The sequence below is a fragment of the Podarcis muralis genome, chromosome 5 (genome assembly GCF_964188315.1).
Source record: "Podarcis muralis chromosome 5, rPodMur119.hap1.1, whole genome shotgun sequence".
In the NCBI taxonomy this organism is placed as follows: Eukaryota; Metazoa; Chordata; class Lepidosauria; order Squamata; family Lacertidae; genus Podarcis; species Podarcis muralis.
The window spans coordinates 95,474,564-95,536,509 of NC_135659.1; the positions used below are offsets into that span (position 1 = coordinate 95,474,564).

Consider the following 61,946-nt stretch of genomic DNA (forward strand, 5'->3'; position numbering starts at 1 on the left):
TCTTTGCGCACGTGTGTGCAAAATCCTGTCCCCCCCCCCCCCCGCTTAAATTATGTGAAATGAAATGTGCTAACAACATGGAGCATGTGGGGGGCATTTATTTGTTTATTTCGTGCATCATAGTGAGGGGGTGTGGATTTGGTGTGTGTGTGTGTGTGCAAAGGAACATTGTTCTGGGCTGTTTTGTAACATCTTCTTGGCCTCCTGCCCACCATCTTGGCAGCAGCCAAGGGTTCCTTCTCTCCAGACCAGCCGCGCCATTTGGAGCCCAGGGATCCCTGCTTGCAGTGGGTAGTGTTCCTTGGAGTGCCTGGGGGGCCAGCCCTGAGAGGCGAGACCGATTGACAGAGAGGGATATCCTGTGCGGCCCAAGAGGAAACTGGTTACACGAACCCGTGCTCATGCGCAGAGCCAGATTTACATACAGTGGTACCTCGGGTTAAATACTTAATTCGTTCCAGAGGTCCGTTCTTAACCTGAAACTGTTCTTAACCTGAGCACCACTTTAGCTAATGGGGCCCTCCCGCTGCTGCCGTGTGATTTCTGTTCTCATCCTGAAGCAAAGTTCTTAACCCGAGGTAAAAGACACCTGCTTCTTGGGAGAAAAGCAATGACAAACCTAGACAGCATCTTAAAAAGCAGAGACATCACCTTGCCAACAAAGGTCCGTATAGTTAAAGCCATGGTTTTCCCAGTAGTGATGTATGGAAGTGAGAGCTAGACCATAAAGAAGGCTGATCGCCGAAGAATGGATGCTTTTGAATTCTGGTGCTGGAGGAGACTCTTGAGAGTCCCATGGACCGCAAGAAGATCAAACCTCTCCATTCTGAAGGAAATCAGCCCTGAGTGCTCACTGGAAGGACAGATCGTGAAGCTGAGGCTCCAATACTTTGGCCACCTCATGAGAAGAGAAGACTTCCTGGAAAAGACCCTGATGTTGGGAAAGATGGAGGGCTCAAGGAGAAGAGGATGACAGAGGACGAGATGGTTGGACAGTGTTCTCAAAGCTACCAGCATGAGTTTGACCAAGTTGTGGGAGGCAGTGGAAGACAGGAGTACCTGGCGTGCTCTGGTCCAGGGGGTCACGAAGAGTTGGACACGACTAAACAACAACAACAAATGGAGTTATCCGGCCCCCGAGCCATCTGAAGGCAATCCTGTATAGGGAAAGTTTTTTTTTTTAATGTTTAATGTTTTATTATGTTTTTATATATGTTGGAACCTGCCCAGAATGGCTGGAGCAACCCAGTAAGATGTGTGGGGTATAAATAGTAAAATTACCATTATGGAATGGGACATCCGTATTTTCATTGGGGAAAAGTTGGAGGTTATCCTGTGCACACCCAGCATCTTGTACAATCTGGACCCTCAGGCAATGGGAGTGAAAGACGAGTGAGTTAGTCCAGTGATCTCTCCAGGCCACCAACCCCTGGCATGCAGAAACATCTGGAGCCCAGAAACATCTGGAGGGCACCAGGTTGACAGAAACTGGTCTTCTCTAGCCAGAAATGTCTCTCCAGGGCTTCAGAAAGGGCCTTCCCCCCCCCCCAGCCCTATAATCATAAATCCCCTTTCAAAATGAAAATCTGAAAAGGCAAGGATCTGAAACTGGCCCCTTCTGCACGCAGAGCGCATTTTCGACCAGCGACAGATCCTCTTAATTTTCGAAATGCCAGGCTGCTTTGGCCAGGCTGCAATTGCAGAGCATTCCATCCCAATTATGATTTACAATGCTAATATAAACTAGTCCCTGACAACAGCATTCATATTTGAATTGCGGTCGGGGTGGGGAGATTATTTCTGCCAACTTCTAAGTGGTACTAACATCCCTGAAGCGCATTCCGGAGACAAACCGGCTCTGGAGTGCTCTCACTAATGACTGGCAATAGGTCAGAAGGAACCTGTTTAACCTGATGGGACGTTTATAAAAGGCCCCAGCGGAGCCGAAAGCGTTCAGAACAAGGCTGGCTCGGTTGAGGGTTTAAGTCCAAGACTTACTTCCCCATCCCTCTGGGAGAAGGCGAGGAGCTCATGAGGGCAGCGATCGGTATGTATCTCTGGAGAGTTTGATGATCTGCCTTTGGAATAGACACCAGAACTGAGTGGCATGGGATTAGGGACATCAAGAGCACATTTGGCTCTCAACACCCTCTCCAAGTGTCTCGATTTTCCAGGGACAGTCCCGGAATTACAAAGCCATTCCAGCTTTTGATTTGGTCCCAGGAAAAAAAAAAGAAGTAACTTTTTTAAAAAACCAAAAACTTCAAGGAAAGGCTCAGAAAACAAATATCCCGCTGATGTAGTTCAGAAGTGTCAACAAACCTAGGTTAAAACTTTATAAAAGCATTAACTCTTCAGTAGTGTTGATTCCTGCATTGCAGGGGGTTGGACTAGATGACCCGCAGGCCCCTTCCAACTCTGCAATTCTGTGTCATAGTAAATGTAGGCCAAATGAGAGATTCCGAGCCCTTACTGCATTATTGGAAAATACATATCATGCTCCATCCCAGTATATCCTATTGAGGCTCTGTCCTATAGTCAGTCTCAGACTCTCTCTCTTTCTGAGGAGAGCAGGTGGCGCTGTGGTCTAAACCACTGAGCCTCTTGGGCTTGCCAATCAGAAGGTTGGCGGTTCAAATTCCCGCCACGGGGTGAGCTCCCATTGCTCTGTCCCAGCTTCTGTCAACCTAGCAGTTCGAAAGCACACCAGTGCAAGTAGATAAATAGGTACTGCTCTGGCGGGAAGGTAAACAGCGTTTCTGGGCGCTCTGGTTTCCGTCACGGTGTCCTGTTGTGCCAGAAGCAGTTTAGTCCTGCTGGCCACATGACCTGGAAAGCTGTCTCTGGACAAACACCAGCTCCCTTGGCCTGAAAGCAAGATGAGCACCGCAACCCCATAGTCGCTTGAGTGGACTTAACCGTCCAGGGGTCCTTTACCTGAGAGCCAGTGTGGTGTAGTGGTTAAGAGCGGTAGTCTTATAATCTGGTGAACCGGGTTCGCATCTCTGCTCCTCCACATGCAGCTGCTGGGTGACCTTGGACTAGTCATACTTCTTTGGAGTCTCTCAGCCCCACTTACCTCACAGAGTGTTTGTTGTGGGGGAGGAAGGGAAAGGAGATTGTTGTCTGCTTTGAGACTCCTTAGGGTAGTGATAAAGCGGGATATCAAATCCAAACTCTTCTTCTTCTTCTTCTTCTTTTACCTCTCTCTCACTCCCTCCCTCTCTCCCTCCCCTATCCTCCTGAGGGAGGGCACATGCTGCAACTTGCAGGGGTATATATCTGACAGTGGTTCCCAAGAGTTTTTCCCAAACCTAACAAGGGTTTGAAGGAACGCGGGTGGCGCTGTGGGTAAAAGCTTCAACGCCTTGGGCTTGCCGATCGAAAGGTCGCGGTTCGAATCCCCGCGGCGGGGTGCGCTCCCGTTGCTTGGTCCCAGCACCTGCCAACCTAGCAGTTCGAAAGCACCCCCGGGTGCAAGTAGATAAATAGGGACCGCTTACTGGCGGGAAGGTAAACGGCGTTTCCGTGTGCTGCGCTGGCTCGCCAGATGCAGCTTTGTCACGCTGGCCACGTGACCCGGAAGTGTCTCCGGACAGCGCTGGCCCCCGGCCTCTTAAGTGAGATGGGCGCACAACCCTAGAGTCTGGCAAGACTGGCCCGTACGGGCAGGGGTACCTTTACCTTTACCTTAACAAGGGTTGCACATGATTGAACGTGGCCGATGTTCACCCCCTGAGCTACAGCTCTTCCCGTTTCTGTGAGATAAGTAAAGCAGCACAGGCGTGCTGGAGATGAAAGGGTTATGCTCCCTCTCTCAGCTGTATGTCTGATCGTTATCACCATGAATAGACACAAGGGGAGACTTTGACCTCTGGGGCTTGCAAGGCGGAGAACAGGTGAGGACAAATCATTTCTCAGTCCTTGGATGGGTTTGGTCACACCTGTTCAGCGATCGCTTGTAGGCTTTATGCCGGAGAGCCAACCCTCACATGGAAGTGGGATAGACAGTCAGGATCCCTCTCCCCTTTCCACCCATTGGCTATTCCCGGAAAACAGGGATCAGGTGCCGAATGTCCATATCAGTGGGCATGTCGTATTTATTACGAATCTGAGGTAAGCACTGTCTGTGTCCTTTCAAACCTCGTCAGAGCACTCTTTCTCCTCAAGACGTAACAGCTCCATTCCTCTTTCTGCAACAGGTGAAGCAAACCCCAAACTGTCTTAGAAGAGAGAACTGCCCGGAAGCTTCTGAATTTGCAAATTCCTGCTGTCAGGCAAGTAATAATAATAATAATAATAACAATAATTTATTATTTGTACCCCGCCCATCTGGCTGGGTTTCCCCAGCCACTCTGGGCGGCTTCCAACAAAGATTTAAAATACATCAAAATGTCACACATTAAAAACTTCCCTGAACAGGGCTGCCTTCAGATGTCTTCTAAAAGCCTGGTAGTTGTTGTTCTCTTTGACATCTGGTGGGAGGGCGTTCCACAGAGCAGGCGCCACTACCGAGAAGGCCCTGTGCCTGGTTCCCTGTAGCTTTGCTTCTCACAGTGAGGGAACTGCCAGAAGGCCCTCAGCGCTGGACCTCAGTGTCCAGGCTAAACGATGGGGGAGTCACAGAGGGTCACCTTCCCCACCCCTAGCGCTCTCAAGAATTTTCTGGGCCACGGTTCGCATCCTACGTAGCCATTGGTGACGCTGCCTGGGGCTGATGGGAGTTGCATTCCAGTAATGTATGACGGTGACCGAAATTCTCCGCCAAGGTGATAGAAATTCTGTCACAATAACAGCTGGATTTGGCAAGGGTGCATATCATTTGTTTCCTTATACCCTGCAGGAAACTCCAGGATTTGCAGTCTTAGAAAGAGAGAAAATTGTACTTTTGCATCCCTGTACTTTTCCGGGTATAAGATGCCCCCATGTATAAGACGCCCCCAATTTTGGGGGACTAAATTTAAAGAAAATGAGGGGAGATGGTCCAAAGTTGTGTTTTGTTTTGTTTTAAAGATATTTATGAAAATTTTCAAAATATTACAAAATGAAAAAAGAAAAAAGAAAAATACAAAATAAAAATAGTTAAAAAACAATTCCATCTTTCCATCGCTTATCTTTCATTTGCTTGTTTCCTGGACCTCCTCACACCTCCCTTTTTGTATTCCAATTCAATTTGTTAGTTCAGCAAATCCTTTCCCTCTTTGTTTATCCTAGTCTTTAATCTTAAAATATTGTAACATTAAATTTTTACCTGTTAATAATCCATTTTTTCATATTCCTTATAGTGTTATAGCTAAAAACCACTTAACTTTTTAGATGGTCCAAAGTTGTTGAGTGCACGCAGCTTCCCCTCCACGCCACTATCCATGTATAGGACAAACCCAATTTTTTTGACATCGTTTCTGAGTCAAAAAACCTTGTCTAATACACAGGGAAATACAGTATTTATTTTAAAGCCCTTCAGCATTTTAGTGTGCTTTAGTCCTAATTTTGTACGCAGTTTTGCTTAATGTGTACATTTATGCAAGCCATTTCCCCCTAAAAGAGTGTGTTTCATGTGCTACTTTCGTTGGCATAAGCATTTTTATACACACTATCCCTAATGCATTCATTTATGTGCACATTACCGGCTTGGAGAATTGCACTGCAGCATTCACAGGACTGCAGATATTGAAGGATAGATGCGTTTCAGTTTATGCTACTGTTTTGAGAAGTGGGAATTGGAGATGAGATTGCTGTTGCTCTCAGGTCCCGCTTGCATCTGCTTGAACCCCGTGAGGACAAGATTCTGAACAAGTCGGGCTTTAGGCCAGGACACACATACACACACCCAGGATTTTCTTAGGTCCTTAGGTTTATTTGCCATTTGTCAGTAACGCCAGAAGCCTATGCAACAGTGCACACACACATCCTGGTGGCAGCCTTGGCAGCCGCCAACGTTCGTATTTGCACACGTGTCTTTTAATGGTTCAAGAAATCGAAAAACACGTGCAGTTTGGGAGTGCTGCAGAAAAAGAACCTCAGTTGCTGAACAGTTCCGAATCTATCGCTGGTTAATGTTTAATGCCACTAATAAAATATAAAGTGACAGTACCTTAAACGCAGCATTTAGACCAGAGCATCAGATGTGGAAGTTATCAGTCTATTTTTTCCCCCATAGGTCTTCGCATATGGTGGTTAAAAAAAGAAAAAAGATTTAATATCCAATTGTGTTGTGTAGTGCTATCTCCAATCTAGCAGTGGGGCTGTGATGCATGACCCTAAGTGGCAAAGAAAGACCAGTAATAAATGTCATCATCATCATCGCAGGGATGCGGGTGGCACTGTGGGTTAAACCACAGAGCCTAGGACTTGCCAATCAGAAGGTTGGCAGTTCGAATCCCCGCAACGGGGTGAGCTCCCGTTGCTCAGTCCCTGCTCCTGCCAACCTGGCAGTTTGAAAACACGTCAAAGTGCAAGTAGATAAAGAGGTACCGCTCCGGCGGGAAGGTAAACGGTGTTTCCGTGCGCTGCTCTGGTTCGCCCTGGACACAGAATTGACCTGCACCTCCATGGACAGCTGTGAGTCCGAAATGAGGTGCGCAGCCTGGGAGTCATTTTGGACCCTTATGTTTCCCTCCCCTCATGGTCTTGATCTATTGGCTACTTTTAAAATGAGACTGCATTTTAAATTACATTTTAACCTGTATTTTAAATTGGTGTCCCCCCCCCCTAATGTTTTTACTGTGATTTTATTGGTGTTAGTCACCCTGAGCAGTGGCGAGGGAGGGCGGGGTATAAATAAAAATTTTTATTATTATTATTATTATTATCTGAAGCCAACAAGAATATGGCAGGCATTTTTAATTACTTCTGACTACAGCGCTTGCCAATGAACTGGCTGACCTTGTGGTTTTGCGTTCCCCTTTCTGCAGGATCTTCTTGGCGTCTCCTGCTGGAAGATGTCCAAAGTGTTCTCCACCAGCCTCCGCTGTCGGTTGCCTGCCTTGCTGTTCCTCTTCCAGGGAGCTGTGCTGGTGATCTTCGCCCTCTTTGTGACATACGATGAGCACACGGACGCCGCCAGGCAGCCTGCTGAGGCTGACCCATCCGCCAACCAGGTCTACGCCATCTTCCCCCTCTTCCAGGACATCCAGCTGATGCTGTTGGTGGGGTTGGGCTTGCTGCTGGCTTTCATGAAGGGCTACGGAGTCAGCGCCGTGGCCTGCAACTTCCTGCTGGCCAACTTCTCCACCCAGTGGGCCCTGGTCGTCCAGGGCTTCGTACACTACGGCCAACATGGGAGAGTCCACCTCGGCCTCTACAACATCCTCACGGCCGAGTTTGCAGCCGTGACGGTCCTCATCTCTGCTGGGGCTATCCTGGGCCGAACAAGCCCCATCCAGCTTCTTCTCATGAGCTTGTGCGAAATCCCTCTCTACGTGGCCTGCGAGTGGCTCATTGTGAGTTATTTCCAGGCAGTGGATGTCGGAGGAACCATAACCCTCCATGTCTTTGCTTGCTATTTCGGACTGGGCACTTCCATCGCTCTCTACCGGCCGGGATTGCAGCTGGGGCACCCTATGGAGACTCCATCTTACATCTCCGACCTTCTGTCCTTGGTGGGGACCATGTTTCTTTGGGTGTTCTGGCCCAGTTTCGTGGCTGTCCTCGCCCACCAAGGAGATGCTCAGCACAGGGCGGTGCTTCACACGTGGCTTACTCTCAGTGCCAGTGCCCTGACCTCCTTTGCCACCTCCAGCCTCCTGGAGAAGAAGGGGAAACTGAACCTGTGCCACCTGCAGAACGCCACGTTGGCCGGAGGTGTGGCCATTGGCGCGGTAGCAGACATGGTCATTTCACCAGCTGGGGCATTTGCCCTGGGAATTGTTTCCTCGCTAGCCTGCATCCTTGGGTTCAAGTACATGTCACCGTTCTTGGCCACTAGAGTTCGCCTCCAGGACCAGTGTGGAATCCACAACCTTCACGGCTTACCAGGTATCATTGGCGCCGTGGGCGGAATTGTAGCCATCTTGTTGGTGCCGGATGAGGCCTACGGACTTCGCCTTCACCAGGTCTTCCCTCAGCGTGGCCTCCTGCCATGGAACATCACCCTGGAGGCAACCTTGGCGGGGGAGAACGTGGGAAGAAGTGCCACGCAGCAAGCTCTCCACCAGGCTGCAGGTCTCGGTGTCTCCATACTCGTGTCCCTTGTGGGTGGCTACTTTACCGGGTTGGTTTTGAAACTGCCTTTTTTAGCACAGCCGCCTGACCAAGTCTGCTTTGACGACGCTCTTTATTTCAAGATCCAAGAGTCAACGGAGAACTCGAGTGTGGAGCAGGCTAGAGGGGACCTCCTGGTGCCCCTGAAGGACAAAGCTTGAGGGTCTATCTGCTTCTGCCTTCAAAGCAGAAATAAAACAACAGGGCATCGCTGAGTGGGAGAGTAACTTTTGTCATGGTTTTCCTGGAGTGCCGTGCTGTCGGGGCTGGAAGATCTGAAATAGGACTGTGTCTCCTGCTTGGAGGCAGATGGGACAATTGACCCAAACACAGAGGTAGCTTCTGAAGTGAGGGCAGCGAAAATTCAGCTAAGAAGCTCAAATCATATATATGACTGACACCTTTCTTTGGAAATTAAATCACTGTCCAGACTTTAATATTCAAAAACTTGACTTGCAGAAACTTATTGTTGAATTACAACATAATATTTACAGTCACATGCTTCTCCAAGCATGGGTTTACAGTCTCTTCTTCTAACTTCCAAAACAACTGCATTTTCCTCTTTCCAGAGCTCAGCACTCAGTTTTCTGCATCTCAGTTAGGCCATGCCGTGCAGCTCCTATGAAATATTTCTGCTTTCACCTTCTCCTGCAGCTTAGCTCTCTTTTCTTCCAAGCAGAGAATAAGCGCTCCAACACTCTATTCAACTTAGCAGTGTTCACAGTGGATTCTAAAACACAGTCATCTTGCTTCACATAAAAAGGGAGTCTCTCCTTCACTAGATACCTCCCATGTGACCAGTGTTAGCCAATCACATGAGAACGTCTAGAGAACTCTCTAGAATTCAGCTACCAACCCATCAGATTCAATCACATAGTAATGCATGCAAGCATTTACAATTTCGGTGAATTAAATCACTATACTAAACAGTAGCGCAGAGTTGTCAGCTGCTGGGGCATCTAGGTTGATTTCCCCTGACCATTTTAGCAGCTCCAAGATGAGTTGTTTTGGCCTCCTCTTGGACTAGATAAAATTACTAGGCCAGGGATTGGTAGCAGATACGGGTAGGCAACTTTTAGTTACCGCGGACATTTTTCATGGACATTTTTACTGTATTGGACTTGAAATAGCATACACACATACACACACACCTGCCCAGGTGTTAAGCGCTTTCTCTCGTCCCATCGACATCAGAGGCATGGTCGGTGGTGGGACAAGAGAGAGCCTTGGACCACATCAGAGAGGCCAAGAATCTTGTCACCTGGGCAGCCCAAGACTTCCATCCACACTGCCCAGACTAGTGCCCCAGGCAGCTCACTTCGGTGCTGCAAATGCAGCGGTTTGACTTCACCCCTGGAAGGATACTCCATTGTCTCTCAAGACAGATGGATGCCAACATACACATAGTCCAGGGGTCTGCAACCTTTAAGACAAAAAGAGCCACTTGGACCCATTTCCGATGAAGCAAAACTCGTCATTATAAAAATAAATTTTTTGACACTTTTTTATTATTTCTTTGTTTGACCCGTCAGAATTACTCCTCCTCATAGAAATAAACGTTAAATTAACAAGTTACCTTTTTGTGTGTGTGTGTTCTTCACTCCTCTTCAAAACAGTGACCAGCGTACATGCCCCCTTTCAATGCAGTGACCAGTGTATATGCCCCTTACAATGTAGCGGGCAGGCAGGCGGGAAGGTGACGTCAGGATGGTGCGTGACTAACACACGCACCGCCCCCATGCAACATCACAGCCAGTACAGCGCCCGCCACAGTGGGGAGTGTCGGGGCACACAAAGCGCCTCCTTCCCTCGCTAGTATCCGCCCCGGAGCCGCGGCAAAGGTGTAAAAGAGCCACATGCGGCTCCGGAGCCGCGGGTTGCAGACCCCTGACATAGTCATACCTTGGGTTACAGACGCTTTGGGTTGCGTGATTTCGGGTTGTGCACCATGCCGAACCCAGAAGTACCGGACCAGGTTACTTCCGGGTTTCAGTGCACAGAAGCGCCGAATCGCAATCTGCGCATGCGCAGACACGCGGGTTATGGGTTGTGAACACTGCAGGTTGCGAATGTGCCTCCTGCACCTATCACGTTCGCAACCCAAGCGTCCACTGTATATGCATCAGAGGGTGAGGAGAGTTGGGCGCAGTGTGTTGCGGATACTGAAAATTTGGCATGTGGCGCTTTGTTGCATGAGCGAGGAGGTCTTTGCGAGGGAGCGAAGCTTCCCACACTCGCGAGGCACCCCAGGGACTGGCCTGAGGATGCGTTGGCGCCCTGTCAGCGCTCTGGGAGATGCCGGGACGTTCCAGGTCCTCCTTGTGGAGCCAGAAGCCACCACCAAAAAGCAGAAGAGCTTCTGGAAGACGTACTCGACAACGGCGTCCCCCTCCGCTTGGCGCAGGGCCACGCGTGAGAGAAGGCCCGAGAGCGAGGCTGGGGAATCGTTAAGGCAAATAATCGCAAACAGACCCGAGAGCGGCCTGTGTTTGTTTTGTTAATTGTCAGCGTAAAATGCTGTGCAGAGCCTGACAAAGGAACACCAGCGCTGACTGCTCCACTTGGGGAAAAGAAAAAAGCATCGTTCTCTTGAAAAACAATCCCGTCTCCTTTCGAGGCAGGAGGCAACGGGGGGGGGGGGGGAATGCAATGCCATGGGGAGGCCTAGGGGGAGCGAACCTCAGGAGTCTGTGTGGTATATGGAGAGTACCAGAGGGTACGGAGGTGGTGCGTCAGAGGAAGAAGAAGAGTTTGGATTTGATATCCTGCTTTATCACTACCCTAAGGAGTCTCAAAGGGACGCGGGTGGCACTGTGGGTTAAACCACAGGGCTTGCCGATCAGAAGGTTGGTGGTTCGAATCCCCACGACGGGGTGAGCTCCCGTTGCTCGGTCCTTGCTCCTGCTAACCTAGCAGTTCAAAAGCACGTCAAAGTGCAAGTAGGTAAATAGGTACCGCTCCAGCGGGAAGATAAACAGCATTTCCATGCGCTGCTCTGGTTCGCCAGAAGCGGCTTAGTCATGCTGGCCACATGACCCGGAAGCTGTACGCTGGCTCCCTCGGCCAATAAAGCGAGATGAGCGCCACAACCCCAGAGTCGGGCACAACTGGACCTAATAGTCAGGGGTCCCTTTACCTTTAAGGAGTCTCAAAGCGGCTACCATTCTCCTTTCCCTTCCTCCCCCGACAACAAACACTCTGTGAGGTGAGTGAGGCTGAGAGACTTCAGAGAAGTGTGACTAGCCCAAGGTCACCCAGCAGCCGCATGTGGAGGAGCAGGGAAGCAAACCCAGTTCACCAGATTACGAGTCCACCGCTCTTAACCACTACACCACACTGGCTCACGCCAACTAGCATGGAATTGGTATCCATAGCACATTGTTTTACATGTTAAAGGCCCCCGATGTGATGCTCAAGGCTGCTAAGCAGAGATAAGAAAGACCCGTGTTTCAAATCCTGGAGAGACACGGCTGGTCAGGGGTGTCACATGGAAGAGGGAGCAAGCTTTCTTTCTCCTGCTCCCGGGGGTAGGACTTGAACCCATGGCTTCGAGTTACAAGGAAGGAGATTCCGACTAAACATCAGGAAGAACTTTCTGACAGTACTAGCTGTTTGGCAGTGGAACAGACTCCCACGAGAGGCGATGGACTTTCCTTCCTGGGAGGTTTTTAAGCAGAGGTCCATGTTATAGGTCGAGAGTCCGCTGTGGGATCCCTTACACTAGGGTGCTAGGTCTTTTCACACTTTTTTTCACCCTGTGTGCGATGCAGGAGAAATTCAAAGCCAAACCCATAAAACCCACGCTTTCCAAAATAATGCACATCTTGAAATACAGCTATCCTTCGAAAATTCGCACTGCTCTGAATTCTGCAAGGCAGTTTTCCGGCCAAAGAAGGTGTGCTAAAATGCAATATACTAGGGTCAAGTGTGCATGAAAAAAATATACGTATTAATGAAAATAAACTACAAAAATGCATTATATTGGGAGAAATCGCTTTGCCAACACTGGTATATTTGACAAAATTGCATGCAAAAAAAAAAAAAAAAAAAAAAGGGTGTATATTAAGAGAAATTTGCACTAGATTGCTGGTGATTTTTTTCAGGAGGAACTTTAAAAAAGGGGAAAGCAGACAGCTGTGGGAAAATGTAGAGAACTGAAATATCAGAAACTGAAAGAAACCAGAATAGACAGCTTCACCCTTCGACCTATGTCACATAGCTATATCTCTATTTTACCACTGGAGGACAAATGCTTATTGGATTACATGTTTATGCAAATATCAAAAAGTATTGTGTTGAAAGTGGGCAGAAAAATAAAACAACAACAAAATAAAAACCCTTCACTTGGGCACAAGACAGCCCAGCTTAATAATAATAATAATAATAATAATAATAATAATAATAATAATTTATTTATACCCCGCCCATCTGGTTGAGTTTCCCCAGCCACTGTGGGCGGCTCCCAATAGAGTGTTAAAAACAATACAGCATTAAATATTAAAAACTTCCCTAAACAGGGCTGCCTTCAGATGCCTTCTAAAAGTCTGGTAGTTGTTGTTCTCTTTGACATCTGGTGGGAGGGCGTTCCACAGGGCGGGAGCCACTACCGAGAAGGCCCTCTGCTTGGTTCCCTGTAGCCTCACTTCTCGCTTTATTGGCCGAGGGAGCCAGCATACAGCTTCTGGGTCATGTGGCCAGCATGACTAAGCCGCTTCTGGCGAACCAGAGCAGCGCACGGAAACGCCGTTTACCTTCCTGGCAGTGCTTTCCGGCAGTATTTATCTACTTGCACTTTGATGTGCTTTCGAACTGCTAGGTTGGCAGGAGCAGGGACCGAACAACGGGAGCTCACCCCGTCATGGGGATTCGAACCGCCGACCTTCTGATCGGCAAGTCCTAGGCTCTGTGGTTCAGACCACAGCCCCACCTGCGTTCCTCATGAACTGTGTAGCTCCCTCCTCAATATAAGCTTCCCCCACTCCCTCTTGGCCTTCTCTTTGGTCTAGGAGACAACCTGTCGCAGACCTGGATTAAAAGCCCTGCAAGGGAGCTGTATAAAACCCTGTTAATAAGCTTGTTAAGCCAGAGAGACTGTGGAACTCACACCCACAAGAAGGAGTGAGGGCTGCCAGCCTGGGTGGCTTTAAAAGAGGATGAGGCAAATTCACAGAGGAGAATACTATTTTTTTAAAAAAAAACGATCTTTATTAAAATTTTCAAAATATTACAAAATGAAAAATGAAAAAATAAAAATACAAAATAAAAATAGTTAAAAAACAATTCCATCTTTCCATCACTTACCTTTCATTTGCTTGTTTCCCGGACCTCCTCACACCTCCCTTTTTGTATTCCAGTTCAATTTGTTAGTTCAGCAAATCCTTTCCCTCTTTGTTAAATTTTTACCTGTTAATAATCCATTTTTTCATATTCCTTATAGCGTTATAGCTAAAAACCACATAACTTTTTATCCAACATCATTCTAACATTCATTAATTTTACAATATTTCTGTAGGTAGTCTTTAAATTTCTTCCCATCTTCTTCTACCGACTCTTCTCCCTGGTCTCGGATTCTGCCGGTCATCTCCGCCAGTTCCATATAGTCCATCACCTTCATCTGCCATTCTTCCAGGGTGGGTAGACCTTGTGTCTTCCAATACTTCGCAATAAGTATTCTTGCTCCTGTCGTGGCATGCATAAAGAAAGTTCTATCCTTCTTTAACACCAATTGGCCGACCATGCCCAGGAGAAAGGCCTCTGGTTTCTTCAAGAAGGTATATTTGAATACCTTTTTCAATTCATTATATATTGTCTCCCAGAAAGCCTTAATCCTTGGGCACGTCCACCAAAGGTGAAAGAATGTACCGTATTTTTCGCTCTATAACACGCACCTGACCATAACACGCACATCGTTTTTAGAGGAGGAAAACAAGGGAAAAAATATTCTGAATGAAACAGTGGACGTATCATTTTTGTGCTTCATGCTGTGGCCACAGACATGTGATCTGATGGTGAATTTGGGGTGACCCAATGCAAAAATCCTGAGAATCCCTGTGGATCCATGCTTTGTAACCACGTTTTTGCACCATTGCAGCCCCAGGCAACAGTGGGTGCGTGATTTTTTTGGGGGGGCAGGCTGTAGCCATGGACATGCTATGTGCTCTGATGGTGAATTTTGGCTGACCCAATGCAAAGATCCTGAGGATCCATGTGGACCCATACTTTTTAACCACGTTTTTGCACCATTGCAGCCCCAGGCAACAGTGGGTGCATGATTTTTTTTGGGGGGGACAGGCTGTAGCCATGGACATGCTATGTGCTCTGATGGTGAATTTGGGGTGACCCAATGCAAAGATCCTGAGGATCCATGTGGATCCATGCTTTGTAACCACGTTTTTGCACCATTGCAGCCCCAGGCAACAGTGGGTGCATGATTTTTTTTGGGGGGGGGGACAGGCTGTAGCCATGGACATGCTATGTGCTCTGATGGTGAATTTTGGCTGACCCAATGCAAAGATCCTGAGGATCCATGTGGATCCATGCTTTGTAACCACGTTTTTGCACCATTGCAGCCCCAGGCAACAATGGGTGTGTGATTTTGGGGGGGCAGGCTGTAGCCATGGACATGCTGTGTGCTCTGATGGTGAATTTGGGGTGACCCAATGCAAAGATCCTGAGGATCCATGTGGATCCATGCTTTGTAACCACATTTTAAGTGGGGAGGGAAGGAAAAACACAGAAGGCTAAGAATGCAGGAGAGGGCTATAACGTGAGGAAAGGAAGGCAAAAGTTTTCCCCCACCCACCCACACAAGCCAGCCAGCCTGCGCTCTCTCTCTCTCCCTCTCCCTCCCACCAGCATGACAGAAGAAAGCATTTTAACTGCATTAAGAACTATTTAGCAGCGAAACCTAAGCTTTGCCATCCCTTAAGAGGTACAGACACTGTAATCTTCCAGATCGCATGAATTTACAGGCAAAACACTGTTTAAGGATTTCATCCTTTTAAATGGAAGAAAGCATATTTGAATGCTGTGTGTCTCCAAAAACAAAAAGCAGGAAGTCAAATCAGAATTTTAAGCCGAACCTGTAATCTCTCTTCCCTTCACAAACATTGTTCCCTCCGGAGCAGGGAGAGGATAGAACGAGGGACGCTCTGCTCTCCCCTCTACTTGCCTGGAGGGGAGGGGCTTTCCCTGCTCTTTGTTCCGTTTGAGCAAACACAGTAACGAAACAGAGCAGGGTGGGCAGTAAGACCCTGAGGCAGAATGCAGGAAAGCCACCACTTCCTCTCTCACGGAGCTCCCTTCTCCCTGAAGCGCGGTTTGATTTTTGCCTCATTTTTCGGCTCCAGGGACCACACATTCGCTGCATAACACGCACAGACATTTCCCCTTCCTTTTTAGGAGAAAAAATCTGCGTGTTATAGAGCGAAAAATACGGTACCTTCCGTTTCTTTACATTTCCAACATTTATTATCGGGCAAATGATAGATTTTTGCAAGCTTGACTGGTGTCATGTACCACCTGTATATCATTTTCATAATATTCTCTCTTAAGGCATTACATGCCGTAAACTTCATACCTGTGGTCCATAACTGTTCCCAGTCAACCATCATAATGTTATGTCCGGAGGAGAATACTATGGATGGCTGCTAGCCATGATGACTCTGCTCTGCCTCCACAGAATGCCAGTTCTGAATGCCAGTTGCTGGAAACCATAGAAAAATGTCCTAGTGCTCGAATCCTGCTTGCAGATTCCACACAGGAATCTGGTTGGCCACTGTGAAAATGGGATGCTGGAATAGATGGACCACTGGTTCAATCCAGCAGGCTCTTAACTTCGTCTTCTTCGGCAATCGCTAATAGCCAAGTAAGATTGCCTTCCATGAGCACAGCCTTAGCCTACTATGTCAGGCTTCCTCAACCTCGGCCCTCCAGATGTTTTGAGACTACAATTCCCATCCTCCCTGACCACTGGTCCTGCTAGCTAGGGATCATGGGAGTTGTAGGCCAAAAACATCTGGAGGGCCAGGTTTGAGGAAGCCTGCACTATATGAAGCTTGAATCGGATCTGGAAGGTTCGGTGGCCAGGATACCTATTTAAAAATGCTGGGCAGGGCAGTTAATGGGAGCTGCTCATGAGCTGCAGGCAGTCATCCCTTATCCAAAGTTTCTCTCTTCACACACATACACACCCAAGGGATTCGCTATCCCCTTTGTTCTGCACTTCACACACCTGCCAGCCTGCCCTCTCTCGGCCTGTCCCATCCCGTCGCATCCTTAACGGAATTCCTCTTGTCTGTCTGGAGCCAGCGAGAGGACAACAGATGGACCCTCCCTAAATGGCTCCAAAAAATCAGGCATGTCTGCTGAAAGTCTGGCCCACGAATTCTTATTAACCACAATCACCGGGCCGTGTGCTTGCAGAACTGCGAAGCTGGAAGAGGATATTTATTTTTTATTTAATTGGAAACGCATGTACATGCTGCCCCTTCAGTTCAGGACCTGCAACAATGATCCAGGGTGGCTAACGAGCCTCTGTTTTATCATGTGAGTAAATTATTCCAGCAAATATGAAAAATTAAACAATAAAAATCACACATGAGCCGGGGAAACAGAAGCATAAAAACATCGAGTCGTGGCAAATGGAATAAAATAAATTCAGCCAGAGCAGGATTTGCAACACAAGATGCAACTACAATCTCTGCGGCAGATGAGCATCCGTTCTCTGCTTAAATACCCAGTCCTGAGGCAGCCTGTGCTGCTGCTTTTGCTGTTAGGAGTCCAGCTCTTTCCGTTATAAAGGTTCCCCTGATGTTTAGCCCCAAACTGCTTCCCTCCAATTTACATCCCTTGGCTCTAAGTCCTGCACTCGGGACGTCTGCCCAATCTGCTCCAAAACAGCCCTTCGGATATTTGCAGGCAGCTATCAAGCATTCCTCATCGGACGCAATTTCCAGATTCCTCGCCGCGTTTGCAAAACTCGCCAGTATCATTCCTTCCCCTTGTCTGCTTTCTCACCTAAGAAAAAACCCCAGATGCTTCAGTCTCTCCTTGTAGGGAAAAACTCCACTTTCGTTCTCATCCCATCATTTCAGTTGCCCTGTTCTCCACAATCATGGGCTGGGAGAAAGTGCAATATAAGTACAATATAATATCTTTTCCCAAGGCGCCATCAGAACTGTATGCAGTATTCCAGCCGGGCGCAGGTGCGTGCGGAGAGGCCTTGAAGGCTTTCCTGGGCCTTCCTCAGGAACCCCAGCCCCGCACTTGCCCCCCATGGCTGCTCTGGGAGGAAACCTCCCTCGCCTCCTTCTCCCCCCCTCTCCGCTGCTATTTTGGTGAGACTCTCCTGTCCCCGTTTCCTTCTTCCGGTTGTTTTGCTCTGATCCCTTCTCCCTGCCTCTCTCTCTCCTGCCCCCTCCACTCTTTCCTTCCTTCCGTCCTGAGTTTCCATGCCATCATCCCTCTGAGGACATTTGGTGACATTGTTTTTGCTATGAGGAAATCCATCCCTGCTTTCTCCACCCTTTCAGGACCAAGCTAGCAACTTGCAACTAAAATACTCCCCTCCGACTGAGCACAAAAGAGCAAAGGCTGTAATTGGGAGCGGAATAGCATTGGGCTTGGGGGAGATTCCCTTCCCTTCCTGGTCTTCTTCCAGTCCCCACCACCGATTTTGAGAAATGGTGGAAAGGGTTAAGCATCCTCCCTCCCTCTGCCCTCAGCTGAAATTGGCAACCTCCCACGCCTGCTTTTCAACGACATCATAATTTGTAAAAATCAAAACAGAAGATGGAAAGAAGATGTGCATTTTCATGCATGAACGTTCTTACAGCCAAGAATCACATCACAACATTTGGAGAACTGTGATATCTGACTGATTGCTGGGATATATTTTGCACAATGGTTTGGGGGGGGGGGTGTCAGTGTACATGTGAATTGGCTTGGTCTGCCTCAAAATGCAGGCCAAACAAAATCCTAAAGCATCCCTGGGCTGGAAAACACCCTCATCTGCCTTCATGGCCACTAAAATCAGGTAGTTTTTAAAGGCATGTGTGTCTTTCATGGAAGATAAAGGCTACAAATGAATAGCCCCTATGAAAACGCCAAGATCAGAGGGAGGATATCTCCAAACACCGGTTGTCCGGGATCTCGAGTGCTCAGGTTCTGTTTGCAGGTTTCCCAAAATAATAATAATAATAATAATAATAATAATAATAATAATGGTAAAGGTACCCCTGCCCGTACAGGCCAGTCGTGTCCGACTCTAGGGTTGTGCGCCCATCTCACTTAAGAGGCCGGGGGCCAGCGCTGTCCGGAGACACTTCCGGGTCACGTGGCCAGCGTGATGAAGCTGCTCTGGCGAGCCAGCACCAGCGCAGCACACGGAAACGCCGTTTACCTTCCCGCTAGAAAGCGGTACCTATTTATCTATTTGTACTTAGGGGTGCTTTCGAACTGCTAGGTGGGCAGGAGCTGGGACCGAAAGACGCGAGCGCACCCCGCCGCGGGGATTCGAACCGCCGACCATGTGATCGGCAGCTCTAGGCGCTGAGGTTTTACCCACAGCGCCACCCGCGACCCTAATAATAATAATAATAATAATAATAATAATAATAATAATAATATAAAAGCATCTTATCGGCCACTGAAGGAGGACTGGACAAGGTGGGCTGTTGGCCTGATCCTGCCGGGTTCCTTCTCACGCTCGTCTGTGCTGCACACGCAAAGCAAGGTCTCTTTTTAAGGAAGCGTTTTGATGCTTGGGCAACGCAGCCGAGGAACTGCGGGAAGGGGGAACAGAAGGCTGCCTGTCTATGGAGCGTTCGTCCTGATTTGTTTTCAGAAAGATTAGGCAACGTTGGTTATTCAGTGGGCATTCATGCTGATCCGATTGCAGAGAGATTCAATGCCGTTGCCAAAAGTCTTATCCTGTACTGCAGGGACTAGATGATCCTTTCAATTATTCTCTCCCACACTTTCAGGTGGGACTTTCAGGGGGGACGCAGGTGGCGCTGTGGGTTAAAGCCTCAGTGCCTAGGACTTGCTGATCGAAAGGTCGGCGGTTCGAATCCCTGTGGCGGGGTGCGCTCCCGCTGCTCGGTCCCAGCGCCTGCCAACCTAGCAGTTCGAAAGCACCCTCGGGTGCAAGTAGATAAATAGGGACCGCTTACCAGCGGGAAGGTAAACGGCGTTTCCGTGTGCTGCGCTGGCTCGCCAGATGCAGCTTTGTCACGCTGGCCACGTGACCCGGAAGTGTCTGCGGACAGCGCTGGCTCCCGGCCTATAGAGTGAGATGAGCGCACAACCCTAGAGTCTGTCAAGACTGGCCCGTACGGGCAGGGGTACCTTTACCTTTTACCTTACACTTTCAGGTGCATTTCCCCATCACGGTCCCCTTTTTACATTAGCTTTGAATTCTGTTGTTGTTTAGCTACTTTTTTTGCTGTGTTTTTAACTACCGTATTTTTCGCCCTATAAGACGCACTTTTTCCCCTCCAAAAATGAAGGGGAAATCTGTGTGTGTCCTATGGGGCGAATACAGGCTTTCGCTGAAGCCTGGAGAGCGAGGGGGGTCGGTGCGCACCGACCCCTCTCGCTCTCCAGGCTTCAGGAAGCTATCCGCTAGCTGTGGGAGACCCAGCTCTCCCAAGGCTAGCGGAGACCTTGCCAGCACCCAGAAGCTTGGGGGCGCTGAACTCCACACGCCCCAAACTTCGGGTTTAGCACAGCGCACCTGGGGAGGAAATAAAATTTCCCCCCCTTTATTTCCCCCCCAAAAAACTAGGTGCGTCCTATGGGCCGGTGCGTCCTATGGGGCGAAAAATACAGTATCTGTGCTTTATCTGTGTTCGTTTTAAATTTTGTGAGCTGTCTCCTGTCCCAGTTCTGGGGGAAAGACACAATACACACACACACACACACACACACACACACATGGATGAATGAATTTTGGGAAATCAGGTTTGCAGCACTAATTGCACAACCTGGATTTGCCATGATGTGTCTGAATGGCACCCTAAGACCACGTCAGTCTTGAAGTGCCCCGAGTTTCTGGTTCAGACACTTTTCCAGTATGCATTTTAACACTCCAGAGCGCTCTTGCTTATCTGCTTTAGCGATAGATTCCTCACTTCTTCTTTTAACTGACTGTGCCTGTTTTTCTTTTTTTAAAAAAGTGGATAGTTGTGGAAATTTAGCAGGGGAATTTTTTGACAACCGTCGTTTCCTTGCCAGGAAAATAAACACCGTACCAAACCTTCCCCCTGCTAAAATGTCTCTGTGCTGGGCTGCTGTGAAAGGCACGGGAGGGGAACTAGTAAAATAAATATAATTAAATATATAGCAATTGTCGGAAAGTGCTGCCTCTTAGGGTCTGGGTATAAGTGAGAGTAGGGACGCGGGTGGCGCTGTGGGTAAAAGCCTCAGCGCCTAGGGCTTGCCGATCGAAAGGTCGGCGGTTCGAATCCCCGCGGCGGGGTGCGCTCCCGTCGTTCGGTCCCAGCGCCTGCCAACCTAGCAGTTCGAAAGCACTCCCAAGTGCAAGTAGATAAATAGGGACCGCTTACCAGCGGGAAGGTAAATGGCGTTTCGGTGTGCGGCTCTGGCTTGCCAGAGCAGCTTTGTCACGCTGGCCACGTGACCCGGAAGTGTCTCCGGACAGCGCTGGCCCCCGGCCTCTTGAGTGAGATGGGCGCACAACCCTAGAGTCTGTCAAGACTGGCCCGTACGGGCAGGGGTTCCTTTACCTTTTATGAGTGAGAGTCATTTTCACCTTTCTGATTTGGCTAGAGTGCAGAGACTTCCAACCGAAGCAAAACACAGCAGCAGGTAAGGTATCAGGTTTCTGCCTTGCTCTCTGTATGATTTGTGGATGGTTCTCACGCCAATTTTCAGTGTGTTATTCAAAATACGCTCAAAAAAGAGCGGGGAGACTATTTAAAGTGAAACCTTGGCAAAACAACCGTTTTTACCAACTGCACATTCCCCTTTCAGGATCCATACCTGTCCGTGTCCTGTCCCCCAACCCCCAATTATCCTGCAAAAAAGTGAACAAAGGGGTACAGAAAGCCCACTTCCACTGAGTCAGACCACTGGTTCCATCTGCCTCCATACTGTCCACCCAGAGTGGCAGCAGCAATCTGGGATTGCGGACAGAGGGACAACACACCTTGTCCTCCCCGTAGAGGCCATTGGGTATTGAACCCGCAACCTTCTGCATACAGAGCGGGTGCTGTAACCACTGAGCTACGGCCTGCCCTCTTCCGCAGCCACCAGACCTTTTCCTGTGGGGTTAAGCAACCCCAGTGAAGCTCATCTGCCGGGCACAGCTCAGTTTCGCCAAGTATCGCTTGGGTCCCTCTTTTGAGTTGGCCTGGACACCAACCCCTCATTGAATACAGTCACATAAATAGGGCACTGTTTGAATTGACCATAGGGAGGCTCTGACTTTAACAATTCTTTTAAAAAATAAAGGAAATGAAAAATTCAGAACGGGGCATGAAGTTACATCTGTATAGATTTCGGGGAGAGAAGAGACGCTGGACGGCTCTCTGCTGCCCCTTGGTGTTGAGGCTGGCAAGGTCCAAGCGAAAGAAAGCTTTAAAAAAAGTTGCAGAGTGTAGAAATATGCTCTTATGTGGACGTTTCTGCACAAAGGAGGTCCTTTATTTTTATTTTCAAATTTTTTTATTGATTTTCAAAAATCCAAAACTAACAGACAAACAAACATACATACATACATCCTCTTTAAATCTTGGTAACATTATTAAGTGACTTCCTCAAATCCCCTTGGTTGAATTTCATTGTATGAATTTCATTTAACAGTTTTCCAAAATTGATTTTCTCAAAAAATTAACTTGATCACTTAACATCTTTCATTCTTTCTAATTTAACTTTAAACATCTTAAATCTTATCCTTACATATTTGAATCCTAAGCCTTTCTATTATTTGCAAGCTTTTCCAATTAAGTTATCTTAACATATTTAGCTAAATAGTCTTTAAATTTCATCCATTCTTCCTGATACTCCTCCTCCTTCTGGTCGCAGACTCTTCCAGTCAGGTCGGCCAGCTCCGAAAAGTCCATCATCTTCATCTGCCAATCTTCCACTGTTGGTATTTGTGTTTTCCAATTCTTTGCTAACAAAATTCATGCTGCAGTTGTGGCATACAAAAATAATTTAACATCTTTTTTGGGCAATTCCAAACCTTAAAGGAGATCCTTTAGACAAGGGCAACGGATGGTTTTGTTTTGAACGAGTGCATTAAGTCAAATGCGTTGTAGCTCCTCAGCTCTACACTCAATGGGTTGTGCTGTTTTTAATTAAGTTTTCAAAGGCACAATATAGACCAGAATAACCCCTCTGCAGCACCACAAATCCCAACTCAATGGTGTAACATTGGAAAATGTTGATCACTTCTCCTACCTAGGCAGTTATGCATTTTATTTTTAAAAAAATTTTATTAGGGTTTTCAGGATATTACAAAAAGAAAAAGTAAAAAGAAAAAATACAAAATAAAAACAGTTAAAAACAGGTCAGTCTTTTCATATCTTATTTTTCATTTGCCTGTTCCCCGGACCTCCTCACACCTCCCTTTTTTGTATCCAGTTCAATTAGTTGGTTCAGCAAATCCTTTCCCTCTTTGTTTTTATCCTAATCTTTAATCTTAATATATTATAACTTTAGATTATCCCCTGTTAACAATCCATTTTTACACATCTTTATAACATTACTGCTGAAAACCACTTTACTTCAATCCAACATCATTCTAACATTCATTAATTTTGCAGTATTTCTGTAAATAGTCTTTAAATTTCTTCCAATCTTCCTCCACCGACTCTTTTCCCTGGTCTCGGATTCTGCCGGTCATTTCTGCCAGTTCCATATAGTCCATCACCTTCATCTGCCATTCTTCCAGGGTGGGAAGATCTTGTGTCTTCCTATACTTTGCAATAAGTATTCTTGCTGCTGTTGTGGCATACATAAAGTTCTATCCTTCTTTGGCACCAATTGGCCGACGATGCCCAGGAGAAAGGCGGCAGTTGTGCATTTTAAATAAAAGGGCACATTCTACTCATGTGAAAACACGCTGATTCCTGGACCGTCTGCAGGCCGGATTTAGAAGGCGATTCGGCAGGATCTGGCCCCTGGGCCTTAGTTTGCCTACTCATGATCTAAAGGTCTGTCACATGGAGGATGGAGCAAGCTTGTTTTCTCCTGCCCACGAGGGTAGGACTCGAACCAATGGCTTCAAGTCACAAGAAAGGAGATTCCACTAAACATCAGGAAGAACTTTCTGACAGTGGAACTCTTCTTCCTTGGAGACTTTTAAGCAGACTGGATGGCCATCTGTCATGGATGCTTTGGTTGAGATTCCTGCATTGCCGGGGGCTGGACTAGATGATCCTTGGTGTCCCCATCCAACTCTGCAAGTCTACGATTCATCAGTGAAAGACGCCAGGTTCAAGTCTTGCCATTTCAAGGCACAGCTCCCATTTGAAGCCCGAGTGAGCTACTTATCCATCAGTGCAGCAAGCTAGAAAAACCTACAGAAGGCGGCTTTATTTTATACCATTCTTGCCTCTCTCTCTCTCTTTTTGTAATCATCATCAAGTAAATTACACAGGACATAGAGAGGAGTTATACAGGCACCCATCCTAATTCAGTGGCTGATCTATAGGTAAGGTAAAGGTAAAGGGACCCCTGACCATTAGGTCCAGTCTTGGCCGACTCTGGGATTGGGGTGCTCATCTCGCTTTATTGGCCGAGGGAGCCGGCGTACAGCTTCTGGGTCATGTGGCCAGCATGACTAAGCCACTTCTGGCGAACCAGAGCAGCGCACGGAAACGCCATTTACCTTTCCACCAGACCTATTGATCTACTTGCACTTTGACGTGCTATCGAACTGCTAGGTTGGCAGGAGCAGGGACCGAAGAACGGGAGCTCACCCCGTCGCGGGGATTCGAACCGCCGACCTTCTGATCGGCAAGTCCTAGGCTCTGTGGTTTAACCCACAGCGCCACCCGCGTCCCATGGCTGATCTACAGCTCATGGGGAAAAGATTCCAGTGACCTCTAGGAACAGAATCTGCCTTAAACAGTCAGGCCACTAATCCACTAAGCTCAGCATTGTCAACACTGGCTGTATCTCTCAAAGCTTTTAGACACGTTTTCTCAGCCCTACCTGCAGACGGCAAGAACTAAACCTGGGCCCTTCCCTGGGCCCTTCCTGTACCGCTGAGGTGCAGTTCTTTCCTCTGGCAGATCTTGTCCATTTCTCTCTGCATTCCCTCCACCCACAATTCAAGACCTGCAACATGCGTATCAGCAGGATCTGGCCCCATCCAAACCATCTTTGGAGATACAGCAGTGGAACAGCCTTTTTGCTGAGCCTCAGCCCACTCCAAGCAAATTGGCTCTATTCACTGCAATGCGCACGATTCAGCCTTCAGCCAGCATTGCGGTTTATGGCACAAACACGCAAACTGAAGGCAGAATCCTGCGTTGACCAGCTTGGCAAAGGCTCCTAAGGATTTCACAGGAAACTCCAAAGTCACTGAGACGATGGTCAAGGAGGATGTGCTTCTTTCTTTCCACCAGCAGAGGAGGCTGGAGGTAAACAAATCTCCCCTTCAGGAAAAAGAAGTGAATAGTTCACATGTACATTTGACAGAAAAGCGCCATCGTTCTTTTTAAAAAACCAAACAGGGCTGTGCTTTCGATATTCTAATTACAGTATAAAAATCAAGTTTGGGCATAAAAATACACGCCGCCCTGTCGTTTGGAGAAAGATCCAGGAGAATCTAATGCTTTTGAACCCAATTATTTTGCCAGAATCTTCGGAGAAGGCTTTTTCAGGGTTTCGCTTGCCACTCCTTTCCCAGAGATTGTACTCCCAAATCTGGCATGTCCAACAAGAAGTGAAACTACACGAAAGAGTGGGGTGGGGAGGGCTTTTGGCACTGCAAGATCAGCAAAAACAAAACCACTGCCACCCAAAAATGGTGTAGTAGCTGAAGTAGAGGATTAACATGGCCCATTCAGCATTCATTTGATTGCTTCTAGCAGTTATCCCCTCTTGAGCAATGAGAAAAGAAGAGAGAGAGACAACACGGGCCCAGTTCACTTGGAGATCACCAAAAGAAATGATGTTCTTAGTATTATAAACATGGCTGTCACAGGCAAACTGGACATCTGCCTCTAAAGGCACACACACTAGACACGGAGGGCAGACCAAGTTGCCAAACACCTTTAGGCCCTGAATATTCCCATGCAGGTTCTCTTGTGAGCGCCTGCACAGAGATCATAATGAAGAATCACGAATGGGGTGGCTTTAGCCTTAGCCCCTACCCTCTCTCCATGCCATTTCTGAATGTAGAAGGGAAACCTGGAAACATTAGAAGTGTGACTGGTCTCAGAGCCCCATTGCGTATGTTGGGGAAACTTATATGGCGACCTTCGGATATCGCTGGACACCTCCCATCTGAAAGGCATGACATGGGCTACGCCTGCTGTATTGTCAAGTGACGTATCTCCCAGCCTGGGGCCTTCCATGGTTGGGGGTGACGCACGTTTCAGTCCGAAACATCTCAAGGGCAAGACATTGGAAAAGGCTAGTCTACTGAATGTCTGAACATCCATGCCCTCTCCCCCCATCACTACTTTATGGGTTTACCACTTTAGAGGTTTTCCTATAGTAAGCACTCTGCCTCCACTCCCACCCACTTTTTTTTGTCAACTCCAAACAACCGCACACATCTCTCACACGCAGTAAAGATCAGAGTCAAAAAAAGTATCACAAAACGAAACAGGATTGTATTTTACAGCTTCTTACTATGTACAGCCATCGTTGGTTCATGTTCTTTTAAAAAAACCAACCAAGGTCTCATCCAGAAACACACAAGATATATCTTAACACAGAAGACGTTTTGGGAAAAGAAATGGTGTCAGGGATGCTGGATTGTTACATCTGGGGATGGGAAAGCTTTGGTGTGTTGTCGTGGGAGGGACTTGAGCAAGGAGTCAAGCTGGGATTTATTTATTTTTTTAAAAATCCGTCTACACGAAAAAGAGACTTTCATCCAAGGCAGCCACACACGTCCATCACTGGGACATATTTATCCAAGTTCCAGTGAAATGAATGGGAGGTTCACACGTACTTGCGGGGACAATTGTGCTGCACCCATTTATTTCACTGAGACGTGTGCAGGTGACATTCCTGCTGGGCTTTGTGTACAACCCACAGACCTCGCCGACCCACCTCTGTCCTCCCAAAAAGCCGCCTCTTCTGTCTGACACGGAAAGGGGTTTCCTTCTTGCTTTTCCAGCCTTATGCCACCAACTTCTATGGTTAAGCATGTGGACTGCAAAGTCTATTTTCAACTGCTGTTCTACTCCTGTGATACCTTCCTCTTAAGAAAGATGACATGTCTTAATTCCGGAGAAATTTAATAATTGACAAAATAGTCTCTCTACTGTAAAGTGGCTAAAGGCATTTTGTTGAGGTTCTGTGCTAACCCCACTGAGCTCCAAACAGGTCTCATCCTGAAGTCAACCTTTTCAACTTTTGCCTTTCAACTGCCATCTGTGGGTCTTTGAGCAATCGTTGCCTTTCAGGCATCGATGGGGTCACATCTACGCAGCAAACCTGAACTGGTTTCAACATCATAGCTTCCTACACAAGCAGCTCTGAAAACTCCGGAAAAGGTCTTAGACTTTCCTTAAAGATCCCTAACATTCTCTGTCAGAGAGAATCCCCCTTGTGGGACACCAGGACAGCTAAACTCGTTTGAAAACAGGTTATATTTCACTGTTTGTGTTCTGCAGGCTGCCATGCTCTAAACAGCTAGGAGTCACTTTCATCGAGGACACAGTAAGACAAACTGAGTATTGGAAAACTAAAAATGCTCAGTTGCTTTTCAGAGGTAACACACCAGGTGGAGTCCAGGCAGAGTGAAATAAAATGCTTGCCAGCTGACAGGCAAAGGTTCCCACTATTCATGCTTCAGGATGGCCAAGATGGTAAATAAAGCTCTCTCCCTACACAATCGTTATTTTGCTCATTAAGAAGTGCTTGGGGGAGGGATTGGCTTTCCTTTTAAACCTGACCAGGGGAAAAAGTCACCCCCTTTTCTCTGCCCTCCAGACTCCTTCCAGGAGCCATAGCCTGCGGGGACGAAGTCCAAGGAGTGGAAGCCAAGCAAAGAGGCCACGGCGTGGCTCAACAAAGCCTCCTCTCCCCTCTAGAAGGTGTTCTTTATCTTGGCCGCCACCAGCACCAGGATCTCCCCAATCTTGCTCTGCCAGTTGCTGATGTCCTTGGAGACCTCACACCACAGCTCTCCGTGGCGCGGCTCTGCGTTTTCACAGCGCTTCCTCACCTCCTCTTGCTGCTCCTGCAGGGAGAAAACAGCAGAGGAGTCAGCTTTAACCACTGACGTCCAGAAGGATCCCCAAGAACGGTGCAATTCTGGATATCTTTACTCAGAAATGAAGTCCCACTGCACTCTGTGAGGCTCACTCGCCGGTATGTGCATTCAGGACTGCAGCTTAGAAGGAAGCACAAGTTTCTTCCTAAACTCTGCTCGATAATGTGGGTTCAGTTTCACTGGGCTGGGAAGGCCAATTCACCCCTTTCTATGAATTCCACAGTCCTCAGTCATGTGCATTCAGTTGCTGAAATGACCGGCGGTGTTGGGGCCAATAGAAAAGCTCACTGTTGCAAAGGGGATGCCCTGAGATCAGCCCAAGGAGTTGTGGAACCACAGGCTGGGAGTACTGCACCCTGCTTCCATGTATAAAGTAGCAGGTACATTGCCCAGCATGTCCTTTTTTAAAAAAGGCCTTTGCCAGAGAACGGCTGAAGCACTTGAAAGGAAGAGAGTGACATCCTTCAAGAAGTGCTCTTTTGAGAAAGGCAGGCCCTGTCCAAGGGGAGAGATATGGAGCAGGTGAAGGAACTCCCGTGAGATCCTTGCTCACCCTCCCCAGAAGATCACTGAAGCTCCTTCCCAAGAAACATGGAATCCTGCTCAGCCTCAGCTTTTGCAGACTCGAAAATGGAAAGGAGCAGGAAACCGAGGTGCCCCAAATCAGCAAAATCTCCTCAGCGGGTCCAATTAAAGATTGGCAGATCCCTTGAAGTTACCTCTGTGCCATGTTGAAGCTCGAATTTGTAGAAGAAAGCCCAGGCGTCCCCTAGGTCAGAATCGATCTTCACTGTCCGATGGAACCACTCACGAGCCTTGGTTATTTTACGTTCACTCCAGAACAACCTATGGAGGAAAGAGAGTTAAAAGAAGTAGATGAGCTGGGGAGACCAGCAACACCATTCCGATAACACATTTTGCATCGGGGCAGTATCTAGTCACACAGCCTATGCAGAGGAAACAACTTTTGGGATGTTCTTCAGAATATTATATTGGCCTTTGCAAGGAGATAAAATGCAAATGCTAAGCTGCCTTTTAAAAGATGAGTCGCTCCAGGGAAAGCAGTAAATCATCTCTAGCCGAGCCAGAAAGGACCCTCTTTAGTTTATTTGTGCAATGCTCACCCACCCTGCAGCACTCCATTCAACACCTGCACAGCAGTCCCATAAATGAGGGATAGAGAAACAGTGACCCTCCAAATGCTGCCCGGACCCCAATATTTATCAGCTGCAGCCAGCGTGGCCAAAGCTGACAGTAGCTGAATGCCCAGCAATACTAGGAGGGCAATAGGTGCCCCAACTCTGCCGCAAACACACAAACAGACCTAACTCGGCCTGCTGCCAGCAGGCAGGGGGATTAGGAAATGGAAGACTGTTTAGATTGCTGATCAAACGAACGATGGGCACAGTGCCGCAGAAGTGGTTCCTGTGCGTGCCCCGTGGAAATGAATGGGAGCTGCGTCAAGAGACACGCTTGGTGGACTGTGTACAATGCTGAAGTCTGCAACCAAATGAGATCCCCTTCTCCAACAGAGCACAGCTGTTAACGACGGAAAGTCCACCTGGGAAGCAGCCAGGCACAGCTGTGGAGGGAGAACTAAGGGCTGTGCTTAATTCCAGAGCTTTTCAGCCTGCATGTTCTAAAAATCTGCTTGCGCACTTTTAAGATCTGTCCCCCAATGAACCAGCTGCCCTGGCTTTTGCTTTGTTTTGTTGTGACAAGGGTCAATTTATGCACATCAAAAGACAGGCTCAGTCAAGACTGTGATTTGATAGAAAGGTTGCCTGCAAGTCTGAGCTGCATGATTGCGGCTGATAAGAGGAAAGAAACACTACCTGTAAGATTCACACCTGATGGTCTTGAAAGTCACTTGCAAGCCCATTGATTATGATGGGTTGCACCATATCACACGGCAGGGACACAGGTCACTAGGGCAATGAAACGCTGCTTAGATGACCAGCAAAAGCTAGACGGTTTTTGTAGAGAACTACAGGAACTCCTCATTTACCCTGAAATCTCTCAGGAACCTACCCATTTGTCTTGGAGTTTAGACTCTCCAAGCCAAGCATTCCAGTGGTTTTGAAAATTTCTATCTCCATTCGTGCAATTTCCTAACCCTTTTGCTATCTTTAATCCATCTGCCCTGGGATTTTTTAAGTTAACGAAGTTGGAGGTGGGTGGTGGAATCATTTCAAAGATACATGTACAGCCAAGTAAACCTTGAGCAAATTTAACTTATAACAAATTAGTAGTGCTGATCGGGTCATGTACTAAACAACCCCACTCCTGAGTGTCTGTAGCAGAACGCGAGCAAACTGCAAGCGGTTCCGAGGGGCAAATGCTCCAGCCCCACGGGGCAATTCTGACCAGGCCTGTTGGGTCTGTATAGGGCTAGAGCACAGCCAATGCTCCCTAGTGTGTTAACAGGGGAATAACAGGAGGGCAAGCTGCCTTTGTGAGAAGACTGTGTCCACCAGTGTGGTGTAGTAGTTAAGAGCGGTAGACTCATAATCTGGGGAACCGGGTTCGCGTCTCCGCTCCTCCACATGCAGCTGCTGGGTGACCTTGGGCTAGTCACACTTCTTTGAAGTCTCTCAGCCCCACTCACCTCACAGAGTGTTTGTTGTGGGGGAGGAAGGGAAAGGAGAATGTTAGCCGCTTTGAGACTCCTGAAGGGGAGTGATAAAGCGGGATATCAAATCCAAACTTCTTCTCTACTCATTTTCCATTCAAGGAAAACTCCGATATTCTCAGAACACAGCTTCAAAGCCACTGCAGTACTTGATAATGGCTGACAAATGTGCTAAAAGCATTCCTGTGTAGACAAGCCTACCAGGTTGCTTAGACAGCTGAGGCTGTTTTAACCTGTTTTAATATTTAAACTTTTGCACATTTTCAAGAAGGGTTGTGAATTTACTGTTTTATCTCTCTGTAAATCACTTCAATTGTGTGTTTGTTTGTTTTTTACAGTCAAGCAGTGTATAAATTTTATGGAATTAAATAAGTAAATAAATAAATAAGCCAATGTCAGCCACTCCAGCATATGCATCAAAATCAAATCATATGCAGTTTGCTTCAACTTATTAAAAGCTGCTCAAGCTGGAGATCCGGGATTTGTACAATGCTTACTGATTGTTTTTAACACAACACATAATTTTTGTGATTTATCACAAGTCTTTAAAAATGGGAAATGTTTTCTCCGGAAATTGGGAGTATGAAAGGAAAAGGAGGCACGGGGAAGAAAAGCTGTGCAGAGCATGTGCCAATTGTTCCTAACTTCATGCAACTTCTTGATCGCTCAGCCTTTAAGCAAAGACCACCAAGGGGGACCTGATCTTTCTGAACTACTTAGGATTCCAGACTTTTCTTATCCAAAAAAGGCTTTATAAACCCTGCAAGTCAGATTGCAAAGCAGACGCCATTACTCACTTGGCCACAGCCAGGAGGACGTGGGGGTCGTGCTCACATTTCTTCAAAGCGTCCACACTCTTGGTCTTCCTCTGGGGTCTTGCCTCTAGGAAGATTGCTTCCGACCACAGGATTCCTAAAAGTCAAAGAAGGTTGAAGTCGGACCAGGTAACAGACAATGGCAAGCTGCTATTGCTTACTCACAGCAGGCATTATAACCTTCTAGCCAGGAGGCTCCCACACACACAAAAAGACTCCACCATTTTAATTTAGGTAGTTTGGCATACATTTGCTGCCAGCAGATGCTCGGTACTTCTGCATCTCTCTGAAGACTAAAACCTCTGCAGGTGCTAATGCTAGCAACACAAACAGAAGGGATTAGATTGCTGAGATCCCCAAACTGAACAGTGTGCTTCTGAATGAAGCTTCTCACCTGCCCCTTTTGCATGTCCCTGCTCAGAAGCAACCTCGCCAGGTGGAGTGGAGCTGAAACGTGAGCTTACCAGTAGGCCCTTCACGGCCTAGGACCCTCATACCTATGGGACCGCCTCTGCCGGTATGCCCCACGGAGGACCTTAAGGTCCATAAATAGCAACACCCTAGAGGTGCCGGGCCCTAAGGAAGTCAAGATTAGCCTTAACCAGAGCCAGGGCCTTTTCAACACTGGCTCCAGCCTGATGGAACGCTCTCGCTCTGTCTCATGAGACCAGGGCCCTGAGGGATCTGATTTCTTTCCGCAGGGCCTGTAGGACAGAGTTGTTCCGCCTGGCCTTCGGCTTGGAATCAATTTGATTCCCTCCCCCTCTATTTGGGGACTTCCCTGGCTTTTTTCTGGCCCATGTAGGACCAGTCTGGAAAGTTAGCCTTGGTGAAGACTTGACCTTTTCATCCCGAAAAAAGTTTTTGATTTGAGTTTCCATTGAAATGAGGCTGTATTTTAATGTTGTATTTTAATCTTGTTTTTAAGTTGTATTTCAATCAATTTGTTTTTATATCGGGTGTTAGCTGCCCTGAGCTCGGTCTTGGTTGGGGAGGGTGGGGTATAAATAAAATTATTTTTTATTATTATTATTATTATTATTATTATTGGGTGAACAGCTGTTGCTTACTGGGGAGGGGAGGTTGGGGTGATGCAACCACACTGGAACAGCCAATGCAACACTCAAGCACTGTGCTGACTTCCCCACCAGCTCATTCCCCCAGGTAAGCAACAATGACCCTTTGTACCTGCCAGGAAGCTAGCATAGCAGCTCTGCACCACCTGGGGAGCCATTTCTGTGACTGTGGTGCAGAACTCCTTGCCCCAAAAGGTCTCTCTAGCAGCCCTCTTGATTAAACCTCTGCAGTTACAAGAACTGTTTGGCCTGAATTTTGTTTTGACTCTTTTTCCCCTGTGGTTTCTAACAAGCTTGAGTTTTGAGTTTTATTGCTGTTTTTCCATACTTGACTTTTTTTTTTTTTAAAAAAAAGTTATCATAGGCAAGTTTTAATCTTTGGTGTTGGGTTCAAGGGGGGAGAGAGAAAGACGAAAAGAAATAAACTTGGGGGAAGGGCCGTAATTCAGTGGCAGAGAATTTGCTTTGCATGTACAGTAGTGCCTCGCAAGACAAAATTAATTCATTCCGTGAGTTTTGTCGTCTTGCGATTTTTTTCGTCTTGCGAAGCACGGTGTCGGGAAAGTTTTGGAAAAGCTTCAAAAATCACGTCTTTAAAAACCTCAAAAAAGGCTACCACACCGCGTTCTATGAGTTGCTCCTTGAAGTCAAGTCGCAACTGTATTAACGGTGTTAAGAAAAAGGAAACAAACTTGCAAGACGTTTCCGTCTTGCGAAGCAAGCCCATAGGGAAAACCGTCTTGCGAAGCAGCTCAAAAAACAGAAAACCCTTTCGTCTAGCGAGTTTTTTGTCTTGCGAGGCATTCGTCTTGCGAGGTACCACTGTAGAAGGTCAGAGGTTCAACACTTGCCATCTTCAGGTAGGGCTGGGAGATTCCCTGACCGAAACCCCAGAGAGCTGCTGCCAAGCACTGTGGACAATACTGAGCCAGGTGGACCAGAGGTCTGACCCAAGGGAAGTCAAAAATCAACACATAACAAGGGGGGGGGGGGAATCCAAATAGCAAACCGTGAAATCCAGCAACTCGGAGCATGACACCCTGTTTTGTGGAAGGAAGCAACACAGGCAAGCTGCCCATTTGGGGTTGGGCTGAGGGGGAAATATCCCATGTGGGCTGGGAGGGGCTTGGTTTGTACTGTGGCCACCACCCCATCTGGATAGCCAGGATGAGCTCAAGCAGCACACCTGAATCTTGCAAAGGAGACCTACACAGATGTGCTTTCACGACTCTTTGTTTTAAAGCAGGCATAGGCAAACCTGCCCTCCAGACTACAATTCCCATCATCCCTGACCACTGGTCCTGTTAGCTAGGGATGATGGGAATTGTGGTCCCAAAACATCTGGAGTGCCGAGTTTGCCTGTTTTAAAGGGCTTTATATCCTACATCTGCAACCAACCCACCCTCCCCAAATCAGCCCCTTCCTTCATTTAATTACTACGTAGATAAAAAAGAATTATTTTTTTTAACATCCCGGTGATTACTACAAAAGAACATTTTTTCAGTCACTGCATTCATTTCTCAACATTCAAGGACTAAGAAATAAGCCCCGGTGGGCTGAGCCGACAGTTTTCAATCTCTTTATTTGCTTAGTATCAAAGGAGGGCTCTTTCTCCATAGGAGGCGCCTTGGCATGGAAGATAAGCGTTATGGTTGCTCTGGGCACTTTTGGTGTGGGCAAGCCAGCCATTCATTAGGACCACCCGTAGAGAACAGATAGACCCACACAGAGCCTCTCTCAAGCATCAGCTCTCATCTCTCCAGAGATAAGCAAACAAGACTGAGTACAAGCCTCCAGAGGGAGACGTGCCATGAAACTGAAACATGCACCATCTCGTAGACGTCTGATGAGTTTTGAAGGAGAATGAGGCCTTCATACACTGGGGCTTAGTGGAGCAGAAAGAGGCATGGCAATGTCAAAGTTCAAACCCATGGATTGCCCAATATATATTTGCATTGAGGGAATAACCACAGATCCTGCTCACACTGTATGATTGTCCTAATGGCCAGGACAGGAAAAGGATGCTATGGAAGTACAAACTGCAGACAGGTATCATGTGAGGGGGGGGCCTCACACAGTATGAAGGGCGGGCACACTGAGCTTGCTTTAGTGCCAGCTGGCCTAAAGCTGTGATGCTAATTGAGAGGGTTGTGTTTTTAAAAGAAGTCAACTCAAAGGTTAAGCAAAGGCCAACACGCGAAAGAGAAACGACCCCTCTGTCACCTGAGTTGGGACACTCTTGCAGAGCCTTGGCCATCAGCGTATTGGCGATGTTCTTCAGTCCAGCTCTGTATTCTAATCGCACGGATTCCAACCTGCGGGAGGGAAGAGCACGACGTTTCAAGGTTAGCAAAGCTGCAGGAGATGTCTAAGAAATGAAAGACACGGAATCTCCCTAGGCTCACCACAGGTCTTGGTTCTTTGGATTCTTTAACCGAGACTTCTCCAAGATGGCTCTGGCTCGGGTAAGCTGGCCGACCTTCTCCTCCAGCCTGGACAACAGCAGCCAAAGGGGTATGGAACCGGGGCATTTCTTCAGCTGTTTGGAAGGGGATAAAGCCTTACTCAAGAAGCCACAACTGCGCACACAATTGCAGTCACAGACACTTCGGTTGCTGAAAAAACCTGTGGCTACCAACCGTAAGTACCATATTTTTTGCTCCTAAAAAGTAAGGGGAAATGTGTGTGCGTCTTATGGAGCGAATGCAGGCTGCGCAGCTATCCTAGAAGCCAGAACAGCAAGAGGGATTGCTGCTTTCACTGCGCAGCGATCCCTCTTGCTGTTCTGGCTTCTGAGATTCAGAATATTTTTTTTCTTGTTTTCCTCCTCCAAAAACTAGGTGAGTCTTGTGGTCTGGTGCGTCTTATAGAGCGAAAAATACGGAATACGGTATTTATTGGATTGGACTCTTTTCATTGCAGGAGGAATTATCTCTGCACCATCATGGAATGGGGGTGGAGAAAACAAGAATTTATTTGTCCTTAGACAACTGTTCCCGTTAACAAGTCCAAGCTGGGCACATCTATAGGGAGCCTGGTTTATCGATCAGATACTTAAGAGCAGCCTCGCTAGTCAGTCACTTTCCCGGAACAACTCATTAATCCTCACGGACAAAATCTGTCCGAGCCAAACAGTTAATGCAAAGGCATGCAAGAATACTGGGCTGGGAGTGAAAGAAGAATTGCTGGCATGCCTGATTAAACGTTGACACCGACTGCAAGGTTGATGCAGTGGCTGCAATGGTCTGAGCCAGGAGCCTGACCTCTGCTGTTCCTGTTTGGCTTTCCACAGGGACGCTCGACTGCAGAGGCTACTGCTGGAGCTTTCCATCTTCTCCCCAAGGAATGAGGAAGAGGTGGGGAAGAGGAAAAGGAAGCAGGTTGTGCCCTTACCCCTTGGTTATAGGCATCTCGGGCTTTTTCTATCAGTTCCTCCTGCTCCTCTATTTGCCCCTTCATCATCCACAGCTTAGGGAAGTCTTCGTAATGCTTCAGCGCTTCCTCACAGAGCTCCTGAGCTGCAGCAATGTTCCCAAGAACCCACTCGAGTTTGACAGACTTCATGAAGACCTAAGAGGATGAAGGCGAGGGGAAGAGAGAGATCATCTCAAAGACTGTCACAGCCAGACCACACGTATTCCAGTCCAAACACACCCACAGCTTGCGAGAGCTATTATGCCCCATAAATACCGTATTTTTTGCTCTATAAGACTCACCTTTTCCCTCCTAAAAAGTAAGGGGAAATGTTTGCGCGTCTTATGGAGCAAATGCAGCTATCCCAGAAGCCAGAACAGCAAGAGGGATTGCTGCTTTCACTGTGCAGCGATCCCTCTTGCTGTTCTGGCTTCTGAGATTCAGAATATATTTTTTTTCTTGGTTTTCCTCCTCCAAAAACTAGGTGCGTCTGGTGCGTCTTATAGATCGAAAAATACAGTAAGTTTTTGTACTATTTGGTTGCTCATTTCAACCGATTTAATCGAGTTTCTACTGGACAATGAACATTTGGGAAGCAAGATGTTTAAAATATTAAAAAGCAACTCAAGCAAAACTATTGAAAAGACCCAGACGGTAACTGGTCCCAGAGCGGATACTTCCCCTTGTAATATGTCACAGGCTCAATCCCCAGCACCTCCAGTTGAAGGACTTTAATGATGAAGGATTGGGAAAAGACCCTTTGCTCAAACCATCACCATTAGACTAGACAGAGGAATGTGTCCAGGTCTGTAAAGGTGGTTTCATACATTCACTGGGACCTGGGTGGTGGTTTCAATGCTGAAATACCCTCAGAGCTACGCATGGCTTACCCTGGCTGTTGGGGCACTGCTACGAGCCTTGGCCAACAACCTCCTTGCTCTTTCGTATTCGTTATTTTCAGATTCCAACTTCACAGCAGCCAGCCAAATCTCTTCGCTGTTCGGGTTGGCCTGAATAATAACAGAAGGGCAGACAAATATACGTAAAGGAAAGCAGTGGTGGGCGTTAAAAGGATGTTGCTTCTTCGAGATCCACCAGCCCTGTTCTTGCTCTATTCCATTAGAGGTAGCACTTCATGTTCTTCACAGAGTGTGGTGCATGAAAGCCCAACGCTACACAGTCCTGTTGGCAGTTCAGGAATCAGGTACCACCTTCTGATTTGCTCAGTGGAAGCTGCCAATGGATCTCTGATGGATGAGCTACAGTGCTGAAATGGCACACTCACCAAACACGGGGTTTATTTATTTATTTCTCGTGCCAATATCCCACTACTGCTCCCAGTGTGTGGGGGGGGGGCACTACACACACACAATTATACAAAAATTAAGAAACATGTAATTTTCCAAATACAGTCATACCTCGGGTTACTGACGCTTCAGATTGGGTGCTTTCGGGTTGCGCACTGCGACGAACCCGGAAGTACCAGAACGGGTTACTTATGGGTTTCGGCGAACGCGCATGCGCAGAAGCACTAGATTGCACTTTGCGCATGTGCAAAAACGCCGAATCGCGACCTGAGCATGCGCAGACGTGGGTGCTGCGGGTTGCAAACGCTGCAGGTTGTGAACGTGTCTCCCGCATGGATCACGTTCGCAACCCGAGCGTCCACTATAATGATTTGCAAAACATGACAGGCCTCATCAAGGAGACACACAAAGTCATAGATGCATGGCTCTCCGTTTTATGGCCCCACTCAGCTTGCACCCCTTTTGCTTCAATTGGGACAAGACAGCGATGCCAACCTCCTCTTTCCAATGGGAGCAGCGGAGGCAGCACTGTGGACTTTCCTTGTCTGACCAGGCCAGCAACAAAGCAAACCCTCTTTCTTTTTCACACTTCCTTCGAGTTCCTTCCTTGGGAACCTCAAAGCGAGCTGCTGCTGGCTCAGGCACTTTCCCTCCAGGCAAAGCGCTTTTAAACAACGGCATTTAAACAAGCAAATGACTACTCAGAAATATTTGTCTGTCAATCCTGAGAATTCATTAGCACACTCAAAACAGGGCTCTTCAAATAAAACAATCCGGCTGGCAATTTTCCTATGGCCTTTGTCACACTGGAAGAGTGAAGTAAGGTAAAGGTAGAGGGACCCCTGACCATTAGGTCCAGTCGTGACCAACTCTGGGGTTGTGGCGCTCATCTCGCTTTACAGGCCAAGGGAGCTGGTGTTTCTCCGCAGACAGCTTCTGGGTCATGTGGCCAGCATGACTAAGCCGCTTCTGGCAAACCAGAGAAGCACACAGAAATGCCGTTTACCTTCCCGCCGGAGCGGTAGCTATTTATCTACTTGCACTTTGACGTGCTTTGGAACTGCTAAGTTGGCAGGAGCAGGGACCAAGCAACAGGAGCTCACCCCATTGTGGGGATTCAAACCGCCAACCTTCTGATCGGCAAGTCCTAGGCTCTGTGGTTTAACCCACAGCACCACCCGCGTGGGCAGATGCAATTTCTAATAGCGCAAACAAGTACATAGAGATGTACAGGCAGCACTGGTGCAGGCCTGAAAACAGCCACTTGCTTGGGGTGAGCAAGAATCTCCTCAAAGTGATCAAGCACAGATGCTTGTGTAAAACGGAGAAGAAATTAAAGTTCTCCCATGTCCTGCGTGACAGGCCCAACCCTCAAAAAATGGTGCTGACCTTTTGGCAAGGCTACCTTCATCCCTGTAATGTTGCAGGAAATGCTAAAACATGGTGGCACTCTGCATGCGGAACTGACTCCCCAGAGGCCCACCTGCTGCCAACACAATAATCTGTTAGGTATCAAGCATTTTTCATTCCCCCAGAGCTTTTAATGCATTTTTTATTTTTTGTATCTTTATCTCATTTTTCTAAACCACTCTGCATGCTCCACTGAAGGGTGATATATAAATCTTTAAAATTCAACTGTTTCTTGCAAAAAGCAGTCACTGAGAAAGGCTGCTCAGGGCTGAAGCACTTGCGATAAAGATTAAGCAATATGCTTAATCTTTTATCCAAGTTTCCAAGAGACTTAGTGAAAAGACCAAAATATTGGGTAAAGAAAAGTCAGGGTATTACAGCCAACATTTTATTCAAATATGAAGGGCACATAGTGGATTATCTGGATTCTGGTGATTAAGAAATTTCAGCTATAGGATCCCGCTGCATTTCGTTGTCATGGGACAAAACACAACCCCTCAACGCAGAGAGCGCTTCTTGCTTGTAGCATCACGTCTTGTTCCCATGATAATGGACACAGCGAAGGCCGCGCAAAGAGATGCACACTCACCTGGAAAGCCAAAGCCAGGATACTCCTGGCGGCAGGGACGTCTCCAGCAAGCCATTTCGATTTGGCTCCCATAAGCCAGAGGACTTCGGCTTTGGGGCAGTGAGCCACGGCCCTCTGCAGGAGAGCCTCCAAGGATTCCCTGCAGGGATGAAAGAGAGCACCAGTGACCCAGAACGCTGAGCTCCGCGTATTGTCAGCCAGTATTAGCCATTGCTACCGTCACAAGAGCCCACAGCCATAACCTTTCCTCACTTATTTCATCAAGGAGGTTGTAGGAAATGCTGTACCATGACACAAACCGCTGCCCACTTAAAACTACAAAATCAGCTTATGGAAAACACTCTCCAATGTGGTTTATTACATAAGTGGAGAAGGTGAGTAATAAGAAGCAGAGCAAGGATAGCTGGCATTTTCCAGAAGACACTGCCAATAAGCGTCTTTCAAGCCATCTACTTTACATATTACGGATCACAGTAACCAATACTTCTTTAAAAAATGAATCTGTCAGGTGGCAAGAGTGGCTGCTCACGAGTAACCAGGCAGGACTCCGACCTGTCTTTTACAGGTTTTATTTAGGCGCAAACTACCGTATTTTTCACTCTATAAGACGCACCAGACCACAAGGCGCACCTAGTTTTTGGAGGAGGAAAACAAGGGGGGGAAAATATTCTGAATCTCAGAAGCCAGAACAGCAAGAGGGATCGCTGCGCAGTGAAAGCAGCAATCCCTCTTGCTGTTCTGGCTTCTGGGATAACTGCGCAGCCTGCATTCGCTCCATAAGACGCACACACATTTCCCCTTACTTTTTAGGAGGGAAAAAGTGAGTCTTATAGAGCAAAAAATACAGTATTTACAGTGCAGAACCCCAAAGTTCATGTCTGCCTCAATCGCTAGCAGAATCCGGGAGTGCCCGTTTCCTGGACCTCCTCCAGCATAAAAGCCTCGTTACACCCAGCCTTTTCCTTCCCTCTTTGCGCTTTAGACTTCTGCGCCGGGTGGGCGACGGAGGGGGCGCGCTTCCCTCCTGGCTGGCTTTGCCAGAAGTGGTGCTGAGGCTCCCACCAGCATCCTCTGGTCCTTTCACCTCTTCCCCACTGGAGGTGGGGTTTTCCTCATCACCGGAAGAGGAACTGCTTCGCAAGATTTTTGGAGGCTCCCTGTAACACAACTGCCCCTCTGTTTCCCGCCCCTGTTCTGATGGCAGTTCCCTGACAAATCCTACGAGAAGGATCATGGAAGGACATTTCAGCGATCTTCTTCCTTAAATGGGGTAGGCCTATCTACAAAAGGGGTTTCCCCTCCCAAGATGCAACAGGTGAAAGCAAACACACACCCTGCAAAAGTCACCATCATGATGAACTGGGATCAAGCAGGACCACGAATGTGACGTACCTGGTTCCATGATTCTTTTCGAAATAGGCTGCTCGCAACCACACACTTTTCTTGCTGGGGAAGACTTGTAAGGCGTAGGCATAGATTGCCCGGGCGCACTCAAGCGCATTGTGAGCGACGCACTGTGGGAACATGAGAACACAAAACTATTGGGGCTTCTGCGACAAAGAGCAAAGTTGGTCAACGTTTATGTATCTGTCTTTTCATGACTTTTGTGTGTACATACTCAACGAAAGGGATTTCTGTGTATTAGTTTCTCTGTCAACCAGATGATTCTAGAGTGGTAAAGAGGGTTGATTTCCCCCACCTTGTATGCATGTGTGTGGATTCTGGTCCAGTTTAATAATTCAGAGTGATCATGGATCACTCTGATCAGGCTGAACATTGTCCAGGATAACTGCCCCAGACTAAGAAGAAGTATCGTGATTTGCCCTAAAATTGGGTGCAACAGCCACAATGCAAAACCCACGAGAAAGGAGTGAGAATGTAGCAAATCTCCTCTTTACAAGGACGTCACGGAGGGGCATGTAGTCACATCTCAAGTTGCTTTTTTGGAATCCAGACACTTGGAATTGGTTGTGATGAGGCACAGTTGATGCTGTGCTCAAAATAGGTTTGTGTGTGAGAGAGTATGCATAACAAAAGAGCCCTCTAGGTTAAGAAATGAGAAACGCTTCTTAAACATATTCGCACCAGGTTACGCAGTCAAGTTCCACAAAATACAGCTGTGCACCAGAGCTTCTGCACACATCAGAATACCAATGGAATCAGTTTTTATTAGCTAGCACCATGGCCTTCGGGGAGGCTCAGAAATAAAGTTACCTCCAGCCACCGATCCTAGAAAGTTGACACCACTCACCTCTCTAGATTCACTATCCTTACCCATCAGTACCACACATTATGCAGCTGATCCAGGGTTAGCAAACTTTTGCACTTGGGATCTGAACTTACACTGTCGGCATCTTCCATCCAGGTGTGCTTCCGGTCCTCTTCCTCAATCCCGATCCCAATCACGGCTCTCATGATTGCCTGGCACGTCGCCACGCTCCCGGCTTTATCACACTCCTCTGCATCCTAGAAGCAACATCACTACAATTCATGCCAGGCACGGGAAATTCGGGGCTCGACAGTGAAGCAACAGCCAGTTTTTATAGTATTGTATGTTGAAAAGTTTACCTTCCCGCCGGAGTGGTACCTATTTATCTACTTGCACTTTGACATGCTAAACAGCGTTTCCATGTACTGCTCTGGTTTCGCCAGAAGTGGCTTAGTCATGCTGGCCACATGACCCAGGAAACTCTCTGCAGACAAACGCCGGCTCCCTCAGCCAGTAAAGCGAGATGAGCACCACAACCCCAGAGTCATTTGCGAATGGACTTACCGTACCATAGATTCCGGCGTATTAGGTGACTGGGCGTATTAGACGACCCCCCAAATTGGCAGCTGCAATTTGGGGGTTTGTCTTATAAGCCCAGTTGCCTAATACGCTGGGCAGCTCCGCGCCGGGAGAAAGCCGCCCGGAGCGAAGCAGAGCCCGCCGCCCTTGCTGCTGCTTCCGAAGCAGCAGTGGGCGGGCTCCGCACCTGGCGGCTCTCTCCAGGTGCAGAGCGGAGCAGCAGCAGCAGGGTAGGGGACAGATAGCCAGTGTATAAGACGACCCTTGACTTTTTAACCTCTTTTCCGGGGTTTAAAAGTCGTCTTATATACCAGAATTTATGGTAATTGTCAGGGGTCCTTTACCTTTACGTTGAAAAGTTTGAATAAAAAATATTTTAAAATAAAGAAGTCCTGCTGTATTCGGTGGAGCTTCCTCCCAGGTTAAGTGTAGATAGGATTACAGCCTCTTTTTAAAAAAACAAAAACAAAATCTACCTCTCCTCTTCCATAGCGCTCCCTGTATCTCACCACAGTTACTCCTGGTAAACATCTGGGATTTCTCCTGCCTTTTCCCACTCTATCCATCTTTGGCAGATGCCAGTCTGGAATACCTTAAGGGCCGACACATTTATTCCTGTCTGAGCTTCACAGACAAAATGGGAGACACTCAGACCCATGGTGAGATCTTCTGAATGCCCCTCAAGCTATACCCATAGCATCCACCTTGAGCACATCTTACGGTGAAAAACAAGGTCATTCTTAAATAGGGTTTCCATAGAGACAATCCAAAGCAGTACCTGAATCCACTGCTCCCGGTTTATTTCCACCCCGTTGGCCCTCAAGGAGGTGATGGCTCGGTCAATGATCTTCTCCACCATCTGAGTGTTCCCGTTGGCCTCCTCAAGTTTGGCAGCTGTGATCCAGATGTGCCTGTCCGTCGGAATGTTCTCGCGGGCCTTGTTCAAGACTTTGCGGGCGTTCTCATACGTCTCCAGCCTCGCTAGGGCAAGCCACAGCTGTATTGCAAGGGCAAAAAGGGTTGTCATTAAGGCAACAGAACTTATCACCATGCAGATGTAACAGCAGTTGATTCTCCAATGTCTGTTCTTTCTCTCCCCTTTTTTAAAAATAAAAAATGGATTACAAGAATAGCCAAAAGTGAAATAAAAAATGGAATTTATAAAAACAGCAAGAAAAAGTCCAAAAATTATTCATGCCCCAGCTAACTAGTCTTATCTCCAGCAAAATCTCACATAACATCTCAAGGATAGGAAGGGAAATATAAAAACCCATCGAACACTCAACTACCAGAACGAACACAAAGGAGACTAATTTGGTGTTTTGCTACATTCCACTGCCATAACCAATGCTTGCTAAGCAGCTTCAAACCCTGGTTGGAGTTACTGTGAGTAACCCTGGTGCTGGCGCGATACTTAACCAGAGCCAAGGCCTGCAGGGGAATTTGCACTAGAAAAGGAAAACACAGGAGGAAGCACAAGCAAAACCAGAGCCTGCTCCACCACTCTTATGGCATGGTTAAGAGATTGCCTGTATTAAGTCTGCAATAGCACAATAAGCGTTTGAAAATGAAGATCTGTTTTAGAAGTTCAGATTTACAGATGACTGCTCATTTAACTTTTTGCAAGAGGATTGTATGACTGAAGCACATTCAGGGGGGGGGGGAGCTGCAGCAATAAAACTACTAGCACATCTGCAAAGCTAAGCAGGGTCTGGTATGGTTTCGATTCGGATGGGGGGAACCGCGTGTTAACATTCCTGAATTGCAGGGGGTTAGACTAGCAGGCCCTCCTTCCAACTCTATAATTCTATGATTCTGTTATTCCTCCTCCCCCTGCTCCCCTACGCCTGCCCAGTAGGTTGCCTTTTACATTTGAAATGAGATCCATACAGATGAGAAATCGCTAGGATTACATTTATGTTATTAGAGGCTTCAACTGGACTTTAATGATGCAGCATAGCACAGCATAGCATTATTTGAGAGTGGTAAAATAGGATGGGATAATTTTGATGGGAGTGATTTAAATTTGCAGTGGTAGCAAAAAAGAACTCTTCCCAGTAGCCATGGAAGTTGATCTCCCATCTCAGATGAATTTGAGAGATGGGGGGGGAACCTATCCTTTGTACTTCCCACTGCTAAACAGGGGAGTGGCAAGTAACAAACAAACCCCAGTTCATTTTCATTTGGGGGCCACTGTCTTCCCCGCCCTCAAATTCCACAGTTGTCATCTGAGATTTTTCATCCCAGTCTTATTACAGGACCACCCAGAGCACAGCCTGAAGTGGTGAATGGGAGGGATTTGCCAGCTTACTTCCACGCTGGTGGGGCAGCATTCCACAGCTCGGCTGAGCATTATCCTGGCATCCTCAGGCTCTTCCAGCTCCACAGCTGCTTTCCACAAGCGGACAGAGTTCGGAACATGCTCCAGTGCTAGAAAATAGTAAAAGGGAAACAAAAGATCAGTTAGGTCGAAGGAGTCGTATCCAGAGTAGGCTGATGACCTGGAAACAATCACTAAAGCATTGCTTGCAGATTCACCACAAGGGGCAAAGCCTCTGTAGAGTGCAGGTGAACTGCCAGTGATGACTGACAAAACTGTCAGTGGCAGACTAGATTTGGGAAGTGGGAATATGCTGTCCTAAAAAAAGGGTGACTTGCCTTAACGGAGAGGAAACATTATTTAGCTTCTATTTATTCTGTACCTTTGATGTTTTCTAAAATTCCATCTCCAGCTTTCTTACATTTAGACAGCAAAGTTATTATAGCATCAAATAGTGCAAGAGGCAGATTTGAATGACAGCTTAACTGTTAACCTTAGCAAGCATAATCTGAGGCTTCTTTTTTTTTGCAAAAACCTCAAATCTTAACCTAATAATTCTGCAGAGGCTTCCTCTGTGACCAAATGAATACTTAAATCTCTTGTCTCCCTTACTTTTCTTTTTGGCCTTAACATCCTGCTTGAGGAAGAAGTTCTGTACAACTTGAAACGCTCAACAGCACATTGTGAATTTGGGCTGGTTCTAATAAAAGGCATTATTTTTTCCCCCTCTCACTTCCTGTTTGGAACATTTCTCTAAATGGACCCACACAACTAGCTGCTTTGCTTTTCAAAATAGTTGCGGGCAGTTTTAAAGGACACTCTTCCAAAAAGCAATCAATACCGTGCCCCTAAAACAGATTGTTTTGGAAAAGTTTTCTTAAAATGCTAAGGCCTGGCTTTAATAAAGAAAAAGCTGCTGAGCCCAAGGATGATTTTCTTCAGCAACCCAGGGCAGTCTCTCCCTCTGTTTATGAAAAGAGACCCTAAAAAGGCAGTTTTAACCAAGCGCCTTTTCAGCAGACCTGCAGAACAGTGTTAGAAACTAAGATATGAAAGCTAAGAGCTAAATGGCACCTTAAACCTAGGTTATGGGCGCAACAACAGAATATCTAGGCACACTTTTTATAAAAAGAATACAAAGCTGAAAATGAATGAACTGCAGCTAAAGTATTACGTTCATTTTTCACAGGGAGTAGTCCTTCCCCTGCCCACCCCCTCTATAAACATTTTTAGGTGGGTCTCTTCTCCAGTCTTCAGAAAGTAGCTGGAAGTGGGGAAGCAGAAAAAGGTCTTCCTTTCCTTCCACTCTGCAGTTTTAATCTGAAATCTTAGGCGCAGCACTGCATCCAGAGCTCAGAAACTGCTTGTGCTATTGAAATTCCCTGTTGCAAAAGGCGCCTAGAACAATGGGAGTTTCAAACACTACTGCAGAACCTCATGTCCAAGGTGGCAACAGAAAGAGTCCTCTTTCTTCCCGCATGTGGATAACCTAGAAAACTGAATGCAACGATTTTATGGGCAAAATCCCAATCTGCCTGAACAGAGTTTCCACCCTTTTGCTTGCCTAGGTGAATGTGCTATCATATCCAGGGAGCAGGATAAACAGCAATGCTTCCCTCCACCCTTGGAGCTTCTGGTGGGGTGGGGGAGAAGAGGAAGAAAACCGTCCCCAGAATTCCCTGGCGATCCCCGCTCACCACCACTCAGCTCCTAAGGCTGGGAAGAAGGCTGGCGGGAGTGATTTGGCTGTTGCATCGTCATGATGTCCTGGGCACCTTAACTATAAAACAATCAAACCAAAACACTCCTTCCCACCAATTGCTGCTGAGGACTTCAGCTGTGAAGGCAGAACCAGGTCTTGGCAACCAAAGCCAGACAAAAAAATCACCAGACCTTGGGACTAAAACTTTCACCTTCCACAAATCTGTATCTTCTTCATGGAAAATGATATACTATGTGTAACAACATAGTACACATTTTAGTGTGCACCGTGATGTTTAGCAGCGCATACAAACACATGGGACAACCGTGACTTCTCTTGCCCAAGAAACAGAACTCATTGAAGCAAGCTGAGGCAGGGAAACTTTCAAAACGAAGATGTCTCATCACACTTCTTTACATTGCGGTCACTAACTCATGTCACTACAGCCCCATGAGACACCGGATGCAACTTTGACTGCAGAGGCATGGGTGCATTAATTACACTAATGGTGGCGATGGATGCATTGTTAATTATGCATGTGGGGGAAGGATGGCCCACAACTTGGATTATTACCTATTAATTGCCCAACCCTTCCTCAAAAGAATTTCAGGGTGGCATAAATAGGACGGTTATCGTATCAACCACCCTGTGAGATAGTTATGGGCAAAGGAAAAGCACCGAGTGAGCTTACTGGCTGAACAAGTACTTGGATCAAGGTGTCTTTAGTTTAAGCCAATACTAATTCAGCAAATTAGATGTCCGATCCTTAGAATCCAAAAACCCTCTTTTCCCAGGAAGGAAAGACAACCAGAAGCTGGGAAGAAAGGCTGGTTAACTAGGGGAATTTGACTCTGCAGAGCCTCAGGGTGAGACAATATGGAAAGATCAAGTCCAGCTGGTCAGACCAGCAAACAGGCCTAATGTAGCAGCTTCTATAGGACTCAAGAGGTATTCTGGTCACCAGTTCAAAGAGCTATTGCAAGCTCAAGTCCTTACACTGGACATGCCACTTGCCCCATCCTTGTCTGGGAGGCAGCCAGTTAGATCAGAAAGGTGGAACACAATCCTCTGTGCTGAACTCATTTCTGTAGCACCCAGGTTAAAAACATCACATGAGAACCACACACCACTTCCAACCCAGTCAGTTACCACGTGCACCAAGTGTGTACTCTCAAAATGTGTTCCAACTTTGTGCACTCTGCCCCTTCCAGATCATCTGGTTACACAGGGATTGAAGGTGGGTGGGGGGAAAGCTGAGCACAATTCAGAGCTAGATCATTTGCTGCTTAACCTTAAAGTAAGACCATTAAAAGAAGAAGAAAATGGGGTATCTTTCATTTTCCTTATAACTGGAGTGTGGTGATATTCTCCCTTTAAGACTAGCATGCGGGTTGTGTGGGAATTTGTTAGAAATGCTAGAATAATGAGCTTAAACACAGCTGTCTCTCATTAAGGCCTCAACGCCAGTATCGAACTGTAATCACAGACACATGATGGGAGCAGGTGCTGATTTATTTGGGCGGAAAGGGTGAAGGCCCATAGTCAGCGTTCCCTTAAAACCGGGATTGGAGTGAGCATAAGCAGTTCTCTGATCATGGAAGGTCAGCGCCTGTTCAGACCTTAGAAGGCATTTTGCCTCAGCCTACTAAGATTTATATGTAAGTGTCAGCTAGCTAGATAATATAGTTTTGTTATTTTTTAGCCTCTGAGCAGTCTTAATTTGTGTAATTGTTTGAAGCTTTTCCTTTTTACAAACTTTGGCTTTTAATAAAGTTTCTTGTACAGTGGTACCTCAGGTTACATACGCTTCAGGTTACAGACTCTCCTAACCCGGAAATAGTACCTCAGGTTAAGAACTTTGCTTCAGGATGAGAACAGAAATCGTGCTCCGGTGGTGCGGCAGCAGCAGGAGGCCCCATTAGCTAAAGTGGTGCTTCAGGTTAAGAACAGTTTCAGGTTAAGAACGGACCTCCGGAACGAATTAAGTACTTAACCTGAGGTACCACTGTAAGCCTTTACGCAAATTGGTCTTGCTTGGGTTTCTGAACCTTCCGATCTTGACTACGCTTTTCGAAGTGGGTCATTCATCACAACTGGTCTTTCACACATGTGGCAGAAAAAGCCAGGTGAAGAAACAGAAGAGCTGCAAGAGACCGGTGCCTTGATGCACTAAGAAACAAAACCTTCTCAAAACATTGAGCTGGTGCTGGCTCTTTAATTACACCCACAGCAGCCCGCAAGAGATAATGATTGCATCTTCCTCAGGCTCTGAGGCAGCAGAGGACGCTTCCTGGAAATTTACTGCAACAACATTCTGACTAGTTGGATGTTCGCCGTCCTTCATCATGTTTATAGTCGCAGCAGGGGGTTTTCTCCAAGCACTTCTCTAAATGCTGGATGACAGGCCCTGATGTTCTGAAACACTACCCAGCAGGAACCGGCATGTTCTTGCAGCGAGAGGATTCAATTCCCACACATCAGGAAGAACGCCTCACATACTGTGGCTTTATCACATATGCCCAGCTAACACAAAATGAATACCCGATCCAGAGTCCACCCTTTCTACTCTCACCTGCCATCAAGACACAAAGCACCCACTTTTGAGTAACTCATCGCACGGCTAGGCTGACATTTACATGGCCTAACCAGATGGCCTTTCAGCCACAGGTGAGCACTCCACATGGAGACGGGGTGCCAGTTTTGGGGATAAAAGACCTATATAAGCAGGTCCAGCCCATGTGGCTAAGTCACTTCTAATTTCTCCAAGCCACTGAAGAGCAACTTACAGAATACGGAAAAGCAGCTTCAAGCAGAAATGTTAGCATTACATAAAAACTCTGTTAACTCCTGAGAACAGTGGAAGCCTAAGGTTCAGCACAATATTTAGAGGGAGTAAAATACAACTTGAGATTCCCCTCCCTCCACTGCCTTTGGGGTGAAAAGTAAGAAATTACTAGTGTCCTATGTAAATACGTACTTACGTAGTCCAACATTTTCTGGTAGAAAATAGGAGTGTACAAGTTAACTAATTACAAAAGTTTTAAAAGTTTGGTCTTTGTATATTCTCCTTTCAAGTGCCTATCTATAACCAGAGGGCTACACGTTCACCCACTATAGTTGCTTCCAGCAAGCTCAGCGCAGCAGAAGCAAACTCATGCCTTCCAAGCTCCAAGGGGCAGGTGGCACCTTTGGCTTTGGATACGGGCTGTGCCAAGTAGCAGAGATTAGACACCCCACAACCACTATCATCCTACCACCCTGAAGGGACAAAGATGCTATTGAACCAGGACTATCTGTGGATCCCCAGCTGCAATCATGACAGCTTTTTTTTTTAAAGACACTGCGTGTCTATCTTGTTCAAGGGGCCATCTAGGTTGTGCATTATGACTGCCTGTTTCCATCCCTTACTTCCTAGGGGCCTTCTATCAAACCACCGAGACAAAAAAGAGCCAGCAGATGAAAGCACAACGAATCAGGAGAGTCACCTGGCATCAGGTGAGCTACCTCAGAGATGGAATTCAAAAGGTACCACAACCAAAAAGGTCCTCTTCCTACTTGGCACCCAATATACTTCTGAAGAATGGAGCAAACAGAGGAGAGCCTCCAGTTAATGATCTTGGTGACTTGAGCAGAGTTGTGTGGGGTAAAAACAGTCTAACAAGGACCCAGGGCATAAGTTTTAAAAAGGCAAATACTTTTCCGTCCAACACTTTTTGAGGTGAGCTTGGAAACAGGCCAGGAGTCGAGGCATGTGTTTCAATACAGGCGAGATGGAGTCCCCTTGCTCAGTCCTAGTTAATAGCCCAGCAGCTGCACCCTGAACTAAACGTAATTTCCAAACTTGTCTTCAAAGGGAGCACCCTGCAGCACTTCAAAGGCAGCGCTCTCTCTCTCTCTCTCACCTTTCCGAAGGACACGCTTCTTTGCTCGGATGTCTGTCTCCAGCTCTGCTGCTCTGATGTAAATCCGGACTGACTGTGGAAGGTGGCGAACGGCCTGGGCCACCACAGCCTTAGCAGTATCCCCCGGCTGCAAGCGGGCAGCTTCCAACCAGACGTCTTCACTCTGTGGAAACCAGGAGAAAGAGACACTGGATTGCAATTTAAGCAACGGATGGAGGAGGTTAGGCTCAAGGTGGGCCTCCAGGCCTGTACCTGGCCTGCGTAACCCTTCCTATGCCTTCACCCCAAGTCACACTCTTCACTGGCCCTGCTCCGCACCACCCTGGAGTCTTTTGTCTGGCTGGAACGTGTCATTTACTTGCAATAATGCCTCTTGCTTCTTGCCATTTCTCCAAACTAAGAAGTCCCAAATGTGGCAGGCTTTCTACATAGGGGAGTTGCTTTATCCCCTTGAACATTTCACCAGCCCTGTCCTGAACCTTTTCAAACTGTACTCCACATGTGGTCGCACCACAGACTTGCATGATAGGCATTACGATATTGGTGCATATATTTTTATGCTTTCCCAAAATATTTATTTATTTAAAGTGATTTTCTTCCCACTCTTCAGATGAAGAAGAAAAAAGCCTTCCAAAGCAGCTTACAGCAATCACTAAAAATTTGGTCCCTGCCTAAAGGCTTACAATCTAGAAGTCAGGACACAAAAGGCATGGGGTTGTGCAGGGAGGAGGAAAAAAGCAAACACGGGCGTTTGTTCTTGTCAGAAGCCAGAGGCCTGTGTGTGCTGGCTCTGACCAATGGAATGAATCCGGAACTCTTTGAAAAACTAGATTCTGGAAGCAGGATGGAATTATACAGTTAAATATGTACTGGCATAATTCATTCAGGTGGCAGTATTCTAGACTCCCCGATCATAACATTCTGTATTGGCAGTTTTATTTTCAATTCCTTTTCCAATTATCCCTAGCATGGATTTGCCCTTTCCACTGCCATCGCACATTGGGTCCACATCTTCATAAAACTAAGTCAGTCCACTTTCTCCATGATTTGCAGAGTTCTCTTTCATGCCCTCCTTCTCCTGTCATGAACCAAGGACAAGGAATATATGGCCCTCTATATATTGCTGGACTCCCAGCTCCCATCAGCCCCAAGCAGCATGGTCGGTGGTCAGGGATGATGGGACCTGGCGCTCCAACATCATCTGGAAGGCTACAGCTTCCCTAACCCTGCCATAATCCGAATAGCCCCAAACACATTTTGCCTTGGTCATCCTTGGTAGCAGAGCCAGTGGCACAAAGGTGGAGGAAAGCAGAAAGTAAAGATGTGTCAAGCAGAGCAAAATATTTAATAAGCAGAAAGGAGAATGAGGGCCCAGAAAGCAGGATGGGGAACCTCAAATCACAATGCTTAAGCTGTTTGCCTAATCACCACTGACATTTCCCCAGAGCATGTAAAAGCAGCTGTAAGGAAGAGCCGCAACGCTCCTTCTCCCAAAGGGATTAAAAATAATGATAATTGCACCAGATCAGAAGAATCTTTATTTGCATCAGCCACGAGCCATAGCAATAAAATAAAATGTACTGAAGATAGAGGTAAAAACTTAACTATACAAAAAACATTTTGGAGGTTTACATCAATAATCAAATAATAGATCTTATTCTAATTGCCCCTGCTAAAATGTTGGCAGTTTTTGCTGTCACCTGGTTATCTTGATTTGCTAGAAGGACACAGTAGCAATGGTTGAGCGACCCGACATGGACAATAATAGAGGAATAATAACACTCCTCAAATCTTTATATGAAGAGTGCAAGCCAGAAGCACATGAGCCACTGACTCAGAACTGCCAATCTCCACATGGACATAACCGATTTTCCAACGGAATTTTTTTGAAAACGACCCTCAAGTACAGCCGAAGGCAGTATATTCAATCTTGCTGAAGTGAAAGTGCGTCTGTATTTTGGAACTGTTAAATTTTGCAAATAGGGTGCCAACATGTCAAAATGACTAGGTGGAAAATAATTTCCTTACCGTGGCCAAATTGTTCTGTTGCTCAGTATGACATAGGCACTGCCTAATTAAATTATTTGCTTTACTGAAGCCCTGTGTTAATAACTGTTGTGGTGATAAACCAGAAAATTAAAGCTTTTGGTTGACAATTTTAGTCCAAGCGCTCTCATAACAATCTTGCAGTACTAAGGGCAGTAGACCAGCAAATGGAAAACTTCAATGGAGCAAACTCGCCTGGGAGCTCCCTAGTGCCTCCAATCCTGGTGGGGTTCACTGGCAATGTCAATCAGCTGACAGGGGCTGTTGGTAAGCTCCCATTGCCAAGAAAGAACTGGGAGCACACTTCAAGCTCCCCATTCTGCCTCTACAGTTGTGTTTTAACCTAGGTAAAAAAAGGGTAAAGGACTCCTGGACTCTTAAGTCCAGTCAAAGGCGACTCTGGGGTTGTGGCGCTCATCTCGCTTTCAGGCCAAGGGAACTGGCATTTGTCCACAGACAGCTTTCTGGGTCATGTGACCAGCATGACTAAGCCGCTTTTGGTGCAACAGAGCACCGTGATGGAAGCCAGAGCGCATGGAAACGCTGTCTACCTTCCCACCACAGCAGTACCTATTTATCTACTTGCACCGGTGTGTTTTCGAACTGCTAGATTGACAGAGCAACGGGAGCTCACTCCATCGCGGGGATTCGAACCACCAACCTTCCGATCAGCAAGCCCAAGAGACTCAGTGGTTTAGGCCAAAGTGCCACCCGCGTCCCCCTATCTTTACCTATGCCATGTCCAATATCACATATGACATCAGGTGTGGGGCTGGGGGGGGGGGTTGTAGCTTGGGGTATACAGCCTCATGGGCCAAATTAGGCCTATAGCGTGAAGGGTTCCCATCACCGTCTTAAGTCACAGTGATCAAGAGAATTTATTTTGTGTGCAAAGTGACAAGAAACCAGCGCAGGTACTTAAGGAGGAGTCCTGGAAAATGAAATGCTCACCTTGGGACACATTTCTGTCCCTTTCATGATAAGGTTCCGTGCTACCTGCAGTTTTCCGGTCACCTCTTCCAAGCGCGCAGAAGCAATCCAGGCTGGCGGGTGGTGAGGGTTTGTCTCCCGCACAGACTTCAGAAGCAAACGTGCTTTCTTGATGTCACTGGAAAGGGGAGAAAATGAACCGAGAATAACTTGGCATGCTTCTACGTCACACCAATTCACCAACACTACAGACTTCTCCTGGGTAATAAATGTCATCGTAGGGCAAAGGTATAAAAGTAAATGGTGAGGACAGAACAGGGCCCACGGTTTGTGGGGAAGGCTACAGGAATGAAGCAAAGGAACAAAGGAAGCGAGCTAGCAAGCAGTCTGGAAGATGGTGGAATGGATAGGAGATTTTTTAAAAATTGCCTGCGAGAACAAAGACAAGGGACTAGAGGAGCAAGAGGCATGGGTGTGGATTGAAGCAAACTAAGGGAGTGGTATATGTTCACATGTACAGTGGACGCTTGGGTTGCAAACGTGATCCGTGTGGGAGGCGCGTTCGCAACCCGCGTGGGTCACAATTCAGCACTTCTGCACATGCACAAAATGTGATTTAGCGCTTCTGCACATGTGCAAGCGCTGAAACCCGAAAGTAACCCGTTCCGGTACTTCCGGGTTTGGTGCAGTGCGCAACCCGAAATCATGCAACCTGAAGCGTCTGTAACCTGAGGTATGACTGTATTATTATGTGGCTGATTTGCCAATCTGTAATAGTAAAGATGCTCTCTTGGAGACAAACCAGGTAGAGGCAACTTGAGTGTGTGCAAGCAGGGTCTGCCTATGCGCTGGCACCAACTTCTGGGAAACCTGCACATCCCACTTTAGTCAACTCTGCCCCATTAAGCAATGGTCCAACAGGACCTATGGGACACACAGTCCTTTGCATCCCTGCTTCTGGAAACAGGATGGGGGGTTGACGTTCTGTCTGGTACCTCCCACCTTAGTGGTTTCTGCATTGTGTGTCACAAACAAAGGCTGGACCCTGAACCATGTGCAGATCACTCAAAGCAAAGGGGCCTTCTTGCACCAAGGGTGGGAACCTATGGCCCTCCCAATGTTCCTGGGATACAGGTTCCATCATTCCTGATCGTTAGCTATGCTGTCTGGGGCAGATGAGAGCTGGAGGGCCACAGGCTCACCAACCCAGCTCTCGTGACAAGAAAATCTAATAGCCAAATCAGTGCACCCGCTGACTTACTTGATATCTCCACCGTGTGTGGGAATCATAGAATTCAAATCGGTGAGGTAGCCCTTGGGATCCACCACCGTTTGGCCACTCACAGAGTCAGACACCTGGAGATGTAAAACCAATGATTAATCAAGTGTTTGATCGCCATCATCATTTTATTTGTATGGTGTCTTTCCATAGTTAAAACCATGCTCAGGGCGGCTTACAACATGACAAGATTTACACAATCACAAACATAACAAAAACCATAAACAAATAAAAAGCGTCAAAAAGCACACAACCAAACTGAAACAATTTCTGCATAAATTATAATAAGATCTAAAAACAAAGGTGCAAAAATTAGTATCATTAACAACAACAAAAACCCAAACAAAACACTCTAGACAATAAAACAGCCCAAGAGGTTTTTCAACAGCTGTTGTAGCTGGAGTCAATCAAGGCCCTGCCCTCCCAAGCCAGGTAGGGAAAAGGCCAGCAAGGCAGGGAGCAGGTCTTCCAGGATCCACTGCCAAGATGGTCTCTGGCCTCTTCAGCAGGCCCAGCTTTTGTAGCCAGCGTCATTAAAGTTTATCACTCAAGCCTCACTAACATGCACCACAACCAGACTTAAAAGAAACTCAGAAAATAAGATCACTTTGTTGTGCAGAATTGGGAAACCCCCCCCCACACACACACTCTTTGTTCCAACAACCCTATATTTGGGGTTGGGGTTGGGGAGAATAACCCTGAAAAATAACCTCAATGGCAAGCACTCACTTTTCTGGATGCCAAAGCTGACAGTTCTAAGGCCCAATTTCGTTCGTCAGGTTCAATAAGCAACAAAAATCCGCTTTGTTCCTTGATGCTTACCTGGCTGAGTCGCATGTCCATCAAGGTGTTCCTAGCTTGTCCAATCTTCCTCATGTCCAGCTCACCTGTCCCAGGAGTCATCAGCCCAGGTGTCATTCCTCCCGGATAAGGTGTGTTTAAGCCCCCAGGAAAGGGAGTATTCAGACCACCAAATTGCTGTTTTTTAAAAAAGGAAGGGGCAAACCAAATAATTTAAAGTCTCTAGTGCAAAAAGAACACCCAAGTCTCCACCATAATCTTAGCCATCAGTTTTAGTGGGAGGGGAGGGGACTCCGATCGTTGTGGTAAGTGGGTTGTGTACAGGATTATATACTGCCACGGCTCACTACAAAATGATGGTCACCAAGGGGAATGGAAAACTTTGCTGTCACTGTACTACTGCCTCCATGATCAGGGCTTTAGTTTTCTCCTTAAGAGTGAATAGCAGCTAGTCACTTGTACTAGAGAAAGTAAAGAAGGACACCAGAACATATCACTAGGGTGAAAGCTAAAACATGACAGAATGTTGGAAACTGGCTTTTACACAAACATATTTTGCTGCACTAGCAGAAACTAGTCAATTAGCTACATATTAAAGATAATTTGACTGAATGCTTAGCTAACTTTCTAAGCTTATCCTTATATTTCAGACAGGAAGTTGGAACCATGATATCCACTTAGAAGCAACGCAGATTCCACACAAAGCCTTCCCACAATCACTCAAGGTGGCTCATTGCTATTTATGGAATGTAATTTATAGAATGTAATAAAAACTCACCATAAGACACATCTAGAAAAGCAGAAACAAACAATATGGTAAAACTATCCAGGATACGTTCCTACCTCCACACTAGCAAATAGCCTTTCGAAACAGATGAGCAGTATGAAAACAGAGGAACACTGATGAACCTCTTGGGAAAGATCATTCCACAGAACTGGGCCAACAATATGAGGATTTTTTTTTCATTCAGGGGAGCATACAAATAAACAATCCCCCACCTGAAATCCGAAAAGGTAGGCCTGCAAAAGCTGCAGCACATGATCCTTCTGATCATACTGAGGATTTGAAGGGAACTGGCTCTCCTCCCTTCATAGGTTGCCCAAACCCAGACAGTGCCCAGATTAAAATGTTGGGTTCACAGGGGAAGATGGAAATAAGAATTCAATGCAAATAATGTCCCTGACCTGCAGCAGCCAATTCCTTTCCATTCCCATCCGCAGAGGAATGTTCACAGGTGTTAACTCCAAAGTTGCTCTGACAATTTTTATGCAGTCTGGTGTGACTTTAACGATTACACAAATAATGAGCCATATGATGGAAGAGTATCCACAGTTTACAGCACAGTCTGCTGTGCATGAAGCACATATTTTATTTTTTTCCCTTCCCCCTCCCTATAAATTCTAATTGTTATTGAGACAAAATGGATTTTACTTAAGGTCACCAATCTAAACAATAAAACATTACTATACATTATTTCCTATCTGTAATAACTTTGGTATAAACACCTTGTCGCAACTTTGTTAATATACTCGAAAATGTTTGTCCGAGTGGCTATTGTTGTTTTATCTTTTATTTTAATTTTATGTAATTGTTGCATGTCATGTGCTCTAACGTAAACGAAGACAGATCTCAATGCAACCAAGTTAAACAGTTCAAAGATGAAAATGAACAAAAGCTATGTTACAAAAGAAACCTCTCTCAGGTGGACCTGTATCCCTCCCCCGCTTTCTCACCGTTTGCCGGGGATCCACGGATGTGTGATTCTCGCCTGACTGCAAGTGCTTTGCAAAGAAACTGTCAGGAACAGGAGTCAGTTTCTCATAACGTGGATTCCTTTGGCGTTTGTTCCTTGCATCACCAACTTCAGGGATACTAAGCCACTCTTCCTCAGTGACCTCAGCTAGTTTTCTCTACAAAAAATGCAGACAACACAATCACAGTGCCATAGTTGAAATCAGTGTGTCACTGAAATACAGAGTTTTGATTTCCCCCTCTTTTTCATCCACAACTTCTTAAAAGTTATTCCAGGTGTGTGAATGAAGAACAGACACTCCAAGCGGTCTGGAGAGTCAGTACTTGAATCTAGGTCTCCCAAGCTGAAATCCTATGTTATTCACTGGTCCTCTTTGATTTAATAACTGATATCCAACACACACTACACGAACATTTTTCTGACTCCCTTCCTCCCCAACATAATTTTCTGATTTCACCTTTGGAGAAAACACACAGACACACATTTTTCTCTCCTTACTTTCAGATCTGAGAACTGCTGCTGAATTTTTGGCCGTTCCATTCGGTACTTTTCAATCTCTTCTTTCTCACGCTGTTCTCTAAAAAATAAAAAAGCACAGGAGTCAACCATGCAGGCACCCATTCCTATTTCTAAAAGGGAGATAGCAAGTACTTTTAATACTTCAGGACCCCAAGTTCAGGCCAAACATATAACCAGAGAAGCAACAGGCAAGGTTCCAGTGCAGAGGCCCCAGATACAACCAGCATTTATCTCAGTGCTGAAAAAAATCGCCTCCTACCTTCTCTCTTTTCTCCTTTCATCCATCCTTTTATCCAAAGCAGCGTAAATCGCATCAGCTTCCTCATCATCTTTTTCATAAGGTCCACTGGAGAACAGACTTCCAGCATATCCATTGAACTGCGAATGACAAAAAGGTAGAACCCCGTTATCCACTAAGCACACCCCACAGAACTACAGCCAGTAAGAGTAGACAGGCTAAAGGGGGGGGGGAATAGTCTGAGTACAATGTAGCTTTATGTGTACATTGCCATTAATGTCCGTCAAGACAGGAAGGCCAAAGACACATCACCTCATCATAATTGGTGTCGTTCAGATCTTCATCGTCGTCATCCGCAGCCTGGTTTTTCTTCATCTGGTCCCCAACGGTCCTCTTCCCTGGCGGAGCATGGCGGTCATCCACAGGGTCATTTGCATCCCGAGCAGGGCCAATGTCCGAGCGGGTAGTGAAACCTGTAGCACTATAGATGGAAGAAAGCAGCCAGTTCAGTATGAGGGAATTCGGACAAGGGACTGGGCACCAGTCCCGCAAATTCAGAAACCCTGCTCCAAGTCCTACCTAAACCCAGGCTTGCCAATAACCCCTCAACTGTAGCAAGGGAGAATGGTCCCTGGATGCTCAGGAAGCAAAACAACTGCAAAATTTAAAAGCTAATCTTTACTTTCCAATGTTACCAGTGTGCCTCAAATTATATATATATATATATATTTGCAGGTTTTGGTGTCCTCGGGTGTCTTCCCGTGTAAAAGTTGGGGTGTCTGGGCGACGTTTCGACGAGGTCTCACTCGTCATCTTCAGGCTGGTGCTTTCGGCTTCTTGTTACTGGAACAGAGCAGGATCTCAGTGTTTGAGTTCCTATAAATACTGTTGAGGAGGTGTGGTGTATAGCCTCCAATGTTCTGGGCCGAGAGGAAGTTCCCAGGCTAGTGTGCCTTTTCTTCTTTTGTTCCTTAATTGCTTGAGGGATATCTTGAGTGATTTCTTGAGTGATATCCTGAGTACCACTTAGGTGGGTCATTAGGTGTGGATTAGTTGCTAAAGCCTTTGTGTCTTGACCTCTTGAACTTTGTGAAGAGTTTTTCTGAGATATATATATTTGTTAGAACTTTTATCAACTTTTTGTCACACTAGGACATCTTTCAAGTGCGTACATATACTGAATATAAAATACTGAAGCAGGTCTTCAGTGAGTGTCTAAATCTGCACAATACTGGCACTCACAGAATCACTGCAGAGTTGGAAGGGACCCCCGAGGGCCATCTAGTCCAACCCCCTGCTAATTGTTAATTTGGGGTTTTCATCAGCTGTACACCATGATCATCACAATCATAACAATTGCATGTCATGAGTCTATCTCATACATTAGTTTCACCTTTTAAGTTGAATTACTGAAATAAATGAACTTTTCCACAATATTCTAATTTTTCGAGTTTCACCTGTATACTGGCATACCTCTGAATGCCAATTGCGGGGAACCACAAGTAGGGAGAGCACTGTAGTGCTCAAACCCGGCTTCCCATGGGCAACTGAAGCAGCTTTAAGTGCCTAGACTAAGTTTGTTTTTGTAAAACCAAAAATGTGTCTGAGACTGAAAATATCCCAAGAAATCTGCTGACTTTTGCTGCTGTGGTGCTTTTCGTTGCAACCAATGTTAACATGTCAGGATAAAAAAAATAAATAGATATCCAATATGGATTTTCAAACAAAAACTTATCCAGGGAAGCAGACCTGAGTCACCGTCCTCTGACACAAAGCACATGGCTTTGTTTTTGAACATTTTCCTGCACTGGGGCACAATGGAGTTGGCTGAGTCAGTGTTAAAATAAACTTCCTAGGATGCAAGGGGTATCCGAGCTTTGTGGGGAAAAGAGACACAACACCCTTCTCCCAAAAGCAGGGTTATAAACGCAAAAAAGTAAAATATACATAAATAAACTTTCCAAGAAACGAAAGGCAAATACAGTAGTAGTACAGTGGTACCTTGCAAGACGAATGCCTCGCAAGACGGAAAACTCGCTAGACGAAAGGGTTTTCCGTTTTTTGAGCTGCTTCGCAAGACGATTTTCCCTATGGGCTTGCTTCGCAAGATGAAAACGTCTTGCAAGTTTGTTTCCTTTTTCTTAACACCGTTAATACAGTTGCGACTTGACTTCGAGGAGCAACTCATAGCACGCGGTGTGGTAGCCTTTTTTGAGGTTTTTAAAGACTTTGGTGATTTTTGAAGCTTTTCCAAAACTTTCCCGACACCATGCTTCGCAAGACGAAAAATATCTCAAGACGACAAAACTCGCGGAATGAATTAATTTCGTCTTGCGAGGCACCACTGTAGTAGTAGTAGTAGTAGTAAGACAGTAATAATAAAGCCATAGGCTGAGTTTTTTATTATTATTTATTAAATTTGTATACTGCCCTTCATCCACAGATCTCAGGGCAGTTCACAGCATGTTTTCATTATTTCCTTATCTTTCCTAACTTGCAGATTTTTAAAAATGGGGGGGAAATAGTACTATTCAGGGAAAGGTGGCGTTTCCTATCACAGAATCACAGAGTTGGAAGGGACCCCTGAGGGTCATCTAGTACAGCCCCCTGAAATGCAGGAAGGCAAAAAGAACTCTGCACATGCTCTAGGCGTCGGGCCCTTGAAACCTTTTAAAGGCCACACATACACACAGACTCGCCTTGCTCTGAGGAGGAAATCACCCTGCCTATGGGTACAATCTGAAAGCAAAAAGGAACTCTGCACATGCTCTAGGCGTCGGGCCCTTTTAAAGGCCCCACGCAAACACACGCGCCACTCTGCGTATGGTCAGAGGCACCCTCCACGCGCAGCGTGGGCACCTCAGAGCCGAGCAAAGAAACACTGCAAGGGCGGCGAGGGAAAGGCCTGACCCGAGGAGGGCCCACGCGAGGAGGCCTCGAGGAGGCAGCCGGGCCTCGGCCCACCCGCCGCCGCCCCCACTTCCCGGGGCCGCTGCCCAACTCCAGCGCCCGGCCTCGGCCCACTCACCCTCGGCCCAGGCCCGGCACGTAGCCCAGCGGCGCGGGCATCCCCAAGAAGGGCTTCTTCTTCCTGTTCATGGTGCCCGTCAGAGAAGCCGTCAGGCCCGAAGCGCTGCCGCCGCCGCCACCGCCACCCCCGGAGCCCGCCGCGCTGGAGCCCGCCGGAGCCGAGGCCCCGGAGGCCGACGAGGAGGCCGACGAAGACGAAGAAGCGGCCGCGGCAGCCATGATGGCGGCTGAGGAGAAGACGCGGCGGGAGGCGAGCGAGAAGAGGGCGGCGAGGAGGCCGGGCCTAGCCGGGCCTGCTCCGCCTCCCTCGCGGAGGGGCGGCCTCAGGTAGGCGGGCTCGCGGCTGCTTCTCCTCAGGCGGCGGGAGCCTCGCTGGGCCTCGGTCGCGTCGGGGGGACTCTGAGGGCGGCAAGGGAGGGAGGCGGCGCCGCGCGGAGAGGGAAGGAAGCCGGGGAGGGAAACAGGGCGGCGGCGCTGTTTTTTATTACTTAATTCATCGTCATTATTATTATTATTATTATTATTATTATTATTAGCTTTATTTTGTACGCTGCTTTCCCACACACCCGGAAAGTTACCGCGCTTGAAGCAGCAGCGGAAAGGCGCACTTTTGCTGTCAATGGCGATGGTTGGCATATTTCTATTTTCTTGTTTTGCTTATTTTTGTAATATTCATACTGACATATCCCTGTTGGTCGATATTGATAGTTCCCTTATATTGGGGTTGGTGTTAATTGATATTTTAATGTTTGGCGCCTGCACATTTTATTACAACGACAGCATTTTTATAATGATATGTTGATATTCAATATAGTATAGTAATATAAAAATATGTTGTTGCTTTCTTTTGTTTTGCTTATTTTTGTAATATATTGAAATATCCCTATTGATCGATATTGATAGTTACCTTATATTGGTGTTGGTGTTAATTGATATTTTAATGTTTGACACCTGCACATTTTATTACAACGACAGAATTTTAAAAATGATTTGTGGATATTCAATATAGTATAGTAATATAAATAATAATATACTGTTGTTTTATTTTGTTTTGCTTGTTTTGTAATATTTATATTGAAATATCCATATTGGTCGATATTGATAGTTATATTGGTGTTGGTTCTAACTGAGATTTTAATATTTGGCACCTGCACATTTTATTACAACAGCATTTTTATAATGATATGTTGATATCCAATATAGCATAGTAATATAACAATATATTGTTGTTTTATTTAGTTTTGCTTCTTTTTGTAATATTCATATTGAAATATCCATATTGGTCGATATTGATAGTTATTTATATTGGTGTTGGTGTCAATTAATATTTTAATATTTGGCATTCGCACATTTTATTACAACAGCAATTTTATAATGTGTTGATATTCAGTATAGTAATATAATAATATATTGTTGTTGTTATTGTTTTATTTTTATATGCCACCCCTCTGACTGGGCAGCTCCCAACAGAAAATATCGATAACACAATAAGTACAGTATCAAACACGGAAAAGCTTTCCTGAACCTTCAGATGCCTTTTAAAAATCACCCAGCTGTTTATCTCCTTGACATCTGATGCACAAACAGCTAAAAGCAGCTTGCAGCAAAAAAGTGGAAAGCGCATTTTTGCTGTAATTGTGATATTTAGCTTATTTTTTAATTGCTGTTTGCTTATTGTTTAGTTTGTTAATAGTTTTTATATTTTATAATTGTTTTATTTTTGATGTGTTAATTATTTTACTGGATTTATGCTGTATTTGTGA

General features: G+C 46.6%; 1 protein-coding gene and 1 pseudogene across 4 annotated transcripts; one reads left to right on the plus strand and one right to left on the minus strand.

The window, feature by feature from the left end:
* Window positions 1–1,942: 1,942 nt before the first annotated feature.
* On the plus strand, window positions 1,943–9,667 carry LOC114599768 (ammonium transporter Rh type A pseudogene; annotated as a pseudogene). Of its 3 annotated transcripts, none has more exons than XR_013393042.1 (3): window positions 1,943–2,047; window positions 4,203–4,277; window positions 6,915–9,667. The product of XR_013393042.1 is annotated as an ammonium transporter Rh type A pseudogene, transcript variant X2 (transcript). The 3 variants fall into 3 exon arrangements; XR_013393041.1 differs by lacking the exon at window positions 1,943–2,047 and adding an exon at window positions 3,914–4,116; XR_013393043.1 differs by lacking the exon at window positions 4,203–4,277 and having other exon boundaries at window positions 1,947–2,047.
* Window positions 9,668–25,996: 16,329 nt separating this feature from the next.
* PRPF6 (pre-mRNA processing factor 6) lies at window positions 25,997–60,486 on the minus strand. Its single transcript, XM_028735466.2, has 21 exons — window positions 60,182–60,486; window positions 57,466–57,634; window positions 57,175–57,293; window positions 56,895–56,973; window positions 56,377–56,553; window positions 54,664–54,819; window positions 53,824–53,918; window positions 52,584–52,740; window positions 49,587–49,749; window positions 43,974–44,092; window positions 42,441–42,659; window positions 41,218–41,340; window positions 40,267–40,388; window positions 38,875–39,013; window positions 36,459–36,578; window positions 35,548–35,724; window positions 34,560–34,693; window positions 34,378–34,469; window positions 31,061–31,175; window positions 28,351–28,477; window positions 25,997–27,598 (listed from the first exon to the last, which is right to left on the minus strand). The coding sequence occupies exons 1-21, from the start codon at window positions 60,400–60,402 to the stop codon at window positions 27,446–27,448; spliced, it is 2,976 nt and encodes a 991-aa protein (XP_028591299.1). The 5' UTR covers window positions 60,403–60,486; the 3' UTR covers window positions 25,997–27,445.
* Window positions 60,487–61,946: the final 1,460 nt, after the last annotated feature.

Excerpts from the sequence above, each read along its gene's own strand:
- PRPF6 (XM_028735466.2), bottom strand. The coding sequence starts at position 60,402 with ATGGCTGCCGCGGCCGCTTCTTCGTCTTCGTCGGCCTCCTCGTCGGCC. Across the intron at positions 34,470-34,559 it reads CCAAAGAACCAAGACCTGTG|GTTGGAATCCGTGCGATTAG; the intron begins GTGAGCCTAGGG and ends TCCCTCCCGCAG. Across the intron at positions 31,176-34,377 it reads GCAAGAGTGTCCCAACTCAG|GAATCCTGTGGTCGGAAGCA; the intron begins GTGACAGAGGGG and ends TTTGACTTTTAG.